At 44.9% G+C, this 72,089-nt stretch overlaps 1 protein-coding gene across 1 annotated transcript; it reads right to left on the bottom strand.

Moving 5' to 3' along the window:
- Nucleotides 1–33,676: 33,676 nt before the first annotated feature.
- LOC8039023 (perilipin-5) lies at nt 33,677–58,350 on the bottom strand. Its single transcript, XM_040216571.3, has 6 exons — nt 58,240–58,350; nt 45,680–45,932; nt 43,377–43,642; nt 40,695–41,006; nt 35,795–36,040; nt 33,677–34,105 (listed from the first exon to the last, which is right to left on the bottom strand). Exons 2-6 carry the CDS (start codon nt 45,927–45,929, stop codon nt 33,995–33,997), a joined length of 1,185 nt encoding a protein of 394 aa, XP_040072505.3. The 5' UTR covers nt 45,930–45,932; nt 58,240–58,350; the 3' UTR covers nt 33,677–33,994.
- Nucleotides 58,351–72,089: the final 13,739 nt, after the last annotated feature.

Here is a 72,089-nt window from a genome sequence, read left to right as displayed (position 1 = left end):
TGTGCCATATGCTGTGCCTTGCCAACCCCAGCGCGTGGCTATGATCAACATTGGCGGCATATAATCGGCTCCAGATCACGGGGCCGCTTGTTCTGGCTGCGAGTTGAGGGGGTGAACTCTGCTTGTTTTTCTTTATTTTTTTCTGCGAGTTCGATTGCGTGTGGCGAAAACGAACGGGTATTTTACAGATCATTAACGTCAGGGGTTCGTTCTAAGCGGTATTTGCGCAAAATGCAAATATCAGTGCATCGCCCCTTTAAGACTGTTGGCTTCATAGTAAAGGCTGTGGTCTGTGGTTAGGGGGCTTCAAGCGTAAGCTTGGTGCGTGTGGTGATAAGCCATTTTTTCAAGTTGACAACGAACACGTTTACTTTGTCTTTGATGTTCCGCACCTTCCCAAAACAACCAAGAGCAATCTCCAGGCCCACAAACTTTGCATTGGAAATGAGGTCATTGAGTGGTGTTCTATTGTTGAACTTTATTGTTCTATCCATGAGATGAGCTTGCAATTGGCTCCGAAAGTTACTGAGAAACACATTTTTTCAAGAACCTTTTTGTAACATGGAAGAAAATTGTGCCCCACAGGTACTGAGTGCCTCACTCTTTCTTGGCTGGCTGCTTGTCATTTCATTCAGCAACTAGAAAATCACTTTCTTCCCATAATAGGGATTGTGACACATGTTCGAGGAGTGTGTGCCGCCTTGTAGAGCACACTTTGAGGTCTGGATGGTTTTAGCCTTTCCCCAGAGGAGTACCACAAAAGGTTTTTAAAATTGTTTTGCAGAATACGCTTGTGTTGACATGTTTGATTTCATAACCGGAATTCGGACAACGTTCGGTTGCACTCTTCAATGGCTAGTAAGAACGAGACAGGTTTAACCGTTAATAGTGTATTAACAGAGCTGGTTGCCAAACCAAAAACAAAAAGTTTGCAGCTTGCTCTCCAAATATTTGTTTCCCCTTTTTTCCAGCGAATGTGTATCACGGCTCCCTAACAAAAATATCTGTCCACTTTCTACAAAATTTCGATAGAAAATAGTGTATAGAGGCTAAAAATATTTGAAAGAAAATGTATCCACTTTTGTATCTTAGCCGCTTTTTTTCTGAAGCCATATTTCTTTTCTGAACAATTTCGGGGGATGTTTAGGGACGTTGAATCTTGTCAGATTTCGAATAGAGTTCTCATTGTTTGGTAATGGCTCGCCCGCAGTGAGTTCGAGGCTATGCAAATTGGTGTTTTTTCCTATTTGCCGGAAATCGGGAATTTGTACTATCCGGCGTGTGCTTTGCACTGTTATTATACTATGCTGACTGGTAATTATAGCGATGACTTATTTGTTTTTGCACTTACTTCCCGTACCCGAGTCAGCGTCAAAGTGAATGTATCATACATCATGTTCTGCGTGGAAAGGTTTTGGTAACTTGGTTCCGCTAAGAAGCTATTACGAAGTGTACGATATGCCGAAGTCCTTCATACTCATTTATTTTTGTGAGTATCGGTCTCTTTCGTATAAAACATACAGAGCTTCTGAAGTAAATCATGTATACATGAATGTGGTCCAATAAAATGTGTTCGAACCACTTACTGTTGTTGACCCCAAAATGCTCCACCAGCCAGGAGTCAATGCGGCGATTGTGTAACTTCAAGCTTTACAATAGAAAAAGAACAAGAAATATATATACTTCTGCTTTGTGAAGTAAGTTGAAATATTGTTTGAACATTTTGCACGGACTCTATCGCAAAAAATAAAGCAAAAGTGCGTCAGTATTAAAAAAAGAACTAAAAGAAACAGCGGCTTCGGGAGTCAAGGAGCTTCCGAGAGCCGAGCGAGGCGGGCAGGAAAAAGAAAGAGAAGGGTGCCGGAGAACCGGAGCAGAAACGCCCAAACCAAAACCGAAACTAACTTGACCGGAAACGGAATCAGATTATACTTAATACCGCCCGCTAGGAGCGCTACTTGTCACTGGTCTATCTGGGCCGCTGGGGCCTATGGCAGTGTCCGCTCTTTACCTTGTGTATATTACTCTATGGTATATACGCCGTACCCACATAGATATCCGAGAATGCAATGGCGCAATCACGCTGCTTCGCTCGGCGCACGATTGTTTTTGGTACTGCCGAATTGTTTCTGCGCTTATTCAACACGTTTGCGTGCAGGATGCCGCGCTTTTGCGCAGCCGAGGGCTGCGCCAACAGCGTGCTCAACTGCGAGGAGCCGACCCCCGGGTTATCCGAACGACGAGCAATTCCGAGGCGTGTGAATCCGCCTCGTCCGTCCGTCCTCTCTCGGACGCCGGTGAAGAACCGATCGCCTGCATACGGTGACCATTTTCGCGATCAGGACTACGAAAGGCGACCCACTGTCCTCAGGAGTCTGGATCTTCCTACCAAGAATATTTGAATTTCCGTTGCTACCAGGGGTTGTGCCGACTATTTGTTGTTGTTTTCTTAAGAAAAGAAAAGCCGAAGTGCTCAGCGAACCGTACGGAAAGCGAAGTAAACTTGTGAGTTAGCACGTTGTTAATAAAACACCTAATAGCGCGTACCGCAAAGTTGGCCAATGAGTATTAAATGAGAAGCATTTCTCGGCGACATTGAACCCCTTCAGATTTTGTCGGGAGGACGGTCGGTTTGTCGGATGGTTCTTACGGTGATAGCCCGAATTGCCTATCCGTCACCATGTGCGAGAGTGGCTACTTGTACTCGCTGACATCTTCCGAGTTCCTTTGGTGGCCGAAATCCTCGTCAACTCGAGTTCATAGATTGTGGAAAAACGCACCACGTACTACACGGGCCGAAATGAATGAATCCCGGAGAAAAGCTCACCGAAAAAAAGAGCTCACCGGAGAAAAGCTCACCGCAAAACGTTGAGCTTTTCTCCGTGTTCGTTAAAACTGCGGTGAGCTTTTCTCCGCATCCGCCAGTTTGGCGGTGAGCTTTTATCCGGTGAGCTTTTCTCCGTTGAGCTTCTCTCCGCCGCCCAAAATTAATACTTCACGGCGGTCGTCGTACAGCTGTGCAGCCTTTCGCAGTGCTGGAGAGCCTGACGTCACGATTGTGACGGAGCTCCCATGACGCATCGCGCGCCTCGATGGCTGATCTCGAAGCGCTCGCAAGAATCGGACGCTTGAAATGAAAGATATAGCCATCCGCTTAAAATACGAACGTGCGATTGGCATTTGCAGATACAGTAGGTCATATTTCACTCATTTCGGAAACGCTTCCGTAAATGTTTGTTTTCTTATCTGTCCCCTTTTAATTCGACCATTCCTTAACACCGGCCATTAAGAAAGATTCCGTCAGGGTCAGCCAGAATCGCTGAACCGCTAAGAAACATTGCCTGGCTAAACTCAGGAGGCAAAGGGATTAACGTAAACGTACGCTGCAAATGATGTTAGCGTGAACACGACATCGGCGAACTTTCGCAGTTTACATTAAATTGAGCATTGGCAGACACCAAACGCTTCCCTTTTGGTTAGTGCCCCAAATAAGCACCTTGCATCACACCTGCAGTTTTGTCAACAACCCTCCGACTCTGTGGGGGGGGCGGGGGGGTGGAAACTGACAATTTCTTGTTCGTGTTAACAGTGTCCTGTAGTGTATAAAAAAATCGGATACCATAATAAAAAAACCAAATAGGCGTGGGCTAAAATGAAACCGACAACGACAGCGCCTCGAACTCGGCGGTCGTTACGTCCACACACCTTTTTTACAGTGATGTGGGCTCGGGAACGACCGTATAGGCCCATCGGAACGACAGACCTTACCCTCTACGTTGAATCATGTAACACCAGCTTCGATCCCTAGGGTACTCTGCCGCGCGCTTTCAACAAATCTAACGTTAGCGAACGGCGTCCTCTACGAACGTTACTTTGTTTGCTCGCTGGCGCTGTTCTCAAACGAGCCGCGTTGCCCCACGAAGCTATTCGATGTCTGGCTGCAGTGTATAGTTGTGCCCGGGGCTGTTTGTAAAGTGCGGTGTTTGGACGCGCGGCCCGCGCCAACATGCTGCGCGCAATGAGTGTCTGTTTGTGTTTGTGTGTGCGCGTTCGCTCGCTGCGAACGGCGAGTTGTCTATGCGCGCGCTTGTGTGTATACGAACGGAGGCCAGTGCTCGCTGAGCTACAAGAATATCCAGTGTTTAACAATAGCGATGGACCGCGATGGACGCTACGAGCCCCAAGAGCCAATCAAATGCCGTTTGAGTGTCACGTGACCTTTGGGAGGGGAGTAGGGACGTGCGAGATGAGCATAGTCCCGTGACATGCTCGCAGCGCTGGATTGGATTGGCTAGGATAGCTCGTGTCGCTTTGCCCGCTGCGGTGTATCGTTAGGTCAAACGGAGCAGAGTTGGAGTTTCGCACGAGTTGGCAAAGAATCTTCGAGAGTAATTTCAATGGCCGTGAGGTTGTAGCAAGACGTGCTTTTAGAGGACTGTAGTTCCATTCTATCGTAACACAAGCGGATATTTTGTTTAACTGAACGAAAGAAAATGAAGCAGTTTATATGTTCTGTGTATGCTATACGAAGAGCAAGTTCGTCTGCTTCTTTTGACGTCAAAACGCCTAGCTTTGATTAGCCCTAATTGAAACTTCCTGAAGGCACCTTGCATTGAGGTCTACCCACTATACTTCAATCAAACCCAATCAGAGCTCGGCCTTCTGACGTCACCACAACCCCCGCAACAGAAGCAGACGATCTTGCGCTCTACATTGTTGAATAACTTCGACTTCTTTTGTTATGCTGTGCGTTGTTGCTAAATCAATGGTTTGTACGTCGGAATAAAAGCAGCATTCTTTATCTGATAACTTTTACAGGTATTCTGAAGGTAGTCGTGGCGGCGTTATTTTGAATGGTTGTACTTTCGTCAAGCAGCTAAATACAGTACATTCCAGTGGTGCCAGTTCTTATCGAATAAAAGTATTCGGCTTTATAATAACTTCTGCCTATTAAATTCGGAGTGTTCTTATTGGGGAAGCGTTCTGAAGAACGCCACATTGCGTCGCAATTTTATTGTCAATCTCTGAGTATTGGTCATGCACATCTTATCGATTCCGGAAGTTAAGAAGTTATTTCAGCATAACTTTCTTCTTGAAGACTTGGACAACACCACCAACACGAGAAAAACAAAGTCCAACACCATTCTTCAAAAAACTATCTACGCGTGGGTATTTATTCTACAGGAATAGTAAATATGCTGTTAACAAGACCATATATCCAATTTACGTGCAATAAGAACATTATTTTTTTATAATAAGAAAGGGTTTTAAAAATTCAGAATTGTGCGTTAGTTTCGATTGTTATTGTTTTTTTTTTAACATAACGTTTCAGCCTTTATTCGGCGCAGGTTTTTTTAGCCCTCCCCAACAAAGAAAATACGTGTATCTCATCTCGTTCATTCAGAAACAATACCAACATCCATCGGAACTTTACTAAAGTGTTTTCGTATTGTTTCTGCCGTTTAATTGTGTTTTTGTGCGTAATTTTTTTTTGTATTTTCCTAGGATACCGTTAAGAAAGCACAAATAGCGCGCTCTGCCTGTGCTTTCAGATCCTGTCAGTGACGGAATATACGGGGCATACAATGGCCCCTGCCAACACGCAGCCAAAATCATCCCACTTTTCCCGTCTGCAGCTCTTCTGTATTTGCTTCCGAATCCTGGCATTTATCGAATACCGTGAGCGTTGAATAGGACCTCCTAGCGCCGCAAGGCCCCGTCATAATTGGGGCGTCTGAGGGTCTGAGGCTTTCTGCGACCACCTCCCCTGTTGGGCCCCATATATCTCCGAAAATCCTTCACTGAAGCATGGCGCGTTCCATGGGGTAGAGGGGGGGCCTCCCGTGTTCCCAAAGCGACGTGGCCAATCATCCATCACGAATGTGGTAGGTAGCCTGTAAAGGCAATCGTTTCCCGGGCTCTGGCATCCATCAAATGCACCGAGTCGTCGAACGCCGGTATTATCTTGTTCATTTATCACGCACTCTGCTCCAGCAGTTCCCCTGAGAAGCTGCGTTCAAGCGCGAAACGGCGGTACGTTAGGGTGCGCTAAGATGGCCAACGTGGAACATCGAGACAAGCTGTCCAGTGACTCTTATATAGTTTCTGCGAGCAAAGGGTTTGCATTTAACTGCCGGTAGGAGGGAGGTACTAATCTGAACAGACAGCTGTTGCTTGGAGTAGAATAAATTGATCAAAGACTTGGTGGGCAGGTTGGTTTGTGCACAAAGAAGGGGACGGATTACGTTGCTGTTTGCGATTTGACAGGCATCCAACATCGATTTAAAGTTGTGTGCGTGTAACAGACACTCGTGCAAAAGTAAGCATTAAGGATTTTTTTTTTTTATGTCGAACCTTGCAGAAGGCAATGCACTGAAATTATACTAATTGAGCACTTTCATAAAACAACAGGACCACTTGAAGTGTATTTCTAGTCGACTTAAATATAGTTTCAATAACTTAAGCATAATTTTATTATCATAATTTATTGTATTTTGAGCTTACCAGATTTACACCTTAAAGTCTTTCCATTCGTCTGTTTAAAAAAAAATTGTGCCTTGTTTAAATGCGTGGACCTTCAATTATTTTCTCTCGGGGCCCGAAGGCATTACAGAGAGGAGTGGAAAACGGTAAATTACGTATAAAATTAAAAACCATCAAAAAGGCGAAAACAATTACCACTATAAATATATCAGCTTGAACTTTAGAAGTAAAGAATTACAACGAACGCTCATATTAAAACAAAAATATTCATTTCAATTTTAACATCCGCATATTAAGCAAGCGCGACAAGGGCTGCGGAAAGGCAATTCCAACCAATGGGGGTTGGGGCAAATATTAGCGGTATGCAATGTAAATCTGCTGAACATGGGATCTAACTTTTAGTTGATGATAGGTATGCGATGATATGGAAGATGATTCTATAAATAGCTCTTGGCTGTCTGTTGGACTAGAAGAATAAATCTTATAGAACAAACTTAAACGAGATAGTTTTGGTTGTCGATTAAGCTCGCCTATCTGTTAAGGAGAACTTTGGTCCTCTGACTGCATGTGACCCACCAATTAAACTGAAGTCACTGACAAGTTAAAAGAGGGAAGGCGTGGCTGTGGGAATCTCAGTCATGGCGAATTCCGCTGGAATATTTGGAGCTGTCACGGAGCGCTTTTTCTTTTTCTTGGTTTCTTTATGAACGAGCTGGAATTCGCTGCTCTAAACGCGCGAGCATGGGAAGGTTTCGGATCGCTTCAATGCTACCAGCTGAATTTGCCATGAATTCCCACAACCTCATGTGGTCAGCATGTTAGCAATAGCAACAAAAAGAAAACACGGAAGTATGCTTCCCAGCTAACTGCGGACAGCATTTCTAATACGCACGTCTTTTCTGTAATAATTTTATAATTTCCCTTTAGAAAAAGCCAAGTTTTTAATACCAAACGCAAATGAATAATTCATTATGTCAAAAGACTGCACAAAATATTCCACTGTGTGTTTGGAGGGTGACTTTGACACCGCCTCTAAGAGCGCATGAATGTTTTCTTCCGTACTCAACGATGCCAGCGTCTTATCCTTCTTGTGTAAGCTTCAGTCTCAACAAGAGAGTTACGTAAAGTCAACTTTTTATTCCGAATTTATCAGTTAGTTCCGTCCCTGAGCTAGTGTTAGAGGAAAACGAAAAACGGGCTTTATCTGAAATGAAACAAAACACGCGTCCTCTATAACAAACGTCGTTTCAACAAACCGTTTATACTTCAGATCTTATAGAATATGCATTAACTTATACAACCACTCATACTCACGGTGTATAAAAGACACTTGCGAGAGTGGAGTTGTCAGATGTAAAGCTTTTAAATATACATACATAAAACCACCAATACAGAGGCGCGTTGAACAATTCGCAACTTCAACAACATGCATGTACATCTCTTTCCTCCGTTTCATGCATCGGCCGCCAGGCCGCACCAGCCCATTGTTGCGCGTATGGGAAGGATATAGCTCCCAGCTTTGCTCCTTCGCGTCTTTTGTTTTTGCAGGGTGTCATGGCCTCATCTGGAGTTTCGAACAACAGCGAGAAGAAAGGGGAAGCATCTCTACACTCTTAGAAATGCCTGCGCGTCTACTTACCTGCAAAACACTCGAAGGGCCAATCTCTGTGATCTACAAAATCAGCACAGCGAATCATATAGCGGAGCATCTGTTTAAACCTCAAAATCAAGTCTCCGCTGTGGCATTACGCAATGCAAAGCATGACGCTTTGCATTGTATGACGCTTTGCTCGGCGTTCTGACATCATAGCAACCCCTGTGCAAGGCGCAGACGAACTTGCACTGCGCATAGTCACTGATACGATAAGAAACGCAGGGCAAGGAGAGCCCCCAACATCTTCTCAATTGCTCCACAACCAATGAAATTTTGAGATTAGCCGATGGGAACATCGAAGAATCATTCACGACGCAAAAAGGGTCAGCGTATCAAGACGCGCCCTGCGTTTCTGAGGCTGTCGGCGACTGCATACACTCTAAGAAATCCGCAGCGTCTTCTCTCCCGCAAACCACACTCTTAGAAAGGCCTGCGCTATACTTCCCCGCCAAACATTCAATGAGCCAGTCTCTGCGGTCTACGAAATCAGCTCAGCGAATGATGAGGCGGAAGATGTTTTTATACCTAAAAATGAAGTTTGCGCTGTGGCATTACGCAATGCAAAGCGTCATGCTTGCATTGCGTAATGCCACAGGGCAGTCTTTATTTTGAGGTCTAAACAGATGTTCCGCCTCATCATTCGCTGAGCTGATTTCTCAGATCGCAGAGTTTGGCTCTTTAAATGTTTGGCGGGGAAGTAGACGCGCAGGCATTTATTAGAGCGCAGTCGCAGCTCGGTGAATGAGGGGCTGACCGTGTAACCGCGTGCATGATCGAGAATGAACGCTTCTCCGTACCTGTAGAAGATTCGAGTTAACTCTTACACGGAGTTCAAAAGATATGGAGGTCAAAATGACCTTGCCGAGTGAGTCTCGTCCTAACTCACTCTCGAACATTCTAGGCCGAATATTCGAGATGCCCAGTGTAGTAGATGAGGAGCCGAGCGTGGACTTGCCGACTCACTCTCGCAGTCTCACTCCGGCCAGCTGTCACGCCGACGCCGCGACGTTCACTGCTGCTGTTTTGACGCTCATTATTTCTTTTTTTTTCTGGCACAAGATTGCCGATTAAACCTTCATTTTGTATTTACGCTCATTGAGCTTTTTCTATCTGTGACAACATGTTTAAACCTGAAAAAAAAACAGTGCATATCTGTCATAAAATCGCGTGTCTATAAAAAAAAAAGAGCTTTATACGACCGCTACGCAGGTTCATCGTAAATGTCCTTTCGAGAATCACGATTCACGAAACTCCCTAAACGACGAAGTACGTAAAACAAACGCAATCGGGAGGCCTGGACAGCTTCGAGAAGCGCATCGCGAAATGGAACGGAGTCGGAACCGTCTTGAAGCGCGATGACATCTTGGGAGACCTGGGCGATTTCGGCCATCCATATCGGTTTCCCGCTTGACCGACTAGCCGCCTCTTGCCGATGGCGGGCGGCCATTAATCAAAGTGAGCCGGCAACACGCCCCTGATGAGAACCCCCTTTTCCGGCTCGCCGCACTTTCCTATCCCCGTCGTTTAACCAGAGTCCCCTTCGCTTAGAGTGGACAAGTCGGATACCGAGTGATGGGCGACGCTAAACAGCGTCTTTTGGCACACGTTCAGCAAACGGTCGAACTCCCGAGTTGTTGTGACCTAATGATCCCTTTATTCAGCTGTGAAAACTTGGGACACCCGCAACGCCATTAGAGAGTTTTAGGGAACCGTTGCACATCCGATACGGTGAGGTGGGCCTTCCGGTGCGCACTGAGCGTGTACCAGTCTTATGCTGTAGCGCATGCGCAGTTCGTATCGGACGACCCATCGTACCTCTATCGGATGTACAAAAACGGTTCCCTAAGTCTCTCTATTGACTTTGCCAAAACGCCAATATTTGGAGTTGCATTGAGGTGGTGTTGGAGACACCTCTCCGCGTTCAGTGTTCCATTCAGCTCATGCGTCGAAAGTGGTATCGAAGTGGCAGCCAATGACGTCACAAAAACCGGAGTGTTAGGCTGTCGGACGTCGCAATCCTGGCGGTTGGGAGTAGGAGTTCTGGCAAAAAGCTCGAGCAGACGCGCGTGTCGCTGTCGTCAAGGCGTGTCAGCTCCTGGCTGCGGAAACTTCCGTGGACTGTCAGGCTGGAGAGGGACCTGCAGCACAACAGGCGTCTGCCACATTCGTCATTGGTGCTGTGACATTACAAGGATCGCGACTGGTGACAGCGTCACTCTATTATGACGTCATTAAACGGAAATCGAGGGATCACTTTTTGGACACGGTAACGCATACCATTCGGAGACGAGTTTCAGCGACCATCGTTTCATTGAGGGAGTCACATAAGGAAGAGGGTTGTAAAACACCCAAGGAGGTTAAAATAACGACCGAAACAACATAGAGAAGGACGATGTTCCGAACAAATTGTTAGGTTAGAGGATTTAACCGGCGACAAAATTTAGGGCAAAATTTTAATTTGAGGGATGTAAATTCTTCTAGGCTATGTGGCGCAAGCTACCGCCCGATACAAAGGGCGTATAGTCAGTACCGTCCATCCATCCATTTGTCCGCCCACTCATTCATCTAACAAGTATCACCAAAACCAATACGTCTGATACTGTAACGTTTTTAGTTGCCACTGGTGTTCTGGACACAAATCGCAGCTCAAACTGCGTGCACCTAGTCACCCCATTCCTTTGGTTCATAGTTACGCCGCCAGGTCGCGCCAGGTTCTGCTGCATATTTCAATAGACGGTAACTTTCCGCTGCTCTCCTTCACGCCTCGCCCCCTGGGTGGCGTCGCGCCTGAAGTTGCGAGTAGTCTTATCATAGACTTTATTAGAGAAAATGCAATTTTATCCGCTCGTTTGCATAAGATAGGGCGCCTACAGCGCTGAATTGAAAGAGGAAATCCCCGAAGAACCGTCGCATCCAGCCGTTCGAACTACACAAAACCTGTCCACGTCAAGGTTGCTGTATTTTTGCGGAGTGACATGGGGTATTCCCAAAGTAATTAACATATTCGGTCTTACACGACAACCACCCTTTTCGCGCACATAATGGCGTGCTCACCCAGACGTTCATCCGAAGACGACAACACACGTATTAACACAAAGAACGTATCTACAGTCGCGGAAGATATGATAAGAGCCAGACGAGCGCGTTGCTTCGAAGGCCTCAAACGCTATCTAAAAGCAGAAAGCCGAGCTACCACAAGGCACTGGTGCCGACGAACGGCATTTCGGAGACTTTTTTTACTTTTCTCGCTACTCCCGCCTGGACCACCATCCTTTGGTCGTCGAGTTCGGCTTTCAGAGCCCGTTTTTGACCAAGCATGAGGAATTCTACTACAGAAAAAATAGCCTGGAACCAGGGACGGAGGCTTATTGCGGAGAAGGCGCCGTGTAACCGAGCTTTCGGTTGCACGTCAAAAGATCCCCAGGTGGTCGAAATTAATCCCCAGTCCTCCGGTGGGGCGTGCCAGATGCCCGTCGTAGGTTTGGCACGTAAAACCCCCAAATTTGACTTTTTTTTGCCTGGAACCAGGTTCAGACACCTTTCCAGTGCTTATCACTCAGCAAAAAATGACGACTCACTGGGTTGTAGACTGGAGCGCAGCGTTTGATATTCCGCTGCAGAGAGTTAGTGCGCCTACTCAGTAAGCGTTCCACAGCCCACCAGGCAAAGATGGCACCGCGGTAGAAGGCCAATTGGAACGATCGATGTTCGGGTCAATGTTTGAGCGTTTAGCGATAAACTGGCTGGAGTAACCGGCGAGAACGAAGTTTGTTTCTTTGTTGTTTTTTTTTGTTTTTCCTTAATCGAATACTTTTTCTTTCGTCTAATGAATACCTTAGTCATCCAAAACGTGCCATCGATTTCTGCTTCGTCGGAGATGACTACGCAGAGCGTTAGTTCGTCTGCTACTTCCGCAGGGGTTTTGGGGACGTCCAGACACCCAGCGCTGATTGGCTGGGACTGGAAGGATAGCGGGTAGAGCACAATGCTGTCTGTCTTCAGTTCTACCCACGATGCTTCCAAGCATAGACAATTACAGCTCGGCGTTTTTCGTCACCGCAACCCCTGCACATAAAGCAGACAGACTTGCGCTCCTCATAGTCACGGACAGCCTATTCGGAGCGTAATTCCGACTGTCTCGCACAAGGGTTGCGGTGATATCAGAACGCCGAACCTTTATTGGCTGATTGAAGAAAATAGTGGGTAGAGGTCAAGGCACCTAGCTCTGAGGTCTACCCACTATCCTTCCTATCAATGCCAATCAGACCTCGGCGTAGTTCTGACGTCACCCCGACCCCTGCGCAAGAATCAGACGACTTGCTCTCTGTATAAAACGCGGGCCGTGCCGAGCCCCCAGGATCTTATCATCGCTCAGCTGCTCTGCCACGAGGCTGCGGCATTAGCTGATCAAATCGCCGAAGACCGAATCAAGAAGTAACCGAAGCGCGAACATCATTTCTTAACCTGTCAGTGTTAGTGCCGAGATTAGCCTTGACTAGGCAAAGTTTGTCCTCCAGGCCACCGTACCTTTGAGGGACCAAACCCCGTGCGCTATAGCATATCGACTTCATCGCGGTGAGATCGTGCGCAGGCGCTGATTGGAGACGAATGCCGCGTCAGCGTTCGGCTGGACATCGTGTCCAATCAACGCGTCGAAGTACCCTCGGCGTCGAGTTCGGGTCCAATGGATTGATTCGGATCCATCTGAATATAATGACGTTGTGTTGAAGTGAGGGGAGGCTGTTCCTGGTCTTTGATTATTCCAGCACCTAGGCGATATTGAAAATGCAGGGAGTTGAGACGAATATCAAGGAGTAGCTGAAATGCCACCCGGTATACTGGTATTCACTTCAAGAACCATAGTAAAAAAAAAAAAAAGTCCGGCTCCTCGTGGAACGTTCATGGTGCATCTTAGATTGACTTTGGTATCTCATCAAGACGTGCATGTTTCAAGCGCCAACGCCATCGTTTTTTTTCTTCGACAACTAAATTTTGTAAGAACTACTTCCCGCAGCGAGTAAATAATGCGCGAAACGTCCTTTTTTTTTTATGTGTGACCATAGAGGTAATATAATGTACGCTAGAGGTTCAACAGGCGCTAGTGTCTATGCCACTTCCGGGAGGCAAACTGAAGCAGGCAACAACCAGTCTACTTTTGCGGTGCTCCTTTGCATTCATATAGGAAAACGCGCGTGCATTCTGTCTTCGCCGAAAAATAAGATGAAACACTTTTGTTATTTGAGCGTTACCGAATAGTATTGTAGCTAACCCACTGATGACGACGACGACGACGACGCGCGCAGACGGTACGGGGTCGACTCACATTTTCCAATCAGGGGCCCTATGTTGCACGTTTTGAACTCTGACGGCGACTAGGGAGAAGGAAGTGACGTCAACGACATAGCAAACGCAGATTGGATGTTGACAGAAGAATACAAAATCAACATCCAATCTGCGTTTTCTGCGTTGTTGACGTCACTTCCTTCTCCCTAGTCGCCGTCGGAGTCCAAAACGTGCAACATAGGGCCCTGGTCATGGACACCTAGTAAATTTATCTCGGTGCTGGAACTGGTATTTCTAGTATGGCACCTCAAGCTTCCCGGAAATCCTCCTGCAGGGAAGAATATCCTCTGCAACGTGGTCAACGCTGGCGTTTCGTGGAGCCATAGAATCGCGGCTGAATCGTCTGAAGCCTCCGATCATTATGCCTGAGCTCCGGAACAGACAAGTTGCATCTTCGCCACGTCCCTAACTGTTCTCTGAACCTGAAATCGGCTTCCTACGTTGACCGATGGCCTCATCGGCATCCCAGAGCTTCAAGCCATCAAGGCGCGTAAGTGTTCATTGGACCTGAATGCTTTTCTGACCGTCATTGTGGCTATTCAGCGGGTGACTTGATGAGCAGCAAATGTTTACAAAACCTCCCATCTTCTCCTGGGTTTTGGCTTTACCGGTGCATTTCAATTTCGGCGTTGATTATTAAAATGCTCAAATGTGCAGTGACGTTTTACATCGATATAATGTGTGCCGGCATCAGAGCTCCTATTAGACATGCCATCAGGGGTGAAGAAAACAGGATCCACATGTGGCCAGGGGACAAGACTCCTGGCATCAACTTCAAAAAGCGCCAATGTGCTGGATTTTGGTGCTGCGAATGAACTGTGAGGTTGGCGTGAAGTTTGTAAGCGTGCAGAAGACCATCGGCAACGACACATGTAAAAAGACCTGTCCATCTTTAATTAACGTGGCTATGTTGTTTAGCAGAATGAACCATCCTAGGAACAAACATCACTAAAAAAATACTCAGAAGGGAAATAGTGTAGCGGAGCTGCTTCGGCGCATGCCAGGGCCCACTGAGGGCGAAGACGACCGCCCGCAGATTGTACAGGGTCGACTCACGATCCGTTCTAATCTGGCCAAGGACAACACTTAGTAATTTAAACTCCGTAACAGTATGTACCTTTATTAACATTGTAAAAGTGCAATTGCTTTAGCTAGCGCTTTTTTTTTTTTTTTTCATCGGTTAACGATGGGTTACTTCGCTATATTTCAGGCCCAAACCTCTGTTCCACGGCAGGTGTGTAAAAACGAGCGACGACTCTAAGCGAAATAACAACCGAAAGGAATATAGAGTGTGTTCAAAGCTCGCCAGCATTCCGGTGACGCTTATACTATTGCTAATATGCCAGCCCGGTCACTATATGAAAATTACCCCGTCTTGCATCTTAACGAGGGGTTCAAAACATTCAAAACGTAAAGAATAAAGTACGTGGACTATGGAAGGTTGTCACGCCCGTCAGGGAAAGAGGAACACAGAGACCATGTGAATTGCGGGAATGACAAATGCGTTATAATATTTAAAGAAGCAGAGAAATTATTATGAGTTAAAAGTAAACCGTCAGAAAATAAATAGAGAATTAGCAGAAAAGAAAGTACAATAAAGAAATCTCTACACGAGTCTCAACACTGTTCAAAGTTCGGCCAAGTCATAGTCACATCGGGTAATACTCGCTCACGAGTCCTCCGTGGCGTGTCCTCGGGAAGACGGTTGCCTTCGCCTCGATGGTTAGAAGTCGTACCGCAGACTCGGCTAGGAGCCGTGCATGGCAGCTCCACGTGTCGGAGTCCGGCGAAGAATCCGTCGTCCAGACCGCTAGACTCAACGCTCCGCTGACCGTGGCAGCTGCTGAGCGATTTGCAGGCCGACCGTTGCCGGTCCGTGCTTAGCTTCCAACTCCCCGCTCGGTCGCACGCCCCCCACCTCGTCCTCTTCTTATTCTTCTTCGTCTTCGATCGCGGCCGCGGCGCAATCATTGTCATGAGGATCATGACAAAGTTGTATTTTTGTATTATTTCTATGCCGGGCAGCTTTTATTGGGCACTTGTTCTCAAAGGTTTCACGCGTGCAGGCGATGTTTTGAACTTAGAAAAAGCATCTTTGCACAAAGCGGAAAAAATAAGGAGTACTTACTTATTGAAAATAGGACTATATTGCGTGGCCTTCAATTTACTTTGATCGTACATGCTCAGGGAGTTAATGAACCAGTGCTATTGCGTAGTTCCTGCCGTCTTTCTTAGTTTTCCAAATGTCCTACTTTCGCTTGGTACGTATATCTCCCACGCTGAAAAGCGCCGACGTCATGTTCGCGCTAACAGTGTCTCACAGTGCACATACATACATGTACGAAGCCGTTTAGCACCATTTTAAAGCAATGAATTTAAATAAAAACGTTGTAACTAAACAAATATTTTGTCTGAATGACTAAAACCTGTTCCAGGCTATGTAGTACGTACGCATTATTAGGGATATTTTCTCTTATAATCAAGCACAGGAAGAAAATGCACGCACCATTTTTTATAGAAATGTATTCCCTGAAGTCAATTTTCGACTGGGTGCTGTCTGCACTCGAAGAAATGCTTGAGCATCTACTCACCTGAAAAAACACTCGGAGGGCCAATCTCTGCGATCTACGAAATCAGCTCAGCGAATGATGAGGCGGAACGTCCGTTTAGACCTAAAAATAAAGTCTGCACTGTGGCATTACGCAGTGCAAAGCGTCACACTTGCATCGCGTATAATGCCACGGTGCAGAATTAACCTTGGGGTCGAAACAGACGTTCCGCCTCATCATTCGCTCAGCTGATTTTGTAGATTACAGAGATTGGCACTTCGGGTGTTTTGCAGGTAAGTAGAGGCGAATGCATTTTGAGAGTGTGCTTCCATTTGCGACAGCACACTATGGCGCCAGCTGAACCTCTAGCAAACGTTATAGTAACTATTTGGGTGTTACAAGGTGTGTTGAATGATCAAAGCCTGTGAACTGCCTTCTGGACCTACACTCAAAGTCATCACACTTGGATTGCCCCAACTCAGCAATTGGACACAAACCTGACACCGAACGTCCTTCGAACCACTGATTGACCGCGCTCACGTCCATTCTCTGCCTGCACTCTATTTCACTGTGGTGACGTCGGAATATTAGTTAACGGGTTCTGATTATTTCATGTGATTATTTCCTGCTCGTTCACATCATGCTCTCATCCTAGCCCTGCGTTGTTTTCTTAGATCGCGCCTAACGTCTCCCATCATTCGAAGCCACGCGCTCAATTGGGCCTCAGATCACCCTAGACTATACACACTAACTATTTTGAATGCGTTTTGCTCTAGCTCATTAAATGACGGCCAATATTAACTTAAAGCACAGGGCGAGTCTCTCCGATACTCATTAATGATTAAATATTATATTAATGGGCATACCTTTGGCACTTTGAAAGCCTTTCTTTAACTAACGAAAATTCGGGTTTTTCGTCATTTTTTGTCGAAAACTTGTCCCCATATGACTCTTTATTCCTTAGTATAAAAAGATATAAAACACGAACCTCTGTCGAGCTTCTTTCGAGGTGCTTCTCAGTCAGCTCCCTGCACCAAGCTCGAATGACTCGGAAAGGCAGACGACTCGCCAATGTAAAGAGTTCGTAATATCTTTTTTTTTCGAGCCCTAAGGAACCGCGCTCGCGGTGTCAATATTTATATTATCCGCCATCAGATATGTTTCCGAAGCGTTTCAATGTACACTGAAAAATATATATGTATAACCGGGAGAATTCTATGAATGTTTAGCGATGACATGGATCGCCATCCAATCGCAGTTCTCTGTAGATTTTGTTTTTGTTTTTTTCGTGCCGGAAGTTTTTATTTCTTTATAGCCTTAGTAGAATCGATAAACACTGAAAGCTAACAAAAGACTGAGGTTTCCCGCTTTTAACGTATGTCCATAATGCCTGGAACGCGTCGTCTGCGACTGTTGTATGAATTACCGCGTCAAAAAAAAGTGTTCCCCCGATTTTTTGATTGATGACATCATAGACGTGTCAGGCTGTCGCCGGCCGCGATCCTGGCGGCGTCCCAACAGTGGTGGTGAAATTGGCAGACGCCTGTTCTGCTGCGGGTCGCTCTCCGGTGTGGCAGTTCACGGAAACTTCGGCACCCAGAAGTTGGGACGCTGCGACGACAGCGACACTCGCGTTTGCTCCCGCTTTTCGCCAGCATTTCTACGACCAACCGCCAGGATCGCGACGTCCGACAGCCTGACACTCCGGCTTCTCTGACGCCATTTGTCGCCACTTCGGAGACGCCTTTCCGGGCACCGTAATATTTCGGTCGAACGCGGAGATTGAAGGGGGAAAGAATTCCGGGTTCCTCGCAGCGTGTCCTGCGGATAAACTGCGCACGAAGGACGAGACGCAGCATATAGTTACACTTGTGTATTTTGAAGTGTAGCAGACTCGCCTACCGCTATAGTATTTGACGGACGGTGTTGATATGACACTGGCACGTCACGTGACGCCGTGACATCACGTGACACTGGCGCGTCACGGGTCGCCAGAACGCCACGTGGCACAATTTTTGCGCTAGATTTTACGGGAATATATATACTTTTTTTTTCCTGTGTTTTGCGGAACGTTTTACCTTCTATTTGAGCGTGAAAAAATTTAATTTGTCTAAGATTAGCGAGCTACTTTTTCGAAAAATACAGCGGGAAAATCGTGACGTCACGGAATTACCGGCCATCGGCGTAAAATGTATGAACGATAAAAACGTGGTACGTTCCTATTCTATACAGATTGAAGACTGTGTTTACAAGCAAGCCCGTGTTTTCCCACACCAGTTGTGGGACACAATACGCATGAGCAGAAACTAGGTGTGCACAAAGTGAAGCGTCTGATCATTCGCCATTTCGGTAGCTGCGCCACCGCATCAGTCTGACGTCAGCATCGTGCGTTGGTGTGTAACTATGCAGAAGCGTCTGACATGCAGGCCAGCGGGTACTTCAGGGCACTCAATGCTATCGCTTGTCACGCCAGATATCAGCCACTGTTCTCAATGGTTGCCTTCTCCTTATGTTCTGAACAACCTTCAAAAACAGACAAATAAAACTTGTTTAAAAAAAAAAAAAAAACTTTGCGTGTTAGTTTTAAAAGACGGCCTTTTGGAATTCGTTTTCCATAGCCAAATATCGAGGTTATTTCATTTTGTTTTAATGTGTTCTCGATATGCATAATTTGACATGCGTACTTGTGTAAGGATATTAGAGAGTGTGAAACAATCATATGTGTTTGTTTTTACTGAGAAGCTATCATGTGCTAGGATTTGGAAGAAAATGCGTCCATGGATGTTAACAAAAAAAAACCGTTGAAACGGCGGTCCTTCGTTTCGATTGGTCGTAATAATTTGAAATAAAAACAGGGGTGATCTCCCGTGAGAAAGCCTTTCTTGGCATTATTAGATAGTGACGTCCTGATCCCTAGTTATTAATCGACTGTCACCGACTTTTCTCAGAGTAAGAGTGCGCTATGACGAGGCTGACGTAAGAACCCGGCGATCTAAGCATCTTTTCTTCCACTTCCGCGATGTTGATAAAGAGACTTGGACTCAATCTAAAAAAAAACTGTCATGCCTCGAAAAATTGGTATATAACTCGCCCATGAGTGACCATGAGGCAATGATCACTTTAATCACTAAGAGTTAAATAAAGACAATTAAACAACGAAGTCGTGCACGCGTCTTCATTGTAATCACATGTAAATCGTATGGATGTCGTATAGTTGTAAAGATAACAGTTTCGCTGGTCCTTCATCTTCACGTGAACTGGATGGGCTCTACTTTTTTTTTTCCCCGAGACACGCGGAATTTCTGATAGTAGTGGGCATCTGTGCAGCGCGAATTCTTTTTGGGAGATAGCTCCCTTTACGCAGATGGCAACGCTGGCACAACCCGCAGGGTGATAATAAGGTGATAGGGAGCGTATTTGTCTAGCAGTTTTATTGCCGGATTTGCGTCTGACGGCTACAGATAGCGTTATGGAGAGTGATGGGCGTTCTTTCAACCAGTCATTCAACGTTGCTAGATAACCCGCGCAGCTTTCCTCCTAGAATTGACGCCATAGAGTCTTACGCTCGTGAACAATAGAAACATCTCGCATTCCCCTGAAGTGCTTTGAAAAACTTGGGAGATTGGTGAGCGAGTGTGTTAATGCATCTCAGCTCGGATCCCATTCCCCTGAACTTTTTTAAACATTTGGGAGATCGGTGAGCGAGTGTGTTAATGCATCTCAGCTCGGAGTACTCCGAGTTGAGATGCATTTACAGCGCGAGCTTTCGCTCCAGGTACGTACCTGGAGCGAAAGCTCGCGCTGTGAAGTCCAGGGATCTTGGGTCCCATTCCCGGTCTTGCTCTTTTTTTTTTTATTTGAATGACGTGTATTTTTATTGTGCGTGGTGTACGTTAAAGACCCCAGGGTTGCAGCGGTACCTCACTGGATAAATTTCGCGTCTAGAGAAGAGACAGCAGACGCCAGTTAGGGATGACTAACTTTTTGCTGTCTTAGCGTACACACAATGAAATTAGTTGTTGTTTATTTTTTTTTATATTGCCCTCCTACTATTTGCGTGTTCCGGTTGATGCGTTTGAAAAATAAATTAACGAACAGAACGCTACTGTTTGGCTGTAGTAAGTAATTAAAAAATACACGTTTTAGTCCTAAGTGGTTTTATGACCGCGGATGATCTATGAGTAGACTCCTGCATATCCACGGATTACCCGCGGATAAAACTGGCAGATGCGGATAATAATGAATCAGATTTGGTGGATTGCGGATCGGATATTAGGGTCTGCGGATGCGGATGCGGATCGGATATCCGCGGGTCGATCCGGATCTCCATGTTTTGCCACGGCGCCTCATAAACTTGCACAACCGTAGTTTGTAGAGTGAACTAGGGAGTTATACTATGAAGTGCATCATGGAATTTCTTTTCGCCTCTTAGTAAAAAGATACCTATCGGGGAGAAAATTGTTTTGTATGCCAAGACGAATTCGATTTTCACCAAAGATCGCTTTCGAGCGTTTTATGTCGCCAAAATTGCTGTCCCTAAAAAAAAGTAAAGAATGCAAGGGCGTCATGCGTCCCGGGAAATAGCATTCTTGTTTGGCATAGAAGGAGCGGAAAACATTCTTCCGGCGAGGAAAACTCGAAACGTGCAAATCAGAAGAAAGTAATAAAAAAAAAAAAAAAAAAACTTCCATTTTGATTTTTTTTTTTTTTTTTATCAGTTGGCAAGTTGTTGTGTTGGATTCAGAGCACCCAGTTCCGGGTTAAATCTGAAACCGATAGGAAGTGTCGCCATTCTTGAATATTGTCATATTTTCCCAGTGGTGTACTCGCGTACGCCTCACAACGTATAGGCGAGTACTTCCCTGCGTTGGTAAGTGAGTGCCTTTTTTCTCCCATCTTTTGCATTGTTTGACCAGAATAAAATGGCACAATGTTATGAGTGTCTCACACATCCAAGACGATTTCATAACTGCAATCCTCTTCAAAGCGCCGGGAAGGGCTTCCGGGAGGACGATTGCTCATCAATATATAATTCAAAATACTATAAAACAAAACACGATAAAGTGACTTTCATCGTAGTCTGGCTCGAAGAGTTCTTTGTATAAATATAAGCAAACAGCTTATAAACTACCATCCAAATGTTATTGTTTTTGTTGTTGTTTTTCACGTTTTATAGTTTGATGTAACATGAATGCGCGGATTGCGGGTCAGATACAGTTCCGAATCTTGCACGTGCGGTTCAGGTGCGGATACAAAGTATGCAGGTGCGGATCGGATACGGTTAATCAAGTTGTTATCCTGGTTAATTGAAGGGTTTGTTTGCACGTTTAGGGATCCTTTTTAGTGAACCTGACCCAGTAATGGAAGAACGCATTCATCGGGACACGTGAAATTAAGCTTATATCGCAATGAAAACCCCTGAGATACGGATAAATGAAGTAATGGACAAGAAGAGACGACATCTCAGACGCAGCTGGGCTTATTCGTTAGGGTACAGCAATATATAAACGTCCACAAGGACAGGAAAGGGGTAAGACAGAAGACATGCCTCCGCGAAGTTTCGACGAAACTCAACCGGACAGACTGACCTCCAACTTATACACCGCACAACCAGCAGACATCTGCCGTTTGTTGAGTTCCGTCGAAACTTTGAGACGTCATATGTCTTGTCTTACCCGTTACCTGTCCGTGTGGACGTCTAGAGAGTGTTGTTCCCATGCGAATGAAGCCCAGCACTGCGTTACAAATTGTGTGTCGGCTTGCTTGCTATTTTGATTTCCCCCTGTCTCCGGGTTTAGATTATGATGTTTTATGATCAACTCGCCTGCATACTTTCGGTTCTTGCGAAGCTTGTATGTCGGTTAAGTAACCGGAATTGCTCTGCAGCCAAGTCAAGTTCGTCGTAGTGTTTCAGAATATTATAGTTTTACGTAGAGACGTTCATTTTTAAAGTAGGCCAGAAATACTAGTACCCAATTAGAGATCAATACTGCTATCATATCAGAAACGTGTTGACATGCTATTTTAAAATAAAAATAATAAATAGGAATTTTGGGGGGGGGGGGGGGGGGTTACGAATTTGACATGGCAGATTAACCTGTCAAGTGTTTGCGTTCTTATGGGAAGGTACTTTAAAGCTGATATAAATATGTAGGTATACTTTTCATGTTAAGCCCCACAAACTGGCATTTAAGTAAGACCGACCGAGACAAGACCGGTTTTTAAGCCTCATGGTAAGGCTTAAGACCTGGTGCGCAGCAATGCAGACGGTTGTAGGCCGTTGCCAGAGGCCTAAACACCGATCTTGTCTCAGACACTCGTAGTCAAACGCAAGTGTGTGAATTGGGCCTTTATCGTTGATTCTTTCTTGGGACGTGCGACCAAAAACTCATGTTTTGTTTTTGGTCGGTTGTATTCAACAACGTTTGATTCTTCGCCATTCTGCATCTATATATATTTTTGCGTGATGATTTCTTTTTTTTTTTAAGTTATACGCAAAACTTTTTATTCCAGCCCAATAAAGACCAAGTTTCTAGCAGTCAATACTACTAAACGAATAGCAAAATACTAAACCCCGAGAAATATTCCTTTCAATTCAGTATTTGTAGATTCCTTAAAGCATAGCCGCGCTGCTTGCTATTCGATCTGACTTCAAATTGCGAACCAAGCATCGCGCCCCGAAAATAGCGACGTTGGATGCGCCGAGTTCTAACTTGGTTCAAGTGAACCGGATCTTTCAAAGGTGGACGTAACATTTGGAGTTCCCTTTGATCCTCCAAAGGTCGAAACACCAAAGCCTTGTTAGATTCAAGCTTCTGGGAACTTGATTGGCGGCGATCTTGATTATGTATCGTTTGACCCAAAATAAGGCACTCACTATAGCGTGGCCTGCTCCACGTTAACAAGAGGTTCCAGACATCGAATTTTAAATGTAGGAAAAAAAGACACACCAATTCCCAGTGTGAGCTAGAAACTCGGAACTAAAGGAAACTTACCAAAACCATCGGCTAATAAGCTCTAGTCATCGACAATTTAAGAAATGTAGCTCGTAGCGGATCCCGGACATACATTAGATTACGGCATTAGCTAAGAATGTGAAGGAAAAAATCACGAAGTCAAAATGCTTGAACATTATTAGCCACGTTCGGCGATTCTTAAGTTGTCATTACGCTTGGTTTGGTGTCTCCAGTGACGTCTACATAAACAAGTCTCGTCTTATGAATACGATGCTCGATATTCCCAGATTTCTCATTAATCAAACTGAACGAAAAAATTAATGAACCACGAACGGTATCACATTAAAAAGCTTCAGGTTGCATCGACTAATTGTTTTCGCTGCAGGTTTCAAATCGTTCATCTCTTCAAAAGCACCAAACACTTTTCTCGGGCATATCGCTCGTTTAATAGATTCCCTAAAAACATAGTATCCTTTAAGAGGTAAATTTGATTTATCGTCATTCAACGGTCTAGCCAGGATCATTTCCCCTTTTCTTGGAAAAGAAATTTCTAAAAACGGCTATGCAGCACCTTTTAATTAAGAAGAAAACAGCATGACAATCTCCCATTTTTCTGGAGGTAAAGCATTTGCGCAATGTGCTTTAACGAGCTCCACACAGATACATGGTTTTGGAAATTCCCCATGGGACATGCATTGCGGTTAGAGACCGAAGAAGCCCACTCAAAACCTTCTAAGGCAAACCTTCCAAATAGCATCTAAGCTGAAGGAAAAAGCTAGCGGAAGCACCTTTAACTTTTTTTATAAGACGTCAACCTTACTTTTATTGAAACAAAAATCGATAACATAACTGCAAAAGCCCAATTAAAAAAGTAATTCAACCGGACTTTCTCGCGAGTAGAAGTAAAACTAGGCATTTTGAGAGTCTACCCTCCACACATAGAGCGCGAAGTGTACTATCAGTACTAAAATAAAAACGCGTTTTGCGGCGAATTGCAGTCTGTCACTCACAGGAAGGCGATTCAACGCTACTTAGTTTCCAGCCTGACAGTTTTATATAGGCTCTCGAGTCAGACAGCATTGCCCAAAAAAGAAGAAAGGTACACTTCGTGCGGAAATATGGTATCTTTTCTTCCATATACTGTCACTGGTGTGACTGGCGGCTTTAAGTTTGTTTAATATAGTTGTTTATAGACACCATGGAAATTTAATTTCATTACGTTTCTTTCCTATTTACCAAAATAAAAAAGTAAACAAAGTTAAAGACTAGTTGGGTAAACCTAGTTAAACGGAATATCGCAACGAAATGAACACTATATGCGTAGTGCAAGTTCGTCCGCTTCTTGCACAGGGGTTGCGACGATGTCAGAACGCCGAGCTCTTATTGGCTGAAATAGTGGGTAGACCTCAAGGCACCTAGCATTGAGGCCTATCGGAACTCAGTGTCGTTCTGACGTCACCGAAACTTTTGCGCAATTAAGTAGCAGACGACTTGCTCTCCGCGCAGTCGCTGGCAGCTCGAGTTAAGAAACGCAGAGAGGGGCCAGTCCCAAGGATGTCATCATCGCCATACAGCCAATCAGGTCGCTGCATTCACCGATAACAGCACATCACGAAGTATGCAGCGTGAAAATCCTCGGTGAGTCTGGCAACACAAAGTCCTTGCCTGTGGCACTGTTTGCTGTCTTTTCTAGTCACTGACATCTTATGGAGAGTAGGGTTTAACTTACTGTATTCGTGCTTCTTTCTTCGTGATTGGTCCTGTCACCTGCTTATCGGCTAATGCCTCGGTCTCATTGGTTGGCGAGCGATAGTCAGATGCTCAGGACACAAAACGCCCTGCGTTTCTAGACCTGTCGGAGACTCTAGAACGCAGTGTGTTAAGTCTGCATTCTAAACTTCAGTTGTTTTTTATGCGTCAGTTTTTTGTACATTTAAATAGCCACGCGCGCCTGGTACTGCGGGATAGCTAAGACCTCTCACAATCTCATAGTTATAAAAGATAGTGGCTGGGTGTGCGCAACATTTCCACCAAATAAGGTATGGTTGCAAGATAAACGCGTTGCTGAACCACGAGCCGCGAAGCACTGAAACGCATCTATCGCACTCGCAGAAAGATGTCAACTTTATGAAATGATTGATTCACTTCTAAGATTTCACAAAATTTTCTACAATATACGGCACACGTCCCAACTGCGATTTATTTAAATGGCTCGAATATATAAAACAATATGTGTGGAGTAGTTATGTCAAAACTAGATCAGGATTACTTTTATTGTCTAAGCATCTACAGACCTGCAAACTACCCACAAAAGAACAGAACGGTCTGGTGCTTCCATCATATTAACTTTGAGACATATTCAAGAGTCAAGAAAGGACAACAAATTATTTTTTCAATTTCTTCGACACTGGGATAAAGAAATAGACACAAGCTTTGTCTCGCAGAAAGTCAGCAAGACAAAATAAAAAAATTCACCCCCGACAGAAGAAAGCCATCATAAAAAGGAAAACTTGCTAAACACCAAGGGTAGGACAAGCAGCACTGCCTCCGAACACGTAATCGACGGTGGCTGATTATGTGCAACCTGTTTTAGCAGGTCCACCTCAAGTTCGCGGGGCGGTACATCTGTTGCCTTCAAAGGCTCCAAAATGGCATAGCATTCTGCGTTTACTACGCGCTATTCCCAAAGTGTCTCCTTACTTTCAAGGGGTCCGTCGAAGGCATTCAAAGGTTTTTTTCACCAAATTAAAGCACAACAAGAGTTCGTTGAGAATAACAAGAACTGACAACGACGACGCTTTCATTCTGTTGATCCCACGTGAAAAAAAAAAGTTTTAAATAGTGCGTTTTGCGTTGATGTACCCGGATGCGCACAACATTTCCCATAACGTACACCCAACAAATACTACAGCTCAAAAGTTAAGCGAAGTAATAACCAGAAAAAACACGCGGGACATGTTACAACAAACTTTTTTTAACAGAACAGAAAGTGTTAAAAAAACCAAGGCCGTCTTACTAACCTTTCTGTCGGCTGCAAACGGAATCAGGCAGACGCTCTGTCTGCCGTCCCCTCCCATGGCACCTGCGATGCTGTACCTCACACTCCTCGTAACTCCTCCCACCTGGGGTACCTGAAGGTTCATCGCAACTTGGTCGCGCCGTCGACGCAAGAACCGCACGAAAGAGCACCACCGGCCACGGCTCCGAAAGTGACACCCGGTGCCAACACCCCGACGAGACACCCGGTGGTTGGGACAGGTCTTCCCGCGGACACGTCTGAAGTCTTGTAATCCATGCCGCCACCGATCTCCGTCCAAGAAAGTGATGACGATTCGGAGTTAACGACCAGGAGCACAGCGCATCCGCTTGGGGTTCGACTCTACTCTGGTCTGGGGCTCTCTGGAGCTCGAACCTCGGTTGGCGGGTCTAGGGAAAGAGGGAAAATGGGGAAAAGGGCAAAAGGAGGGAGAGGGGGATCGATAGGGAACTTGCGGAGTGGATATAAAGGTGTGTGCGTGCGGCGACGTCTGTGGCTCTTGAACGCTGTGGAGCGCGGCCTGACAGGTTGCCCGTCGGCTGCACCGATGGGACGTATCTCCAGATTGTGTAACACTTCGTTTATAATCACTTTTTTCTTATTATTGTCCGTTGCGCGCGCCCTCTCGTTTTGTTCATTTTGTTTTAGCTGTCTAACTGTGAAGCTTCGGAGTTTGGGGATTCAGGGATCAGTGCGGAGGTATCCTATGGGTTCTGACGGCGGCAGAAGGAACAAAAGGAAAAACGGTATCTTTGTAATCTTAGATGGTGTGCTGCGACCGGTAATGCTGCGTAATGAGCTGCTGTTTCTTTTTTTGTTTTTTGTGTCCGGATTTTTTGTAGTTCGCGTGGCTGCGGTGTAAACGTCTGCTTTTCTTTAAGGTTTTTTTGTTCTTCATTTGAGACGTATGTTTATGATGGAAAATTATTTCACTGAAAGCATGACTGCAGGGCCGTTTTACCCCCGGCACACTTCCGAAATAAGCCCACCAGGTTAACGAAATAAATAAATAAACGTGTACGATCATGCTTCAATGAAGCCATATGGCATTAAGACCTTGTTAACTTCACTTTCGTTTTTCTCATATATTCATTTTCCATGTCTTGGAACAGGAAAAATTAGCGAGATAAACAAACTCAAAACAAATTGGGTACATAGTTTCAGCTTATCAGCAACTTTCTGAACTGCCCAGTCTTTGTCGAAACATAGCTCTGCAGTTTGATGGATCTTTCTGTTTCTGTTGGATGATTTTGTCAATTATTATTTATTAGCTACATGAATAGAACGACACAGCTTATAACTCGCTTATATCGGCGATATTGGATATTTAGGATTTGCGATGTCGAAAGCAGGCACTGTCTAGCTCTGAGCCTCCCAGATAATAAGGATTCGACGCGCCAGCTTGAAACAGTGATAACTTACAAGAATGACTTTATAATAATGAGAATGCAGTAGAGTCAATGCAGTGAATGATAAGCGCCTCTGAAGGGCGTGTCACTCACATTACTTCACAGGGCATGTAAACATTGCCGAAAAACATATCGTGTATCCCAAACGCTATGTGAAAAATTAAACGTTTCTTCCCGGTTGAAAAACTTGTGTTATCTATAGGATATTGTGTGTTTCGTAAAACTTTAAATGTGTGTTTGTGGCTGTTTTTTTTAAAGCCTGTTTATTTATTTTTTTATTTATTTATTACTGTCAGCCATTGACTGGCCAAGGCAGGAGTGGGTACATATTGGAAGAATGCGCATAATTAAAATATGCGGTACGACATTACATCAGAAAATACGAGGCAATGCTTCTTTCAAACAAAGATGCGCTTGAACGATTTACAATAGTTTCAGGCAAGCTATTCCAGTCATCTATAGATCGCACAAAGAACGAAAATTTAAATACATCAGAAAAGTATGGATAGGGATCAATATGCCTGTTATGCTTATGTCTAACAAATCTCGGACTCGAAAACTGTATATATTTTTGTTTGTCTAACTTCTGGGAATCGCTAATAATTGAGAAGAACGTTTTAAGGCCATTTATTTTCATATGCGCTTCAATCGTGTGAAACCCAGCTCTATTTCGTAATTCTGTAACTAATGTCGTTGATCTGTAATCATTAAAAATAAAACGAAGTGCTTTATTTTGTACACTTCGCAGTTTTTCTATGTTTTGACGCATGAAGAATTCCCAAACTGGGCTGGCATAATCCATGACTGTTGAGACCAGTCTTTTGAAGGCAGTTATTTTAACTTGGTGAGAAGCGTCTTGTGGAGTTCTGCGTGAAGTCCAGAGCCGTTGCATGGTCTTTCTTGCATATTTGATCAACATGAAGACTCCATGAGAGATTCGGACAGAATAATACGCCTAGATACTTATACTCTATCACTTTTGTGAGCGATTTCTCCCCAATACGGTAATCGAAAACTAGAGGGGTTAGTTGTTTAGTCACTGTCATAAAAACGGTTTTATTGATGTTCAGTGACATCTGCCATTAGTCACACCACTTTTAATTTTTTGCAAATGCAGATTTAATTTTAGCTGGTCGGATCTACTTGAAATTTAGTTTAGAATGCTTAATGATCACGGGTGAAAGAAACTTTATATAAAGCTCTCTGCAACTAATAAATACCTTGCCATTAATTTATGCCATTAATCACGGTGTTAGAGGAGAATCACATAAATGACGAGAAAAGGACGACACATCCCGTCATTTATGTAACTCTTCTTTAAGGCCGTAACTTTCCCAGCACGCTCATTTTCCAAGGGTCATTAATCACTATACTACATTAGAAAACATCGGAAACACCTTAAAAAGCAAAGTGCTTGTGAATCTCGAATATCGCTGAACGACTGTTGAATGAATCTGACTGCAGGGTATTCATTACAATCTGATTTATATATTTTTGTAAGCCGTCATATAAAGAAACCAAATTTTATTTTTTTACGTATTCATACCTTTGCTCACTATCGTAAGGTGCGTATAGCCAATAGTTACTTATTGTTACGAATAACAGAGTTGAATAGCGACGTTCACACGAAATACTAAAATTGTCAAATTCCTTAAATAAAAAAGAAAATAACATCGATAGTTCAGCAGCGACAAAAACGGCATGGGCCATTTCTCTATCACCCCTGGTAAGTAACATTAGAGAATGTTATTTCCTAGAAACGTTTAAGTATCCCATCTGGACAGCCACGTGTCAAAATCATTCTTACTCACTTTTAGGACAAAACGTATCATTCGCGCAATTTCTGCCAAAATATTAAGGCTCTGTACAAGCAACAACTGTATAATGTCATCATGGGCATATACAGTTATAAAAACTGTGAATTTCAGGTGGCATACACATGTTGCTTGACTGCTGCAATTCAGACGAAAGGAACATATGGGGTCACATACAAATGTCGCTATAAAAACAGAAAGGGTGTTCCAAACAAACCAACTCGTTTCTCACCTGTCACTTATGATTTGAGTCAGAAACAGTCGCAAAATAAAATTACTAAACATACTTATGTCGGGAACGACAGCCGAGCCTTCCCAAAGTGCAGTCTAACATCCCAAATCAACGTAAGAATTCGAAACTAAACGCTAAGTTTGCATTTCTCCTCTCTGACAAGTCTGACCTTTGAAAGAACTGCAGTATTTTAGACAAGTAAATTACAGGGGTAAGTCTTTATTTTATGCTCCTGTGCGTATTGCTGCCGAATGCGCCTTTACCTATTACCGTATTTTCCTGACTATAGTCTGCACCATGTGTATAGTCCGTTGAATTGAAGTTTTGGGGTGTATTATATGGGACAAAGGGTGTAAAAATACGCCCTTTTTTTTAGAGTGAAAGAGCAATCACACCGTCATTCCCGTTGCTCGATTTACTCGGAAATTAATAGAACTTAGCGTGTCTCGAAAAAAAGAAATATGTTCCTTATGTGACACTGAAGTTTTGGTGAGTGCGTTGGTGATGTTTAAATTATCAGAAATAATAAACAAAAAGACGCACAAGACGCACAAGCATCTTTCGAAAGGAATAGCTTGGACATGAACATCGAAGCTTAAAGTAGATGGGTCAAGCTCTGGGGAACCAGTGCCTTTCATTTGTGTCGTCTTGTCCGTCTTTTTGTAGACTCTTTCTGATAATTTAACTTATATCGAAATTTCTGCTTTCCTCATAATCGTTTTTAATTGCAGCAATCTCAGAAAATACTCGTATTTTAATGGTGATAATTTCTGAAGGCAAGAAATTTAGGGAGATTGCCGTATACGTAGATAAGATGGCAAAAAGCTGGGAAGCAAAAGTGAAACCAAACTCGAGGCAAATAAAAACTATAAGAGCAGAGCTATGTTTCGAGCAGAAATGAATGTACGACACCAGATGATTATGGCGTGCATTTCTAGCTCTTGAGACATGGGAACGGGCGCTCGCCGCCGGCTGCCTCCGGACCGTGTCCCAGCGAGAGTGCCTGGTCGAATGTTTGGTAACCCTGAACTAGGCCATCAACTTATAGTGCTTCAGTCAATGTTTATTTTACTCCTACTTTTTTGTTCGAATTCATTATATCACTGTATATCACTTACGGTACATGCGATGCTATACTATATGCATAATTGTCGACACCCAGCTAATACATTTCGTTCATGAGCTTCAAAGTAACTTTAACAAGAGATAAGAGACCGATGCGATTTTCATAGACTTTTCAAAGGTACTCGATAAAGTGCCCCACCAACGTCTGCTACAAAAACTTACCCAACTGCGTATTCATAATTCAATATTCACTTGGATAAAAAAATTTCTATCTGATCGTACACAATATACTGTTGTAAACGAGTCCCATTCACCTCTTTCTCAAGTAACGTCCGGTGTACCCCAAGGTAGTGTTCTGGGCCTCTTGCTGTTTTTAATATATGTTAACGACCTTCTTGCTAACCTAACATCTGAAATTCGCCTCTTTGCTGATGATTGTGCTCTATACAGACCAATAAGTAATAATAATGATCACCTACTCTTACAAGCTGACTTACTAATAATAGAATTTTGTCAAAATGGCAAATGACAGTTCATGTATATAAAACAAAACGTGTCTTTCACCAAACCACAATCCCCATCATTCTTTTCATATCAACTCAACGACACAATAATTGAACCGTGTACATCTATAAATACCTCGGCGTTCATTTAGCCTGTGATCTATCTTGGGCAACTCACATTAATTTTATTTTATCTAAGGCTAATTCATCATTGGGGTATCTTCGGCGCAACCTCAAACTGGCCTCACCTGAAATTAAATAATTATCATACATAACATTTGTTAGATCTCGTCTAGAGTATGCGTCTTCTGTATGATCCCCATGGCAGCATTACCTCATTATGAAATTAGAGGCAATTCAAAACCGAGCTTTAAGGTTCATTTTCACAGACTACTTTCGTTTCACTAGCGTAACAGGCCCAAGGAGCAAAGCTAACCTTCACTCACTCTCATTAGGCACATTCTTTCAAGACTTACCCTGTTTAATAAATTATACTATATAACAATGCCTCTACTAGAGCATCCCTCTTCCTTCCACCACACAGCATATCTCTCCGCCATAATAACTCCCGCAAAGTTCGCTCAATTTTTAGTTCAGCTGTAGCATTTTATAATTCCTATCTGCCCATGACAATCAAGGACTGGAATAAATTACCCGATAGCGTTGTAACCGAGACTAACTCTGATAGAATTGCCGAAGAACTGATCAATTACCTCTAACTTACAAACATCTATATCTGCTAATTTATTTTCTCTCCCTTTTTACTGTTCACAGTGCATACCGTTAACAATATTAATAATATTGTATAATGTTTATAACTACTTGTATTTTGTTGTTCTTTGATTCAACTGTATTGCTGACTTCCTCTCCGTGAGTGTTAATTTATTTTAAACGATGATTATTAGTGTGTTATTGACCCCCCTTTTATAATGCCTTAGCGGGCCCTCAAAGAATAATCAATGATTGAATGAATTATTACGCAAGCAAAGGAAGCAGATGTGTTAAGTAAAAACTTACATCAGGTCTCAACAGTCTGGAGAACAGTTCAACCTTAAATTTCTGGTAATACTCGGGGTCTTTGATACCTGTCACACGCGAACTGTGGCAGGTATCACCCAATAAGTGAACTCCACCCGTCTGGTGTGGCAGGAGACCCTTGTACACGTTGAAATCACACAGTCACTCCTCGCGTGGCGTTCTTGTGAGCACTTGCCATTCGCCCTTGCGAACAAAAGAGAAGCTCTCCGTATGTTAGAGCTTGGCCTCCTCTATACTCACAAAGCCTGGCAGTTGGACGACGAACCCATAAAGTGCCTAGTCGCAGATTTGGAGCGCGAGAATCTGGTAGCACAGAGGATCAAAGAGCCATGTGTCGGGGAACCTGGACGTCAGCGCATAGCTTTTGCAGCGGCGAGGACCCGAAACATACTTGTTCGCTCGGGAAAAGTGTGTTTCGGCGTCTCGCCGCAGCGGGGCGCCAGTAACGTGGTTCTCCTCTCATCCGTTGTCTGCCGCTTCACTTTTCCTATTTCGGCTGCCGCTTTTCATGGCGAACTGCCAGGCATTGTCAGTACATAAAAGGCTGTGGTTAGAGGCTTACAGCTAATGAAGTTCGGCGCTTGAACAATTCTGTAGACTGCTTCACACATTTGGCGCTGAGCGAGTTCGAGCACATTGCTTTTACTTGTGAGCGCTTACGACAACAAAACGCCGGAGAGCTTATATTTGAGAGGGAGGGTACATCTCAGACCATGGTGAGCGTTTGCAATTTAATGGCGGACGCCCTCCTGCTGAGATAGGTGGCAATGGTGCATGCGCTGCGTTCTCGCATGGCGATGAGGAAAGCAGGCAGAAAGGCGCGTCGCTTGCAGACGACGTTTTCGGCACCTCCTCGCAGTTCGCATTGCAAACGCTGCCCATAAACCACGTGACCCCCATTCAGCAACTCTCTGTATAACGGGCTCTCTCTAGAAAACACGCTATACCACCCTGGCGCCATCAATCGGGCTGCCCTGGAACTCTTACCCGTCTGCGCATGTATTTGTACAGCTTTTCCACGCATACTTCTTTATCGTGGCTTGAAATAATTTGTGAGGGTGTTACAAGCGACTATTCCTCGTAGATAGTGCGTACAATTGATCTCGCAACTACTGCGAAGCATTCATACTAGATCCACTCAGATGGGGGAAAAGTTCCAGGGGCACCTGATAGATGGCGCTGGCATGCCAGTGTGTGCTCTCGTAAGCGGTTGCGAGGAAGCTCAATACACTTGAGCACACTTAAAAACAGATGTGTGAACCAGCCTTGTGGCAATTTTATACTGGATCGAGGTATAAAATTTCCACTTGTTTAGCAGATGCTTTTTTCTTTTTGCCAAGGACAGGCAACCTTGACGAAGCAACCAAGGACAGGGAACCTTGACAACATTCCGCTTTTTACACCCTTAGAGAGAGAAACAAGGGTTTCATAAACATTACGGGGCATGGCAACTACAAATATATGGCAGTTTTATTTGAGAAACTCAAGCAACAAAGAGTCACAGGGGGTACATGTGTCAACGTGTATCTTGTCCACACAAAACGATGCCTCGTAGAAGAATAACAACATTTCCTTCTTTTTTTTTTCTTTTTCTTTTTTTTACAAACGAGTTTTTACTCCGTTCTACGTAACTGTTAACCACAAGTTACGCCACAACTCAGTGGAGCAAATTTTGTTTTCACCATGTCTCAAGTTTTGTTTCAACCCTTATTCGTCATGTCAAAAATCGAATCGGGTACCGATCTTTGTGCCCCATCTGAGCTACCCTGAGATGGCTTGAAACAATCAGATGCTTGAAAGAACCTGTACCTTTCGTCGCTAAAGTACGCGTACGTCGTAAATACTTCAGTTTAGTGTGTGTTTTTTCTTTATGCAAAAATAGGGCGTAGCGATGACATCAACGCAGTTTTATCAGTCGCTTTCGGAGCAGCTTGAAGAGGAGCACTCGCCATCCGTCTTCTTCTGGTCCTGAACATTGTTAGAGTCGTTTTCCCTGCGAGGCTGGTTCCTGGTGGCGGTTGGCTGTAGCAAAACAAAAAACGAATTAGGAAGGCGCCACTGACAGATTTGCATCGTAATCAGACGGCAGAATCGTGAGTTTCGTTAAAAGGTTTATTAACGTCTACGGGAACGTTACTAGTGGTTGGGTAAATTGGGTCCCACGCAAAGGCCTACATGACAAAAAAGTAAATAAGTTACGAATTTTACCAACTTCTATTACGACAAAACTTTCCGGTTTAGATAGCATAGAAATTTGTTTTTTTTTTCTTGTGAATTCTACCAGCGTCTGAAAGAGCAGAACCTGCGCTACTGATGATGTGGCTTGCACTTAAAAGAGCAGAAAACTATAATACTTTTTCTTGGAAGTTCTACCAATGTCTGCTCAGACACAACTGGTGCTACTGATTGTGCCGAGCTGAACTTAAACAGACAGGCCATACTGATGAATTTTGTGACGTCATATGGTCGGTACATATATTTGGGAAGCACAAAATCTAGAACTCGGCCAAAAGTTAATTTATTATCGGTCTTTAGTAAATTCTCATTAGCACTTTAACTATACTATGGCACACTCGCATTCCGCAGTATATCCCGGAAAAAGGTTTTGCTTGATCAGTTAACTAGGGGCTACGTTAGTTTTGACGCCCTCTGAACAATCGCCACTTATAGTAGAAAATTATCTGCGATAAAAATATATATATACACACATCATCTATTGAAAATGTTCCAACTAGGCGTATAATTCCTTATTATTTTCAATTTTTATAAAAAGTTTTTTTTAGAAATAATTTACCAAGATTTATTAAAAAGTGAGCTTCTCGTTTTGTTCATAGTATCCAGGCATAAATCGGTCGATAGTCGGGCGCAGGAGTTGTTTCAAGCGAATTCCAGCTTAAGTATAATTATTTTCTTCGAAGGCAATAAATCATAAATTGCAAATACGTTAACACAATTTGTATTACAATGTAGTTCTTACATCAACTTACAAACATGTTGTGATACCTTTTAAAGGTGTTAATTTTTTTTTATCGCGCATAGTGTCAAGATGTATCATGCCCGTGGCCTTTGCTTCGCCTTCAAAAATCGCTCTGGGGCATAGCGTACGCTGGACAGATTATGGGAATACAAAAGCGCTAAATAATCACTAATATTTTGCGTTATAAGCAAATCCAACTAATTGCCTGCTTTCGTCCGCACATGTATCAATCGTCCAAATTGCTTTTGGGAGAAAGGTCACGTAACGGTACGCCGCACCCTAATAAAAAAAGGGTGTCACGTTACACCCTTTTGTCCCATATAATGCACCCCAAAACTTCAGTTCCACGTACAGCGCACTAGAGCCCAACAGATGGCCCCAAATTTTACGAGGGGCTTGATAACGGCGCGATATAACTTTTTAAATAGCTAAAGTACGTATCAAAGACCACATAAAGAAAACACGGAGTTTTCACAGTAGGGCCATGAAAACCCCGATTTTTGTTTTTGTAGTCAGTAACACGTATATTGGCTATTTAATTAAGTTGTACCACAAGACTATCAAGCGCCTCGTAAAATTTGGGGCCGTGTGTTCGACTGTTGGGCGCTGTACATCGAATTGAAGTTTCGGGGTGCATTATATGGGACAAAGGGTGCAAGAATACACTGTTTTTTTTTCTTTTTTTGTTAGAGTGCGTATCTAATAGAATGAATCGGCAACGACACAAGACTCACCAGGTATCCGAGTGCGGCAAGGACGGCCCGTTTGCAGCCGTCGGTCACATACTTGACTTTGGCGTACACTTCGAGGAGAGCGTCGGTGGCCAGGCGTCTGATGGGGGCGAGTCGCTTGTTGAGTTCGGGCGAGATCTTGGCGTAGGTTTCCTGCAGACTGCGGGCCAACTTGGAACGCTCCGTCACCAGCGCCACGATTTGGTTGGTTGCGTTGTTGCTCACGACCAAGACTTTGGACGGCAAGGTCTGCAAATTGGGGGGGTTACAACGGAGCTGTTAAGGGCTAGTTTCCCCAGGATCGTGTCTCCCGCTAAAAAGTGAAGACACCGAATTCCGGACACTCACCGCCATCTATGAGCGACGGCGGCAAGCCACGTATCTGGTTGCCGCCGTCGCTCATAGATGGCGGCAGCCTTTCCACTCTGACTTGCCGACTTGCGGCCGGGCATTACTTTCCATTGTACAGCTTCGTTGGTCTTCCTTCTTTACCAGAGTGGAAAGGCTGAAAGCTTTTGGTATCACGCGGAGGACCACACTTTTTTTGTTATCTTTTATACGGCACAAACTATATACTCCACTTGACTTTAAGTCCGACTACAGCCCACGCTACGACCCGGAGTCAATTAACCAGCTTCAGTAGAACATCGCCGCGTCCCTGATGTTTTTGTGGGTGACATATGCTTGAAGTTATAGAAGATCGTTTGTTGACAAGACAATGATGAAGAGGCGTTTCGCCTAACCATCCCTATGCAGGCGGCCTCATGACCTGTGGGCATAACTGGTCTGGAAACTGCTTCAGCTTGATCACGGAGCGAAGAGGCCAACTTGGAAAGGTTTGAGGTGCCTTGTCAGAAGGAGTTAGAGCACTGGAGGAAATTTTGGGTCACAGCGACACCGTTGAGCTGCGGCGGCTGGGAGAAACTACCTCCCCATGCGAAGGCCGCAAGAAAGCGCGCTTCTTCAATGCAGCCCGGCCATGGTATTACGATGGTCAAGCACCTAGCTTAATGCCACGTGCAATGCAAAGGGGAAGGAACAAAAGCTTATTTACCGTGCACCTCATCGCGTTGTTGTTAATGACGTTAAACATTTTTTTTCTTGTAGAGATTCATTATTTCGGGTGCTGGAGGGAACTGTTAAAACAAAATACGCAAACAAAACAAAACAAAAACTATGCTAACTGTATAGGCCGTTTACACTCCAGTGGATTAACAGAAATCGTCCGTGCGCTCTCCTTCACTTGTGTTTTGATATTCGTATTTGTATCTGTATTCTTTATTTGAATCTGTAGAGATATTGCACCCCAGAGGTTCGCAGGCTCATACTCGAAGGTTTTTGATGCCTTGCAAATTACAGCTAGGTACATATAAGTGCGTCATAAGTACCCACATAGAGGGAGGTGACGAACACGCAGCGCTCTCGACACTAGTGTCCTGAGCGGTCGACCTCATTTGGCGTCTCGTTTGCACGCGCCATCAAACAAGTGACTCGTTAGACATGGCCACGGGGTCAGGCTAGTAACTCTGTTAACATCGCACGCTATGTACCAAACGAAGTAGACTGCAGCACAAGCATTTCAACAGCAAAGGCGAGTTCGAACTCAATGCACTGGGGCAACCTGCCAATAAGCCCAGAGCAATGCAATTATTAGGGCGCTTTACTGTTTTAGTATAAGGGACCCCAACGCATTGGGGTTCCTCGAGCATATTGGGGCGTCGAACTGCGCACGCGCACAACTTCCGCGCATGTGCAGTGCGGCGCCCCAAGCTGCTTGGGAGAGCCAACGTGTTGAAACCCCCACTTCTAGAGCTCCCTATGTCTCAAAGCGAGCTCAATGCCGCTAACCAACCTTAACCTCACTCTGTAAGTTAGCATCGAGGCATCAAAGTTAAAAAGCGCGCCCGGATGCACTCTGATGTGACGCTAGCAAAACCATCTAATAAGTTAGGATCCATGCACGTTACCGAGTCGGTCGTAAAAGTATTTTTACTGGAACGCTTGTCTAACGACTAGGCTAGACAACATATCGAGGACATTCCGAAAGGCAAGTGGAAACAAAAGTCCCATACGTTCGCAATCATCCTAGCTAACAAGTGTTGAAAATCGAGTAGGTTTTCTCTGATAAAGAGCGCACTGTTCTCCGGCAACAGTCACTTCAGCGCCCAACAAACATGGGAAAGGTATACTTGGTGTTTTTAACTACGAGACCTGAGGCGCGAGTGTTCAAAGTTCGAGGAGAAAGCCGTAGGCCGGCTCGATAAGGACGCCGGAAGTCTCAGCTCGTCTTCATTTATCAAGTTCAACGTCCGACACCCAAGGAGAAGGAGCAAGTGGCGGGATAAACACCTCAAGAACACCCACGCGGGTGAAACGGTGGTCAAGTAGTGCCTACAATAGGCCACTCGTCATGATTCACGTCAGCCTGAGAACAACCACTTCAAAAACCAAGAGTCATCGTTAGGGGCAGCACAAAACACAACTTTACAGATATACCGACGGTTTGACCTTTATTTAAACAGATACGTTAAAAAAAAGCTTCCATGAAAGATGCACTAATGCGGTCTTTGCAGGTGAGTTATACGGCCAGGGGGTCGATTTTTGAAAGACTTCAAGCAGGGATGGGCAAAATACATGCAAATATATATCGAAATACAAATGCAATACTTCGCCAAAAACGTATTTAATTACAAATCTAATTACATTTCCAAAAAAGCATTTAAGTACAAAATACAAATACAACCAAATGTATTTGGTCTCCTCCAAATACTTTTCCAAATACATTCCTCAAAATTTGCGTCAGCGACTTTAGGGCACCTGCAACGGATTTCTGGGTATCTCATTTTAATTTTGCATCGCACACTCGGGAGTTAATGTGCGAGGCTCTAGTAACGTAATAGGAATATAATCACGAAAAGATGTAATCAGCTTAGACGTAATTGGTGAAAAAAGTACAGAGCTTCAAGCAGCTTTTTTTGTCGATTACATTTTGGTATAGATCAACAAAGAACCGAAACGACCAAGACGCGCAGCACTAGCTAGAGATTTTTTTATTGTTGCAACTCGCACCAGTTACGAAAATCTGGACGACCCGCGCATTTAGAATGTTCCAGGCAAATATATTGATGGAAATCAGGCTGGAAAGCATCACAAGTTGTCACAGGCCCTTATTTAGCCAGTCTGCCTGTAAACGTCGGTTTCGTCACTCTGCTCGCCCTGGACTAACTCCGTAATCACAAAGTCACTAAATCGCTTGTGCTTGATTGGGCGACACCGCATTCGGTGCAGAACGTAGTTTTTTTTCCTTCTCTGGACACGTCTTAGGGTGAGCAAAATGAGTCGTGACAATAACTTTGAGGGATGCATTTCCGCCCAGAAAATTGGATTTCATTACAATTGTATTTGAAATATCCACGTTTTAGTATTTAAATGCACACATCAAATACATTACCCAATTTGTAATTAAATACAAATGCAAAATACATAAAGTATTTGAAATACGTATTTCAAATACATGTATTTGAAATACTGCCCATCCCTGACTTCAAGCATGTGGTAAGCGGGAAAGCCGGCTAAAGTTGCCACCAGTGCAACAGGCGCAACGTTGGTGTAGCAACAAAAAAGGAAAAAAAATATTATTATCCCTGTTTTCAAACCGCCAGCGTTATGTCTATCCCAAGAGTGGAAATCTTTTAGCTCACCACCGCGCTGAGCATGTGCCTCAAATTTGACTGAAATTGACGGATTTAGTGGTTCTCAGCAAGCTCCTAATTATAATTATGTTTGTTTTTCATTTATTAAAAGGTTAATAACCATATATTAGCTTTCTATTTAACTTATCACGAGGATTAGCTCCCTATACTATTTCCCCTTTACCATATGATACAACTCACGTGCACAGAACCAATTGGTGTAGATGACACTTTTTTTTTTAACTTTTGGAATAATAATTGAATACCCTGTATGATGTGAACAAGTCTTTCATAAATATTCGTTTCTGGTGGAGGTCAGCAGTCAGTTTGGGGTTTTCTCCGATTCCTCCAACTATTTTCTGCTGCCATTGAGGTATTTTTTTTAATAAGCTTACCTGAATAAAACACAAGCATTCCAACCGTTTTGCTTTGATTAAACCTTTAAAGCTGAGGACAGCAATGCCAATCGCAAATATCAAAGCCAGCTCGCTAAAAAGAAACCACACCCTCGTTGAAGATGTGTCACTAAAGAGTATGCGGGATTGCCGCATAAATAAGTAGCAACTGTATCCTCCACGGGCTGCGAATTGTTCACTAGCTGACTTCGCCAATCCTTTCAGTAGACTCTAAATGCACTTTTACAAATCGACGTTAAGCTCAGCGAACGCCTCCCATCGCAACACGGGATGCTTTCGTTCGTCGACGAGCTCGAGGTTGTGATTCACGCAACGTTTAATAAATGGCGAGCAAGAGATCGCGCTTTGACGTCATTAAAAACGTTCCCCACGTTGAGCAGCGGTTCCTTCTACTCAGCACTGAAATGTAACGTCGACTACCCTTCAATATAACAGGGAAATAACCAATCACTGCAATGATCGTACTCGGAGATTAGAGCGGCGAATTCTCAGGCCTTGTCATTCGCAGTTTTATTCGAGCAAGATCTGGCCTTTGAGCGCGACAGCCTGGGCAGAGCAGACGACGCTCTTGCTTGCCTGACTGGAGGGAGGCAGGAGGGAGACCGGAGTATGATACAACGACAAAAGTCTTTCCGTCTACCCACTAAATCTTCCAATCAGAGCTCGCCGCTCTGACCTCACCACACGCTTTCCTCTTCTCTCCCTCCCTCTCAGTTTCTCCTAGTGTAAGCTTTGGAAAAGCATTTGCGATTGCTGACAGGAAAAACAGTAACAACGCTATCAAGGGTATCCAACCTTGTGTGTACTAGGATCGGGGTCGTTGAGCAAAGCTTTGATCCAGTTGGCCTCCGGATGCAGTTCGTTGAGGATGTCCTTGAGGCTCTTGCTGTTGTCCAGGAGGCCGTTCTTTATTTTCTGGAGGGCACCCAGTGCCACCTGTGCCTGCGCGGACAGCTTAGAGGAAGCGTCCTGGAACGCCTTGTACTGCTTCTGGGCCACCTTTACGGCAAACGTTCCGCTCTTGCTGGTGATGGAGTTCAGGCGGTTCGCCAGCTCAAGGCCTTCGTACTTTGTGGCTTGCACCTCGACACCCATCGAAGACAGTTCCTGGAAGGATGACGAGCAAGCATAAAAATTATACAAGGTCCATCATGCTGACGAACATCGGGGAGCGGGTAATTTGTTCAGCGCGAGCTACCACCTCCCTGAGCAGCCGAGCCGAGGCAAGTAGAAATGACCATTAGCAGGATGCAATTACGTTGAGTGAAAGCTATGTAAAAAAAATAATAGGGTCCCCTGTGATTGAGCTCACCGACCGATTAAAAACAATCTGAGGTTACGGGCTGGCAGCCAATGAGAGTCTAAGAGTCAAGAGGTGCGACCTTATTTTAATTTGGTTGCGGCATCGTCGCCAGATAACAGGGCTTCTCTTCTATTTTTCTTGGTATTCCTCATCAGCCGACCGAAATGATAGCCCAGCTGTCACGTAGACAGCTGTTATCAAACCTCGACGGCGATCATTGTCCGTCCGAGTTTTTCTCAGCGAAAGCCGTGGCGACGCCAGCAATAGCTCAAGGGTGTTGAACACAGATATGATCGATTTGGCACGGACACTTGTCACTTATTTTTGCTCCGGTAGATACGTCTAAAAGCCCGCGGAATACCAGCAAACTGCCTGGCGCTCTTTGCCTGCACATCCCCGCTGAGAAACACTAACTGCCACTACGCAACATTTGCGATGCCTCCAAGATCTCAAAGCACAATAATATCGAGATGATTGTAGAGACTGTAAAATAAGTTTGCAGCCAAAAGAAAAGGGCAGGCGTACTACAGATATTCATCGCTTTCTAAGTGTAAAATTTAAAAGAAAAAAGTTGTGAACGCAGTGCTGAGTTAAAAAAGGGAATCTCGAAAGTTAGAATCGTTGAAAATGTCTGATTGTGGAAGGTACGAGTAGTAGCAGTCTAGCTGTGCAATGGAATTTCTCGCGCCAAGTTCGGACCTCTTTTAGAACAGGTATTACGCGAGAGTTTTATAACGACGATTTACATGAGAAGCCCCACTGATGAGAAGACACAGACGAAACTAGACCCAAACCACTGAGTTGAGCTGGGCTTCTGATACTACATACGCCACTCTCAGTACCCCTAGACACCTTGATCCTAAAGCTGTTCGGGCCTTATTGGGTGTGTGGAAGTAATATATCTAAGCATGCTTTTGTTTTCACTTTAATACTAGAGTTTTACGAGCCGTTTTGTAACATACATAAAATTGGTCTTCAAAGACGTGCCTCCCGATCACGCGTGTCTTAATGCGGCGTGCGCGAATACGTAGTTTTTAATGGATGTTCGTAACCTGCAAAAGCGCACACATTATGGAACATGTCGTCTCGCACGCACGGTTTTCTAATATTACAGAAACAAATGATGGAAGCATAGAGATAAGTTGTATAAAATAATAATGTCGTCCTCCAAATGAAATCAGGATAGCCGTGTTTCAGTACGAGCTAAGTAAGTGTTATTTTTATTTGTGTACCTGTCAACATCACAAACGAGGAAATCTCAGGTAATCTAATATTCGCAGGGAAGTGAATAGCGTGCAGGCAAGCCTACAGAAAACAAACAAAACAACGGAAGGTAAAAAAAAACTGAGGACATTTAAGCACTTCTTATGAGTTGTGAATGCGAAAGCATTCACAACAAAGCGCCGCCTCGCGTCGTCGAACGACCTCGTCCTCTTGCCGCCTGAGACGCTTTGAATCGCGATCCGCTTGCGCCTCACACTTTCGAAAGGCTTTGTTCTGTCTCTTAGCGCGTTGCGCCGCTACTCGTCCTGCCCCCCGCGTATTCGGAGGCTTGACAACGATGGTAGATTTCGCTGTCTGCCTCCTCGCTCGTTGTGCTGCGTTAGTTCTTTAGTTCCCTTAGTTCGTCTGATGTGCACTTGCGTGGACGGGCAGAGGTTTCGCTACAGCCGAGGTTGCGGCCGCCAATGATGTAGATGCTCGAACCGCTGCCATGTTCGTCGGCGTCGAGGAGAGCAGAACAGAAGCGGCCGAGCGCGCGCACCGCGTTCTTTCTACGGGCGCAGGGCCCGCAGCGCCATGGGGTGGCGTTCCTTGAAACTATGACTCGCGCCAGCCAATGGGAGCCTCTTGCTTGAAACTATTACGCGCGCCAGCCAATGGGAGCCTATCCATCAAATCGCTGCAACAGACTACACGCTTCGCTCTACTGGGACAGGGGAGGTTAGGTGCCGTTTCGTGCGTGGCGTTTAAAGCTGACAACGCCGGTTCGCTCCATGGGACCAGTTAATGCTTTCGGATTAAAAACCACTACGAATACTAGTGTGCGTACAAGAAAACATACGGAAGTAGAACAAGCCGATGAAAGCAAACAAACTCTGAAACCTAACCATACAAATATAAATCATGACCAAAAGAAACGATTCATAATCAAACCTTAAAGAATCACGCACTTTGTTCAACCTGTCTTCTGTGACGGTGAGGGCAGTCTGCATGTACTCCTGCGTCCGCTTGTGGCACGCCTGGTACGCCGTCGTGACCACCTCCCGGGGATGAGCAAGGGCGTGCATAGCCTGCGACGTGCTGTTGCGTACCAGGGACACCGCGTACTGCCGAGCTTCCTCGTACTTCTTGAGGCCGTACGTGGTCGCGTCCTGGAAGATCTTCTCGGGTTGGTTCTTTTTTACCTCCGGATAGGTTTTCTCGATCTTGTCCAGTCCTTTTCACGCCACAGAGGAAACATGCAATGAAACGCGTTAGTTGTTACTTTCTCCAGTGGAATGACGTAGTGTGCGCATGAAATTTTCGAGTATGCACGTTTGCATGTATGACCACAGGGCGCCGCCATCTTGCCCAAGTTGGGGTGCGCTTGGGTGCGTCATTGTCCTATTACGCCGCCTTGCTAAGGCGTCGTAATTGGATTAGGGCCGCGCTCAAGCGCACCCCAAGTAAGCAAGATGGCGGCGAAGTTCTTGCCCAGTTTGGGTGCGCTTGGGCGCGTCATTATCCGATTACGCTGTCTTGCTAAGGCGTCGTAATCGGATTAGGGCCGCGCTCAAGCGCACCCCAAGTGAGCAAGATGGCGGCGAAGTTCTTGCCCTGTTTGGGTGCGCTTGGGCGCGTCATTATCCGATTACGCCGTCTTGCTAAGGCGTCGTAATTGGATTAGGGCCGCGCTCAAGCGCACCCCAAGTGAGCAAGATGGCGGCGAAGTTCTTGCCCAGTTTGGGTGCGCTTGGGCGCGTCATTATCCGATGTCGCCGTCTTGCTAAGGCGTTGTAATCGGATTAGGGCCGCGCTCAAGCGCACCCCAGCTGAGCAAGATGGCGGCGAACTGAGGCCGTGCTTGCAAACGTGTATATCACTCTAAGAAATCTGTAGTGTCTACTTTTCCGCAAAGTACCGGGCGTTCCTGACAAAACAAAAAAAGAGTTTTTAGGCGGGCGTAAATAAACTATGCACCGCAGAAAGCTTAAACTCCGTGACAAATACGACACTAATGGGACTGCGAAAGTTTGAAAACATGGCGTTTAAAATATAATTGAGAAAGACGAAATTTCTTTACGAGCCGACATCCACCTAAGCCTAATATTGTTAAAACGAGAACTCACATTGTGGACGCTAATTGTCGGGTTTATATAATTGAAAAACATTTGTCAGAAAGAAAGCGAATGTTGTTCTATTTCTCGCTGACAAGATTTTAGTACTTTGTTTATCGAACTAAGTGCTACAGGCTCCCACAATACAATTTCTTGTTTTGAAGATATTAGGCTTAGGTGACGTCGGCTCATAGAGAGATTTCGTATCATCGGCTACGAAGCTACAAAGCGATGATGTAGCAACCTCATTCAGTTTGCAGCATTAGACGATAAGAAGACCGAAGAAGTAATCACGAAGAAAGAGAAAAAAATAAAACATTAAACTATTTAGCCTTTGCTACCCGTAGTTCTTAAGCTCTCCGTGGTTATATATATCCCTCAGGAAGCTGGGCTTCACTGCCTGATGTGTCTTGAGAATGATGTTCACTTTCAGACGCCCCTACGTGCACTCTGCACCGCGGTGCAAGCACAAAACCAGTTATCTGTCTACCTCTATGCCGTTCAACCAATGAAATAAAATATCGGTACCATGCAAGCTTAGATGATATAGTTCAGTATCAGTAACAAAAGAAATAACCAGCTTCTTTTTTTTTCCTTTTTTTAACTGAGACCGCATGCGTACTGTGACACCGATCACCCTTCTTATTGCTTCAAGCAAATGAGAAACTAACTGACTGGTGTACAGGGTGAACCTCAGGGCAGTATACATGTCTCTAGAAATGCGCCGCTTCCTGTCAGAACTTGTCGGAATATTTTTTTAATAGAAAATACCATTGTATTTCACTGTACGCTTCTGCGTTTCGGTTGATACGTGCACGAGACCCACCACGATCGGCCTTTCTTTATCGCTCAGTTACTTTGTGGAGCGCGAGTTCGTCTGTTTCTTCCTGAAGGGTTGCTGTGACGTCAGAATGCCGATCTGCGATTGGTTCTGATCGACAGAACAGTGGCTAGACCTCAAAACAGCCAGTAGTGAGGTCTACCGCTATCCTTCCAATCAGAGCCAATCAAAGCTCGGCTTTCTGACATCACTGCAACCGCCTCGCAAGAACCAGACGAACTTGCCCTCCACACGGGTTCCCTTTGTCTGCGAATAAACGCGATGAAACGCGCACTACGAGACGGTACACTCTGGTATACCACGCAGCGGATCTAACCTTTGCACGCCAAGCTGTCCACATACTGTCCTGGGCCGGAGAGCAAGCCGAGTAGGGGCAGGGAATGCTCCACGGCGTAGGCGGCCGACCGCTCGGCCGTTGAGAGCGTGTAGCTGAGCAGCCCATTGCGGTCCTTGACTTGGTTGTACGACTGTTTGGCGGTGTCCAGAGCAGTCACGACGGCTGGAAAGTTCGAGATCCTGTTCAGGAAGTGACTCTGGGTGGTCGGTTGGCTGGTCGCCTCCGGCATCGCCTGGTGAGCGTAAAGCAGAAAAGCGTGAGAGTAGGGACAACCTCGCGCAAAACAAAGCACGAGAGACGACCTACCCGAGCATCTTACGCTCCCTTCGAACCTAAGCAGACAGTGTGTGTGTGTGTGGGGGGGGGGGGGGGGGGGGGGGGCAACGCGCTGTCTGGTCTAACAAGCCCGTAGCTTCCACTGCACAGCCAGCTTGAGGGTGATGGGATATGGGAGTGTATTTCTGGTAGGATGCCTTCCTCAACGAACATTTAAGTACGCTTGCCGCAATAACGAACATACCTTGAAGTACATTGCCCGAAGAAGCAAGTATCTAACCTGCCATTAAAATATATTTAAAAGCTATTATCTGAGCGCGACTTTTATGGCAGTTAGTCCGGAGTATACTTATGTGCAGGTTACTCACTATTTTGGAGTATTTTCTTTTATGAGACTGCATGAAACTTAGTTTCTAAGTATGGCGAAAAACCAGAACACTTGAACATCCTTAATGTGTTCCCTTTTTCCTATGCATGAGATCAGCACCGGAAGGACTCGTAATCAAATAATATAAAACAACCGGAATCACATCTTATCCTAATTACAGGCGGAGGATTTAGTCTATACGTTGTCTTGTACCAGCCTTGCCTGTGGTTTTAGTAAGACTTTTAAAAAATAGGCTTTGGGGGTTTGGCACATCTACCTTACAAAATTGTTGCCCCAAGTGAAGTTTCCTTCCTTCGAAACTTAACTACGTACGAAAGAACACGAAATACAGGGTATTGAATGCACGCATTTTGGCACGCGTTCAAATACTCCCACAGAGGGTGATAGTCCTGCCAAGACTGGTGCTTGGCAGATGTTCTTATCAAAATGGCCTTCTAGGGCCGCTTCATAAGATTATATTTAGCCCCATAAAAGCGCAGTCCCGGGCAGATAATGCCTTGCTTCCTTATCTGCCTGATCGGTGTCCTAAATTGGGGTCCACGCGCTTATCGACTATTTGTGTGGTACAACAAGCCACACTGATACCAACGCCACACTCAGGATAGCAAGACGATCGGGGCAATTTCATCGATTTAAGCTATTAAACGGAACGGAAGCGAAGCAATTAAAACTAATTATAAGTTCTTCACGCAATCGTAATACCTTCAGAGATGATGATCTAGTTGACCTAACACTGGAAACCGACGAATCGCCAACTATACGAAGGGGCGAATGGCTGCATAGCATGGCGTAACGTTTGGCTATTACTCAAGTCTATCAGCCATCCTATATCTGAAATTCTGCGGAAACCTAACCCCCCACTTTTGCTATACTTCGTTTCAGCTTCGGTCCGAGCGCGGCCGATGTTATGAGCCGAAGGGCCAATCAAACAGCGTAAGGTCACGGCGTGCTCTCTGTGCTTGATGAGACTAGCCGGCGGAGGAGCACGCACTGAGAGACGGCGAATCCAGGCTGGTCCTATCAACTGCAGAGAGCACGCCATGACGTTGTGCCTCTTTCGCTGTTTGATTGGCCCTTCGGCTCATAACATCGGCCGCGCTCGGACCGAAGCTGAAACGAAGTATAGTACAGGCAAAAATATCGCCCAGAAGAATCAAAAGCCCGTGTACTATAGAATTTTTACGTCATCACAGTGAAATCCCGCGAATACACAAATTGGACGCGAGCGCTTTCCCAAGGTTCGGCCGGGCCTATTGTTTAATCAATGCGTCGAAAGGCGCTCGGTAGGTATCAAGGCGGGCCTAATTTGTTGAATTAGCGTCATCCTACTTTAATGACGCTACGCGGAGTTAGTGGAGACTGTTCAAAGGTTTCTATTATTCAAAGTGGCGTTGGTATACAGGCCGACGGCATTACCAAGGGAGTGCACTTTTCTTTCTTTTTTTGTAATGGTTTTTCCGCATATTGTTTCAAACCTTTACTTTTTACTGAAAGTCCACTAAGTTGTTATAACCGAAATTTATTTTAAGAATTAAAACGGCGCAGCCAGAACGGCTTTTGACCGACATTACCAAATCGCTTGGATTATATTGCAGAGCAAGTTCATTGGATTTTGCGCAGATGTTTCGCGTACGCCTCCCATCGCCATCTAGAAAATCACTTTTAACAAAAACAAAAAGCTGCTAATTTTTTGGTTGCCAGTTAAAAGGTAATTTATGAGAGGACCACTTGTGAGACCCGTGGAGAGGGTTCATGAATGCAAACACGGCTACAAGAACTGAATAATACAGCTAATATCACTTTTGGTATACAGAGTAATTATGTAGTAAAGAGGTCTTCCGCTATCAAATCAGTATGGCGTTGAGAAACTTTACATATTGTTTCTGCAGTATTTATTAAACCAATTGGTCTGACCGGCGTTCAGGAACTTCATTTGTGAAGATAACTTTTGAACATTCGAATATCTTTAATAGCCGCCATCATTCCATCTTCTAAAAGAAGCCAGTTGAACATTTGAAGACACACCAAGAGAGAAGGTGAGAAAAAAACGACAAACACACTGCGGGACTACCAATCGTCAACTGAACATAAACCTCTTCTTCCACTCCCATCATTTTGGAGATTTCAGAATCATCAACTAGCTCAGCTACAAGCAGTCACATATCATTCCATCAATGAAGAATTCAAAAACGTTTGAAATTTGAAAGGCCGTTTCGAGCACTTTTATTAGATTGGATAGGAAACTGGGATTCATTTTTGGGCTGTTACTTTTTTTTTTTCTCTCGAATATAACTTTTTTACTTATCACAGATAATTTCAGTCTTCCCAAGAATGATCTCTACATCTTGAAGAGTCTGGCGACTTTGCCACTCGTCTGAAGTTGTGGCGAATTCTAAGAAAACCTTTCAAGAAAAGTCGACCAGTGATAAAGGAGGTATCCATTCGGGGCTCATTTTCTATTGACGTTCGTGTGGATATACAAAACTACCGAGCCGTAAAAGATATGGAAATGTCTAGGCGAGATAATATATTGCCGTGCGGAGCGATTTTTGCTTTCGTGATAAACTAGACGACGCCCATCACTCATTCCCTCGCACGATATGTATGAGGGTTAACGTCATTTTGAAGCAGCAAGATATGCTGTTTAAAACTACGTTTTGTATTTTTCACGCCAATTGAAGCGTCTAAATTTAAAACCGCCTGTAGACTTTTACCGATACTATGTGGATGATCATCTTTACATCACAACCATTATGACCACTTCAAAACATATACCGGAACAAGTGAAATTAAGTTTCTTAAAAATATATTCAACAGATTACTTTTTCTTTATCTTCAGGCAGACATAAGCATGAAGACAGATTATGATCTGACACGTTATGAGTTTTGGGTTGAGACAACGAAAATTAATTTGGTAATCGTTTTCTGTATTTGCTTATTCGTCTCCTGTGGAGCTTTGTCTGGCGATTTCGGGTTTTCGAAAGCCCACAAAAGTTCAGGGGTAACCGAATTTGGCATTCTTTTACCAGAGTCTGGAGATTTCGGCTCTAAATTGCCGGACAAGTGCCATAGTCATGCCTCACTGCCCGATTGTTTCCTTTTAACCTAGCGAACTTGCGTATAAATTACCAAACAAGTGCCAGAATTTGCCTTCACTGTTGGTGATTCGGTAGACGCGTGCAATCTATGGCTCTTATACGTCTGACGCGTTGGTCATTATTTGGAAAACCAAAGGAAGGTCATTGAGGAGTCAAAGGAAATTGCTTCGGCACTAATTAACGCCTTGGAGAAAACCCTTATTAGGCCCCAAAGATTCCTCAACTTCGGCCAAGTTAGGCGTTGCTTTGGCGTGCTGCCTGAGTTCGTTCTGCTCTGTTTTCTTCACACCTGCGCATGGCGAGCTACCACGAAGCGGCCGTAACCAGGATTCCATATCCTAGTGATCCTTTACCCAGGGGTCTCCCCAGGAGTTGAAATTAGGGGGTGTCTAAATTGTTAGGGGGGGGGGGGGAGGGGGGGGCTTGAGAACAGAGGCGTCGTTGCGAATTAAGAGGGTGCCTTCAGAAAAAACAAGGGGTTATACACCCACAATTTTAAACTTGCCGTATGAATACGAACGACTCAACGACGGGAAGGAAATGAGAGATCCTAAGGAAAAACAAGATAGCGATGCAAATAGAAACCTCGTGTTCCAAGAAAGGCGGTTTCACATTTCGAGCTACAATCTCGGGCCGCTTTAATAAGCCGTGAAGAGATCGCGCGGTATATTGGAGCTGAGATAAGTATTGAATAATCTCATCATATAGTTAGTCAGTCACCGCTCTTGTCCAGAGCGAAATGCGATTCCAAGAGGAGAGCGACCACATACACTCTAAAAGACCTGGAGCACCTACTTTTCCGCGATGCACTTAAGAAAGCAAATTGTTTCAATGTACAGAAGAAAAAGTTCAGCGAATGACGAGTCTGAAACCAGGGTTACACCTAAAATAACCGTCTGAGCTGTGGCACTTAGCATGAGGTATGCACCTGAAATATGCTCTAGTTCACAACAGAGACCGTTTTTCTGTTTGGGCCTGGACACACGTTCAATTTAGTCGCATCAATTCAAACTACACCTATGATATGTTTAATGGCGGGCGACGTATCTGTAATTGAAATCTGCCAGCTCAGGCGATTTTAATCGTTAATTAGTGAATTTTAGGTCATTGTTCTTTTTATTTCTACTTTTACGCTCGTAGTCTAACGTCCGGCGCTAAAAAAAACATAATTTATTTTAACTGCCCTTTTTATTATTCTCAGGCGCAGTTCAAACACCCTGTATATGACAAAGATCGTGATATATATTTGGATCTTTCTACAAAGGCATGGCAAGGGGAAGCAGCAAAATGCATTGTCTTGGTGATAATCATAGTGCATGTCGGGCTGTGGAATGCCTAGAGACAATGTTATCTGTTCAATTGTTCTTCAGTAACGCCCCAGTTGTTCAGGTGCTAGTGATAGTCGCACAAACTACTAAATTGTACTAGAGCGAGAAACCTTTCCTTGGGGTTGGAAAGATTGTGTGCACTTGAGCCTGTAACCTTTGTACCCAACGTAACTCGAAAAAAATATATGTGTAAAAATATATTTAACTAATATTGGATTGCGTAAAGAGCAATTATTCTAAGATTAATTTTAGTACAAATGCGGACATCATTTCAAGTGTCTTTCTTTTTTACAGCAGCGGGAAGTCTACATAAAATGCAGTGGTAAATCAAACCTAAAAACAGATTGTTACAAAATCGAATGTTTAAATGAGATCTTTTTACAAAACCTTAAGAACGATAAATTGTAAAAAGTGATGGTACCATTGTTAGTTATCGCACTCCTCGAGTGCATACAGCTACCTTTCCTATAGACAGGAATCTGACTTCCTATACAGGGTGGTGTCAATCCCGAGGCTGGTTGCAAAATTAAGTTAAAAAATCAGCCCCTTCGTGTAGAGAGCTTAATTTCTTGTGAAAGGTGTATTTTACCGAAGACTCCTATCCGGTTAAATGAAATATTAAAATTAAAAGGAATGAGTCGGGTTCGGTGCTACGATTAAGGAATGACCCCACATGTCATTGAAAGCGTGGATGAGTGACTATCGCGTCGGCTGCAGACTTGCACAATAGCGCTTGCCTTTATTTGTCTTAGTTTTCGAGTTAATTTTACCGTGCATGCTTACTTTTAGGAAGATATCACATTGCACGAATATCATCTTCAACCTAATCAACCACCGCCTTAATCAACTGCGATATTTTGGCGTCACCTTTCCAACAGGAGAACCAAACCTGACTTTCGGCCCGATTTGGTCGTTTAACGTAACGTTATGTTAATAATATAAAATCTCGAAATAGATCTTCGCGTCTTTAAAAGGTAAACAAATAAAGCGATAAAACCTACAAGATAGAGCTTTCCTCTATCTAAATGGATGGCAGTCAGTCTTTTATAACCGGCACACAAACACCAACATAACGTACGGGGGGCTTCTGGGATTTCTTATATATTATTAAAACGCATCGTCCGGCGTGCACCATAAGTCTTGCTCGTGCTTTCTCGGCGAAGTGACGAGAGCCTCTTCCGAAAGCGTGGTTGTTTACGCGAACTACTTTTTGATTAAGGGAGACATTAACCTAAATTTCAATTTTTTCAAAAAATTCTTTTTTTTTTTTATTTGAGGTTTTCAGTTTTAGAAGCTAATTATACACCTTTAAACTAAGTTTGGTAACAATACGCCAAATAGTCAAGTTGATATAAAATATTTTAATATATTGTGAGGCAGTGGCAAAGTAGATGAGTTCAACGTTTGAACGAATATTTCTCAGTTCCACTTTTTGCTGCAAATTTCCTACGAAGGAATATTTTGTTCGAAGATAAAAGTATTCTGATACCACAATCAAGATGTTTCTGAATTTAAATTTACTGGGGAGTTTGGCTATCTACTTTATTTTGTTTTAAGTTGAAGTCCTCATTGAGAAAAAGCTATATTTTCAAAAATTGACATAGGACAGATATGCATCTCATATTTTGAGGCAATAACTCCTCCTGAAATATTTGCATTTCAGTTATAAAACCTGGATAGCCCGAAGTCCCATATCCCCCACTTTATATTCCAACAGTCAAAATGGCGCTTAATAGCTTCATTTGCATATCATAGATTTCTTAACGAAGAGTGGCAAATCTTCTTCTGCAGGTATGTTAAATAGTCCTAGAAAGCTCAAAGTTTGCACAATACACATACATCTGATGTTAAATCTCCCCTGCACATTTCATTCCGATTACTTGAGTAGTACAGAAGTTATATGTCTAGCCGGTGTCCCCCCTTAAGACATGAATCGGGGATGGCGAATATTCGATACAAGCGACTACACTGCGCCGGGGTTGAGTGAACTGGATGTGTCTCCTATGAGGAGAGCAAGTCGTCTGCTTCTTGCAGAGGAGTTGCAGAGGCTTTAGAACGACGCTGAGCTCTCGCTGACCGACTGAACCTTAATGCTGGAGGCTTTGAGAACTTAGTACTAGATGCTTTGAGGTCAATTTCCTATTTTTTTCAATCAGCCAATAAGAGTTCGGCGTCGTTATGACGTGACTGCAACTCCTGCTCAAGAAGCCCTCCCACCCCAGACGAGTTTCTCTCCCCATATCCAGCACCACGATAGGCGTTTTAAAAAATTTCCATGCGTCTGCAACAGTCACTTGACAGCTCGAGAAGAGCAGGGTCTGGCACACTATGTTCACACTCCTCGCCTTGTGATTGGTTCTTCGGCGTTCTTGTCGGAAAATGTCGCGGTCTCATTGGACGCGGGAGCGATAATGAGATGCGAACGGGACTCACCATACTCCGCGTTTCTTAGGTTGTCAGCGACAGCACTCTCAGAAATAGGGGAGTGTATTGCTTACACCCTTGTCCTAAATCAAATTTATTATTTTAGATTGTTACAGCTAATGCACAAAAAAAAATCTTTTTCGAGATTCTGCCAGAAAACACAACCAATCACACACTTAGATATAGAATCCCGACGAACTCCAGAAATAGGTACCAATTATGGAAGACAAACGGCAAGCTTCCAAGTAGCCAAAATTCTGAACAATACACAAGGTCTAATAGATTTTAATTGCGATATATTCCAAATCAAACAAAGACATTGTGTTAAAAAAATACGTTGTGTTCTGATATGTGTGTATATAAGATATAGTAAATCATGTCCGTATTTATTGTTTCTCTTTTGATGTGTTATAGAAAGTTTCTGACTAATTTGATTCCATCATTCTATGTTAAAAACCAGCGTGTAATAATTTATTAATCCTGTTTTTTTTGTTGTATTTTTGTTTTGTTTTTTATTTCTGAGTTGCATATAACTTCATAGTATATTTTCTTTTTATTTTCGTGTGTAAAAATGTATATACCCTACGCTGCTTTGTTAGAACTGTAATGGCGGCAGAGACTTCGTCAGGCATCACGCCTTTAGTCTCGGCCCGCCTCCCGGTCAATAGGGAAAAGAAAGAATAAAGAAAGAAAGATATATAAAACCCCAAAACGAAATTATAACGTTCAGTTTACTGACGTAAATCTGACGATAGCAACTTTTTACGAGCGGCTTGATAGCACTGTGATACAACTTACTACATACTGGGTAATGTACGTATTAAAAAATAAATTTAAAAAAAAATATACACTATGGTTTCGCCGCAGAGCCAACAAAACCTCGAGTGCTTTCCTCTAGTCTTTAATGCGCACGTGAGTTATTTTGATAAGTTGTATCACTCGACTGTCAAACTGCTCGTGAAAGTCGGTAACGTCGGTTCGACGTCAATGCACTCAACGTCGAATTGTAGTTTTGCGGGTGTTATTTATGGGACGAAGGGGCGTAAATGCTGCACTCCCTATTTCTGAGAGTGACCTCCCAAAAACTGACGAAGAAACAATCCATGTGATCTACCAACAGAGCTCGCTAGATAAAAATCCGAAAAAAAAAAAGAAAAACGAAAGACTATCTTAAAAACAAATGTTGGGATGTGAAACTGAGCACAGCGGAAGCGTGTGCGAAACGTTACGCCCGGTGTCCTTTGCAAACTTTATCTTTTAGGATGAAAACTTCCTTTTTTTTTTTACTTTTTCGGTCATTTCGGTTGCCGAATTTCCTCCAAAGATTGTAGGGGTGAGCGAATGATGCTTCAAAACAAAGAGTGCGGTGTCCTTCCTGGCTTCAACACTGCAACGAGAGCTGGCATATGCGGAGATCCTGTTTCTTACGCAGGAGTTTCGGGGACGTCAATAAAGACGCTGAGCTCCGATTCTACCCACTATTCTTCATTCAGAACCAATCAGAGCTCAGAGCTCTGACGTCACCACAACTGCAGAAGAAGCAGACGAACTTGCGCTCCAATTAAGATAGAGATACGTGTGAAGGCTACGAATGACGCAGCGTTCTTTGATAAGAACCACTGTTGTGGGCACACCCGCATAGACACCGACAACTTTAGGAAATCTAGGCGTGGCTAGACCCTTTTATCTCATTACCGCTCCTCAGCCAATGAGGTTGCAGCATTGGCAAATAAGAACGTCCAACGACCAATCACGTAGCGTGATTTTGAGCCGCCGGCGCCTATAGCAGATTGTAAGAGACTCTTTTCAAATGTCCATCGAGCAATCTTAACGGTCGCCATTTCTCGGACAGAGAGTTTGAGGGAAGGAAATTGGGTATTTAAGTGGGGAGGAAAGCATTTTCTCGAGCTAGGTGGCGCAAGTTACCGCCCGTTACAAAGGGCATAGCCAATATCGTCCATCCATCCATCCATCCATGGGCACAAAACGTGTGTTGGATCCGAGTCCTCGCTGAGCGCTGAACGCAGCACTCGTGTTTAATTCATACACGGTCAGAGTGCGTGCCCGAGCGATGGCGGACTCGGTTAATTGGTCCAGCGGCTTTCAGGCGGCGCACACTTTGGAAAAAGCATCTCTTCGGAGAGCAAGTCGTCTGCTCCTTGCACAAGGGTTGCGATGACGTCAGAACGACGCTGACTTCTGATTGGCTTTGATTGGAAGGATCGTGGGTAGACCTCGATGCTAGATGCCTTGAGGTCTACCGACTCTTTTTGTTTTCCATCCGCCAATGAAAGCTCGGCGTTGTGTCGTCATGGCAACCCCTATGCAAGAAGCAGACGAACTTCCGCTCGGCATTATTTGCTCTCCTGGCATTGTTGCGGTGTAAAACATAAACAATATCTGGAACGAATTAGCGTATGAACACTTGATCGATTAACCTACCGGTTTAATCAATTATTGCTTAATCGCGATATATTATTTAAACCGGTTAATCCGTTAAATGTTCTCAAACAAACAAAAAGTAAAATATTCAACGCTTTCATTACGCAGGCGTGAACGAGTACACTCGTATGACTATGAAGGCAAACTTTAAGTAAAAGTTGGACCTAAAGTAAACTGTAGGGGGGTGGGGGGGGGGGGGGGGAGGTTTGTAATTCCAAACAAGTGGAGAGGATTATACGTGCCCCAGCCACTTGGACTCAGTGGGGGTTGTCCGTTTAGCTCAATACAGACTATAGAAGTATTCACTGGCGGCCATAGCTGTGTGCGCGACTGCTGAGCGCGTGCTGATGGCTAACTTCTTAGGTTCTTTTGCAACGTGCATTCCGCACCATCAAGATTGCCGGTCTTCGCAGCCTATTAATGGCGGCTCGATCTGAGCATGCGCTCTAGACAGCGCCCACAAATATGGCGCCCAGTGAATACTCTTTATTGTGGACGATCAAAGGAGTTCGCCCTTGCTGGAAAATATCAACAAACGTCTCTGACTCTGCGGCTAAAGTAATACTTTGTTTTTTTTTGTTTTTTTTTGTGTGTGTGTGTGTGTTCTCTCAACTACAGATAAAGCTTGATTTAAAATCCCATTTTCAGCAAAGGCATATTCAGCGAAGGCCAAGAAATATTCATTAATTTTGACTTTTTTCGTCAACATTATGCATGGAGATGAACTGATACAATTAATCGAATAATTAATCGATTAGAAGGTGGCGATTATTCGGGTTAAAATTTTTAATCGACGCCCAGCCCTAAAGTAAGCACAGCAGTCGTAAGCACTCTAGGAAAAAAGATCTGCTAGAGTTCACTTTCCCGCGGAACAATGAAACCCAGGCAGTCACGGCAAGCCACAGAAAAATCCCGGCAAATGTCAAAGCTCAGAAAGATTATATCTGAAAGATGTGATGTGCTAATGAACATTGAGCAAGTGAAACGTTTCACTCGCTTAATGTACCTGTGCACATGGCATTTTACATTCCTTATCGTATTCTGAGCTCCGTCATTTGTTGGGATCCTTTTATCGTTCGTCATGATTGGATGTACCCGTCTACTGCGAGAATGTAAACTTACGAACCTTTTTCTTCTTTTTTTTGTGTGTGTGTGAACGACATTTGAGTATTCTACTTTCTGAATCCGTGTTTTAGGCATGTTTCGAAGTTTAAAATTTACTTGTTTTGGGCTATCTGCGGAAGCCCAAAACACAAGGATTTTTTTTTTTTTTTTTTTTTTGTCACGGTCGATTAGTCAGGGTTGATTTTGTGAATGACAGACTACGTTAGCGTTTATTTCGGTCCGATACAATCTTTGAGCGCTAATAAATCGTGGATTTTTCAGGGTATGCTGAGTAGAACGTCTTTAAATACAGAATATGCACCAGATATGAAGACTAAGATTTTTTTTTTCAGCCCAAAATAAAACATTTGTTAAACAAAGCTTGCCTGAGTAAGACTGCACTCTAAAAAAAAGCCGGTGCGTCTACTTACTTGCACAACACTCGGAGAGCCAATCACCGCAACTTATAAAGACAGCTCAACAAATGACGATGCCGAAACATATGTTTAGACCGAAAAACGCAGTCTGAGTTGTGACATTAAGCAATACAAGTGTGACGTTCTACATTGCTTAATGTCACAACTCAGACTGCGTTTTTTGGTCTAAACATATGTTTCGGCATCGTCATTCGCTGAGCTGCCTCCGTAAGTTGCAATGATTGGCTCTCCGAGTGTTGTGCGGGAAGTAGATGCACGGTTTGTTTGTTTGTTTTTGTTTTTTTAGACACTTTAAGAAATGCTTACGCGCCTACTTACCCCCAAAACACTCAAAGAGCCAATCTCTGCGATCTACGACATCAGCTCAGCGAATGATGAGGCGGAACATCCGTTTCGACCTAAAAATGAAGTCTGCGCTGTGACATTACGCAACAAGCGTCATGCTTGAATTGCGTAATGCTACAGAGCAGACTTAATTTTGAGGCCTAAACAGATGTTCCGCCTCATCATTCGCTAACTGATTTCATAGATGGCAATGATTGGCTCTTTGAGTGTTTCTGTAGGTAAGTAGACGCGCAGGCATTTGTAAGAGTGAAGTGTGTAGTCAGGAAAGTACGGTAAACAAAATCTCGCAGATGTGGACTAGTAGTCGGGAAAATAATGTAAAGAAAATCTCGCTAATATGTACTGTGGTCAGGAAAATAGGGTGAACAAAATCTCACTGATGCGGACTGTAGTCAGGAAAATACGGTAAACACAATAGAGTTTTAGGGAACCGCCTTTGCACATCCGATACGGAACGATAGGCCCTATAGGGTACAAACTGCGCATGCGCTAACAGAGAAGACTCGAAAATGCCGCGCAGCTCATATTGGAGCTAGGGCTTACCGTACCTTATCGGATGCGCAAAAACAGTTCCCTAAAGCTCTCTTTTCTCCCTGATATGGAACGTAGTCATCAAATATACGGTAAACAAAATCTCGCGGAACCGCTAACCAAATTTGCCTGATGAACAAAATGAAACAAAAGCTCGCAGACTTACGGCTGTTGCGCCAGGTAATCCACAGGAACAGCGAGAAGTGCCGTCGATGTCCGGCGAACGCAAGTCTAAACTTTGAGCCCCTCAAACGAACCTTCCGCCTTATAGCACAGTCCCGAGCAGGGGGACTCAAATGCCAAGCTCCGCCCACGGAAGCGCATGGACCAATCAGCGAAGTGTCCCGACTAAGATGGCGGGTGGCCCGTATCGAAGAAGCGGTGGAGGGGGCCGCCGATATTGGGTTCTTTCTGGCAACTCCATTTGGACGCTTTTGTTTCAATCTAGTTTTTTTTGTGTGTCTCCGGCGTGCAGCTCTCGTGGGTCGAGAGGCTTTGATAAGTGGAAGGAGACTCCACGTTTTGAGGCGAGATAAGACAGCTCGTTATCGGGTCGTGTCCAGGAATAGTCTTTATTTCGACGAGTGTTTTCGGACTTCAGACGTCTGTCGCGCGGGGTTTCCTGTTCACGTTTTCACGTTGCTCTCTATTTCCAGAGTCTTTTGGCGCTTGTGTTGACCTCGGTGATACTGCCTAAAAGGCAGAATGGGAGCATTGGCAACACGTGCCAAACATTGAATCATACGGCACATTTGCATAACAGCGGCAAACAATGAAGGACGTTGGCTTTCTTCGCGACATAGTGGAGACATCTTTATTTACTTTGTCTACATGTGTGTGTAGGGCACAGCGATCGCGTGAGGGAAGCAAGATCCCTAGAATATTAAAACTCTGACACGTTGGCTAAACTCAATACTGAATTCGCTTGACTGTGCGCCTCCTTCGCTGAAGCTTTGGACAGACAGTGGCGCCCTCATTTTGGGTAGTGCAAGCTCACGTGATTGAGCTTCGCAATACTTATGGCGCCTTCTCTGAGCTTTTTTTCTTTCTGTGTGGTGCTCATAAACGAGAAAGCACCTTTCGACATCATAGATCGGCTGGATTCAACGCCGCAAGCCAACCGAAAGTTTCACATTCATGCCACCACCGCTACACTCTAAGAAATGCCTGCGCGTCTACTTACCCGTAAAACACTCAAACAGCCAATCTCTGCAATTTAGGAAATCAGCTGAGCGAATGATGAGGCGGAACATCCGTTTAGACCTAAAAATTATGTCTGCACTGTTGCACTGCGCAATGCAAAGCGTCGTGCTCGCATTGTGTAACGCCACAGCGCAGACTTCGTTTTTAGGTCTAAACGGATGTTCCGCCTCATCGTTCGCTGAGCTGATTTCCTAAATCGCAGAGATTGGCTCTTTGAGTGTTTTGCGGGTAAGTAGACACACAGGAATTTCTTAGAGTGTATAGGGTACGTGTGAATATGGCACTTTCTGGGTGACGACATCAAACTATCTAACATTCCAACGTGTTTTGGTTGTTTGTTTTATAGAAGACGTGAAACGGCGTTTCTCGGCTTACGCTCTTAGGTTTGCAGGGTGCTTGCACGGCGTTCGAATTTTTTGTTGTTTCTTTCTACTTTCCTCGTTATCTCGCGTTCCGCACCCGAGCAGGCATGCTTCTACTTGTGACGCTCTAAACTGTCAAGTTTGTTGTACCATAGCCTCCTATATACTCACAAAGCTTGGAGCGCGTGGATTTGGTAGTGCACAGCATCAAAGAGCCATTTCTCGACGAACCTGGACATCAGCGCACAGCTTTTGCAGCTGCGAGGACCCGAAACACACTTGTTCGCTCGGGGAATTGTGTTTCGGTGTCTCGCCGCAACGGGGCGCCAGTCACGTGGCTCTCCTCTCATCCGTTGGCGCCGCTCCACCTTTTTCCTTTCGGCGGCCGCTTTTCGTGGCGATCTGCCAGGCTTTGTCAGTGTAAAGGAGGCCATGGTAGTACCAAAAAGCAAATTCTAACCAGTCCCTTTTCGCAGCGCCCCTGGGCGACGCAGGAGGCTTATATGCCGTTTTAGCTATCGCCTTTGGCAGGCTGCCGTCTCTGCCCAGCGTCTACAGGGCTGCGGAACTCGTTGGAGTATGGGCAATAGTGACTGCTTGTAGCTGAGCTAGTTGGTGATACATGCTTCTGGAAGATGCCAGCTGAACGCAGGAGGATACATGAAGGGAGAAAGAGAGAGAGAGAGATAAGAGAAAAAAAGGACGCTCACCTGGACCAGCAACCATGTACTGAAGATGTCTTTTTCCACACCGACAAGTTCCAAAATATGAAAGTTCCTCTCATTGGTTTTCTTATCCTTATTTTTGTACTGAAGAAATACCTAATTGCTTGGTGCGACGTATTTTTTTTTTTTTTAGGAAGAGTTACATTTTCAAATAACAGCGAGTGTATAGGGAGTATTCACTGGCGGCCATAGCTGTGTGCGCGAATGCTGAGCGCGTGCTGATGGCGAGCTTCCACAGTTCTTTTGCCACGTGCATTCCGCACCATCAAGAGTGCCGGTCTTAGCAGCCTATTGATGTGAGCTCGTTCTGAGCATGCGCTCTAAACAGCACCCACAAATATGGCGTCCAATGAATACTCCCTATACAGGCAAGCTGGTAATAACAACGTATCACCACCTACTGTGGCGCGGAAAGTTAAGAAACGCTTAAGTCGAAGAAGACAACGCTAGGATCGTATTTTTCTTAGACTTTAAAGTTTTTTTTTTTTTTTCACATCACAGTTTTGGTGCTCCGTTTTGTTTTGTTTTGTTTTTCTCTTCGTTTCAAACACTAATTGGTATTTTTTGACACTAATATAATAAACATTTACGTATGTTTCACTTTGTATGGTGTCCCTGAAGAACGACGTCTCATTTATCAGCCTGCGTCGCCTCATTATCCTTGCACACTCTACGGGCCATTTATATAATATCTCTATAAACTGCTAGACAATAACAGTACAAAATCAATCACAAATGGATTATCACAGTTCTAACTAGCAACACCTAGATGTCCTTGAGCAGCCAATGTCTATGAACTGAGAAAGAAGTTCCCTCCTTTGCTCTCTCCTTCCACAATGTTATCTATGACCTTGAGGTAGGCAGCGATAACACCGTGGAAAGCTTTACGGGTAAAAATGGCATTAAACTCGTATACGTTTTCTGCGTTCGTAGCGTCGAAAGTGCTTAATACACGCAGTGTTCGTTCCTGCTTGCAGAATCTGAAAAAATATGGCTTCCAATAAATTTCAGCGTTCTTCTAAGAGCCAACCCACATTCGTACTAACAGCGTTTAAAGTTTTTAGCGTGGATGCGTCTGGATTGAAACACAGTCCACTCACGCCCACCGGAATCCCTCTTTGAGGAGTTCCCACCGATAGCGTCTCTCTGCTCTCGTTAACACACGCAGTTGAGTTCATTCCTGCTCAAAGAATCTTTAAAAAAAAACGAGACTTCTTTTCTTAATTTGTGTTATCGAAATAAACCATTTAGTTGAAAGTTACACCGTGTCCTGTCCAGTTCTCCTTCGCTTTCGTCCATGTTGTTTTGGAGTATTACACCATGAGTCGTTTACAAATCTCTAATGCGAAACTAGAGCGCAGCTCTTGAGGAGGAGGGGGGGGGGGTTACGGAAGGGAGGACATGTCCCTCCTTAATCTTACCCTCCCCCTCTCCTCCTCATCCTCTTCCCCCCTCTCCTCCTCCTCTACCCTCCTCATTCTCTCCTCCTTGTCTTCCCTCCTCCTCCCCTCCACCTTCTTCTCTCCTCCTTCTGCTAAATTTAGCGGGGAAATTTTCCTTCTAAATTTAGCGGCAAAATTTCCCCGCTAATTTTAGCGGATTAAGTTCTTTCCCGCTAAATATAGCGGGGAAATTGACGTCACGTGACCTCAACGCAAATATAGTTTCCCCGGTAAATTTAGCGGGGAAAATGACGTCACATGGCTTCGCGTCACGTCATCCATAAAGGAATTCAGTTTCTCCGCTAGATTCAGCGGGACAATTGCACCGGACCTCAACACTACTTCAATATGAACACTTCACAACAACACTTCAGTATGAATAAATAAATAAATTTCCCGCTAAATTTAGCGGGGTGGTTACGCCGACGTTGATGGTGACGCCGCGAAATGCGGAAGCGGGCACCTAAGAGCTGCGCTCTAAAACGGCTTTTAATATATTTCGGCGTTGTTCTAAGGGCAAACCCATGTTCCTACTAACACCGTTTGAAGTTTCTAGCGTGGATGCGTCTGGATTAAAACAACGTCCACTCACGCTCACCAAAAGGGCCCTTTGAGGAGTCCCCACCAATACCGCCTCTCTTTTCTCGTTAAAGGGATACAAAAATGTTGAGCTCATAAAACAGGACTGGAGCGATAGGCGGGACGCTGCAGAACCCAAAAACACCACTCATACAGCGATATCTCCAACAGATGGCCGTATTTCTTGAAAAAAATATGTGGGACTGAACACGGCCGACACGGCCGAGAAGACATGTGACGTCACGATTCTCATTCCCTCTCCTCCTCGCTTCGTCCCGTCGAGCTGATGAACCGAAGGGAGGAAAAGGGAAGCAATGGCCGATTTCCCTCATTCTCAACTTTTCCAGGAGGATCGTGACGTCAGAGTCCTTGCTTGATCGCGGCATTCTTTTCTAAAAATACGGCCATCCGTTCGACATATCGATATATGAGTGATGTTTTGGAGTTCTCAGCGTCCCATTCAACGCTTCTGTGGCCTCATTTTGCGAAATCCAAATTTAAGTTCAGTATCCCTTTAACACACTCAACTGCGTTCATTCCTGCTTAGAGAATCTTAAAAATACGCCTTCCAACAGATTTCAGAATTGTTTAAGGAATAAGCCCATATTCCCACTAACAGCGTTTGAAGTTTCCAGCGTGAATGCACCTGGATCACGGTGGAAGAAATACATTTAGGTGATGGCTCTGGCCGCTCTTCCCGCAGGGAGAGAGCGACCAGATCGTGTTCGGAGCTAGCCTCGGACAAGGAGCCCTCCGCGCCGCCGCGGAGGGAGCTGGTGCATGAGCATCGTGGGTATGGGGTCCCTCTTCGGCAGCCACGGTGTCGGCGGCGTAGCGTGCTCGCCTGTTTCGGAGTGTGGTGGTGGTGTGCGGCCAGTGGCTGGCTTCGTGTTTTGCTTTGGTGCTGTGCCGATCATAGGTGCCACCATCGTGCACGAAGGTGAGCCTTAACCTGAAGAAGAAGGAAGAGAACACAGATTTACAGACTCTGGCGACGTGGTGGCAGCGCGGAGGTGGTGAGGGACAACAAGGAGCTGTGAGCGAGGGAATGCGGGACTACCGCTGAGGAGAAACAACCGGAGCGGTCGGTTTGGGAGGAATCCCATACTTGGACGCCATCTATCCCCGAGCGGGTGAAGCGCGCTCGGTGCGCCGATCATAATGTGGCCGCCGTGTCGAACAGATTATCATCTAAATGTGTTTCTTCCACCGTGGGAACAACAAGAAGCGGTGAGCGAGGGAATGCGTGACCACCGCTGGGAGAAACAACCCGAGCGGTCGGTTTGGGAGGGACCCGATACTAGGGCGCCATCTATCCCCGTGCGAGTGAAGCGCCCGGTGCACCGAACATAATGTGGTCGCCGCGTCAGATAGAGAGTCATCACCTAAATGTTTCTTCCACCGTGACCTGGATTGAAGACCGTCCACTCACATCCATCGGAAGCCATCTCTGTGGAGTTCCCACCAATAGCGCCTCTCTGCTTTCGTTAACGTACGCAACTATACGTTTATTCCTGCCTTGGAGAATCTTAAAAATACGGATTTCAATAGATTCCAGCCTTGTTGTAAGAGCAACCCCGTATTCGTACTAACAGCTTTTGAAGTTGCTAACGCGGATGCGTCTGGATTAAATCACCGTCCACTCACGCCCACCGGAAGCCCTCTCTGAGGAGTTCCCACCAGTAGCGCCACTCTGCTCACGGTAACAGACGCGAATGTGTTCATTCCTGCTTGGAAACTTGAAAGATAGAACTACCGAGAGATTTCTGCGTTTTCAGAGCAAAACCACATGCCTACGTGCAGTGTTTGAAGTGTCTAGCGTGACTGCATCTGTGTTGAAACACCGCCATCGTGCGCCCACGGTAAACAATCCCTGAGGAGTATTCACTAGTAGAGCCCCTCTGCTGATTCGAAACACACGTCAGAACTGCGTTCTGAATTCCCTTCAGTAAAATTAAATGTTTTATTTATGCTCAACATACGGCCAGCCGTGAGTTGAAAACAAATGGATAGGCATACTACAAGCAAAAGCACCTTCAAAATAATGTTATTGAGAAAAGCAGATATGTTTGCACTATTTATAGCAGTCATCGGTACAGACAGCTTCGTTCGCCGATAGATTTCATGAAGAATTACGCGTTCCGTAGAAACACTTCCTTTCGAAAATAAGTAATTCTTCCTTTCGAAGTTCGAAATTAATCTAAAATCACTAACAAGCTGAGAGCGGCTGGGAAGAACTTTGGTTGCCCCGCCTCCAACCATAGCCTCCTCTATACACGTTTGCAAGTCCGGTCTCAGGGCGCCGCCATCTTCCTCAGTGGGGTGCGCTCTCGGGAGCGGCCATAATCCGATTACGACGCCTTAGCAAGGCTTCGTAATCGGATTATGACTGGTCCAAGCGCACCCCAGACAGGCAAGATGGCAGCGCCCTGAAGCCGGACTTGCAAACGTGTATACTCACAAAGCCTGGCAGTTCGACGACGGAGCCATGCAGTGCCTGGTCGCAGATTAGGAGTGCGAGGATCAGGTAGCACAGAGAATTTCTCGGGGAACCTGGACGTCAGCGCACACCTTTTGCAGCGGCGAGGATCCGAAACAGACTTGTTCGCTCGGGAGAAGTGTGTTTCGGCGTCTCGCCGTAGCGGGGCGCCAGTCACGTGGCTCTCCTATCATCCGTTGTCTGTCGCTCCACCGTTTTCACAAATTTTTGGTTTTCATTTCGGCGGCCGCTTTTCGTGGCCATCTGCCAGGCTTTGTCAGTGTATTGGAGGCTATGCTCCAACGCGAGCTGTCCACCTTCGACAAGGCGTATCTCATGAAGCTCGATCGCGCGCGCGCTCAGCAGAAGCACGGCAGAAGGCACGGAGCCGGTGGTCACCGATACGCGCCCTGTCGTTTTTATTCCCTCGGTAGCTATCGGTGACGTGGGCGATGGAATGCGTCGCCGTGATCGCCCTTCCACGATTGGCCGAATACTAACTATGACGTCAGCAAAAGATTTCTTATCGACAGAAATAATAGTAACGGAAGAACTTCAGTTTTGACGGTGTTAGCAGTGTTGGTTTCCGAGCGCAATGATTTCGAGCTTCGACCCTGCTAATTACAAACACCATCGTACTTGTTGTTCGCAATGTAATGACGTCACGAGAGGGAACTGTGGGAGGGCGCCACCAAAACATCTCGCCGCTAATACAAAGCAACCAGGGGTGCTATGTTGCGCTTTTTGGACTCCCAGGAGACTAGGGAGAGGGAAGTGACGTCAACGACACAGCAAGCGCAGATGGGGTGTTGGTTTCGTTTTCTTCTGTCAACATCCAATATGCGTTTGCTGTAGTCGTTGTCGTCACTTCCCTCTTCCAAGTCTCCTGGGAGTCCAAAAAGCGCAACATGGCACCCTAGGTAACCCCGCTTGTTTCCTGGAATTCTTGTCAACGTATTTTCAGCCCGTATTTACCAATCAGACGCCCCGCAGAGTCCCTGTGACACCAATCACCTACCGTCCTCAAGTTAAAGGGACTGTCCGGTGAAAGCCAGAAGTTTTAAAGAGATTGTGATGGTTACCTAATGATGAACAAAGGCCATTTTATTCTATTAAACGACACCCCAATTTAATGCAATCAATGACGGATAATTATACGAAACTCCGTGCCGAATTTCGCAAGTATCAATGGCTGTGCTCCCAAACCTGATGTGACGTCACACCAGGTTTCCCATTGTCAGATCGTATGCCTGATTTCTCCGTGGGAACACAGTGTTCCCGACGCCCACCGCAGCGTTCCATTTTACCCGCCACTGTAAAGGGCTGTTTATACTCCGACGTTGAGCGCAGTGAACGCAGCGTAGCGCAGAACGCGCGCCCTCCATTGACCGGTGACCAGGAACTCGATATCTGCAACCAATCAGTACCAGTGTGCGCTACGCTACGCCGCGCTTGTCGACATTACGTTGAAGTATAAACATACCTTAAGTCTCGCGGAGAAGTGTGGAGGGTGACAACGCCATACAGAGTCCCCCTTTCATTCACAAGAACATTTCTAGCACAGTAACGAGGGTGAACCACGTCGTAGCGCTCACAAGGCGGACAAAATTCGAAAGGCGCTTTAGTGCAGAGCACTGATCTCTATTATAGGAGGCTGGATGGTGCATTCAGCAAACATGTAAGCCACCGGAAGTAAGCGGCTGGTCCGGGAAGTGAGCGCTTTAAAGGCCTTGCAACCCTTCCGAGTGCTGGTTCGAAGAGCGTTGAGTGCGCTGGATTTTCGCTTGTCACCTCAAGAGAGCCTGCTTGTTGCGCAGTAAGAACGCATGCAGACCCGAGGAGTATCATGGGAAGCCATTCAATCTAAACATTTTGAAATTCTAGTTGATCACGTGTGGATGTGCCCCAAGTTCACATACCTCATTTTCTGGATTTAATTCGGAGCATGGTTATTAAAACCCGCTCAAAGAAACCGGAAAGTACAGACCAAAACATCGACTGAATGCCCTAAGAAGACCAGCAGACGCCCGACTTCCGGGACAAGGATCAAACTTCCGGTGGCTTCACTTGCGCCCTGCTCGGAGAGTGGCTATGCGCCATCCAGCCCTTAGAATAGAAATCAGGGGTTCGGCGCGATCTTTGCGTCATGTTACGTCAGGGCCTCCGCTGATTTGAAGGTGCAAGAGGAAAACGCCGTTTAAGCACGCTTGGTTTGAAATACAATTACTCGTCAACAGGGTTGTAAAAGTTACCTCAAAAGTGTACCTAAGATATAGTTAGTTACTCGTACGAAAACGTACCTAGGTCCGCACCTAGGTACCCTCTGAAAAAAGTACCTGGGTACAGGCACAGTTACTTCAAAGCTACTTTACTTATTTTCCCCAAATTTGTCAGAATATATTGGAAGTAAAGCTTTTTATACTAAGGATGCACACAAGCACGGGTTCGATAAATGTGCTTTATTGGTGCCAATGCGATGTCCACATCGGAGTTGAATCCTCACATCTCTTATCTCCGCGCTGCAACTAGTTCACCGAGGCCATAGCTTCCACTTTTAACCATGTCATGCCGAAACCGCCGAAACTCGCTGGTTGACGTTCTTGCCCTCCGAGCCGGTGCTGACGTCGACTGACCCAGAAGATGCCGGCCGCGTGAAGGAACGCATGAGTCGAGTGCATATGCACCTAACCTTCGCGACGATGAGCAAAAGGCTTCAAACTTCCTCGTTTTGTGTGTGTCTGTGTGTTTTCTTTTTCGCTAGTCGGAAGTGGAAACCGTACTATATATGGGCGATGTTATATTGCTTTACGGTTGTAATTATAAATAATTTTCAATTATATTTTATACTGTTTTTATGGCAGAAGAGAGCCACCATCATTACAAGGTACAGGCAACAGAAACTGCGCACATCTTTCAAGTTATCTTCTCCCTTGTATAGCTGTCAGAAGAGCTTCCAACACGCAATGAAGTCGATTTCGGTTGGAGATGAAGGAAGCAGGTCGCTATTTTCCCTAAGCGGCGTTCCAAAGCGATTCGATAAATCGGTGCCGCTAAAACGACATCGTTAATCCACCGTTCGCTCGAATGAGCACCGCCATTCGCTGAAGAGTCGTTCGATGAAACATCATAGGCGGGACTTCGTTCGCTAAAACGTCGTTCGATCAAGTCAGTGCCTTCCAGGTCGTACCGAACTCAACGTTAATCACGGCACATGGTAGTGTGCTAACACTTCAAAATTTAGAATTTCAAGGATTTTGACCAAGTGATTAGAAAACTACCTGTAAAAAGTAACTTGGCTTATTTAGGCCCGCTTCAGACGGGGCAACTTTCTCAGCAATTTCGGGGTTGCTGGCGGGTTATTTTCTAGCTCTCCTATAGATCGACACGAATTCCTGAGATCGGGTCCGGCTCGAAACAAGCGAGCAGTTCAAAGACGTTTGAAGCGGCAGCAGCCAATCAGGGGCGCGATATTCTGACGTGATACCCCATGTCGGTGATGACAACTAAAGAGATAGTTCTGGTTTGAAATTGATCGTTTTTGGAAATAAACTGGTTCTGAAAGATGCATTGGTATCCTCAACGATATCTAAAGCGCATAACTATGTGCCTAAGTAGTGCAAGAAAAATGAATGTTTTTGATGATGATGGCAAATTGCAGTATTTGTTTGCTCCGTGTGAACGCGGGCTTGCAAGTTAGTGGAAAATGTACCTAAGATACAGATAGAGATACCGAGGAATTAAAGTACCTAGGTCTGTACCTCAGGTACAACAAAAGTACCTAGCTGCCGATTTCGTGTTACTTGTACCTAGGCACTTTACAACCCTGCTGCTCAAGGGAAGCATACAAAATTCAGATTTATTGTGGAAGATGCTCCTACAGGAATTGACAATGAGGTCTAAATCTTTTCTCGAATACTAAATTTGACCGGGCAATTCCTTTAAGCACGGGGAAGGAGTCGTAAATTATTTTTATAGTGTAAGAATTTTCTCCTCTGTTTTATTGTTAGACGGATAATATCCCTAAACAGTTAAACACAAATCATTTCGGCATTTACGCGTAATTCTACTATGCTAAGAAAATATGGCTGGGAAATGGATTTATTAACCTACCAATTAATCGATGAATGCTTTAATCGAGGTTAATTTTAGAGCGCAGCCCTTAGTCGCCCCTTTTCCATGTTTGGCGTCGGCGTCGGCGTCGGCGTGACCGCGCTAAATCTAGTGGAAAAATTGACGCCACGTGTCCTCAACACGAATTCAATTCCCCGCTAAATTTAGCAAGGAAATCCAGTTTTTTCCGCTAGATTTAGCGAACAAATTCAGTTTCTCCGCTTGATTCAGAGGGAAAGTTCCCCCCTAAATTCGGGGAATTGAATTGGTGTTGAGGTCACTTGACGTAAATTTTCCCGCTAAATCCAGCGGAGAAACTCAATTCGTTTATAGGTGACATGACACCCCGTCATGTGGCGTCATTTTCCCCACAAAATTTAGCGGAGAAACTGAATTGATGTGAGGTCACGTGGCGAGAATTTTTTAGCTAAATTTAGGGGGGAAACTGTGGGAGGAAGGGAGGGTATGGGGGAGGATGAGGGGAGGGTACGGAGGAGGAGGACGGGAGGGTACGCAGGAGGAGGAGGGGAGGGTACGCAGGAGGAGGAAATTAGGAGTAGGAGGAAGAGAATACGATGAGGATGAGTAGGAGAGGAGGAGAGGGTACTGAGGAGAAGGAGGGGCCATACCCTGCCCTTAGTATTCTCCCCCCCCCCCCTCCTCCTCAAGAGTTGCGCTCTAATTCGGCGTTACAGGGAGTTGTAAACGGCTTTCATTTTTTTTTTTTTTTTTGGGGGGGGGGGGGGGCGGAAGGTAGTGTGGCGTCTTGTTGAAAGCCAGCTCAATTTTATCGCACAGAAATCCCAGCTTCAGAGAGTCAGCTCTGCCGATAAAAGCAACACTGCTTGCTGACATGTCCACATTCCACCTCCATAGATGGAAAATAAGCGGCGGGTTTCCGGTAGGACATACGCAGTGTGCAATGATAACTGCGCACGGAGCGTCTACGTTTCGCTTTACACTATAGTCCCCTGACAAAATAAGAAACGCAAGGTATAGATTGTTATTTTTAAGTTTTGTTTTTTCTTCATGATTACTCTTTCGGCGTTCTTTTCAGCTAATGCCGCAACGCGATTCGCTGCGGAGTGGTAATAGGATGCACAAGACTCGCCTCGCTCTACGTTTCTTATGCAGTGAATGCCTATGTGGAGCGCAAGTTCGTCTGCTTCTTTTGCGCGTCTTCTGTTGACGTCAGGACGCCGAGCTTTGATTGGTTCTGCTTGAAGGATAGTGGGTAGACCTCAAGGCAGCTTGCTTTGAGTTCTACCCACTATCCTATAATCAGAGCCAATCAGAGGTCGGTTTCTTTCTGACGTCACCTCAACCCCTGCAAAGAAGCAGACGAATTGTGCTCCGCATAGCTCCCAGGAACTCCCGCCTGTAAGCTAAGCACCGATGCATTTGGAACACCAATCGCATGCCTTCTTTGAATCTGCGTCGAACAACGAGAAGAGCGATCAGCATATGGCGTTCCAATTGACGCTTTGCACACACGACAGATTACAGCCGCCATTGTTGCTGACAGCCTCTTGTCTCGAGATACCGAGATACCAAACCACCGAGACGAGCGTTGACGAGCTTGCACAAAGGCCAAATTCCTAAAGAGAAGGACGCGATAGAATCTAAAGTGGCAATGACTCCGGCCTGCTGTGGTAATGATGAAGTGAACGGAATGAGGCGAAACAAAATCTGAAGGTCTGTTATGTCGGAGCCCGTGCACTGCTGCTGCAGAGCGTCTTTAATCGTGAAGTAGCGGTGGTTTAAAAAAAACTATCAAATTTTTTGCTACCGCGATTACGTTCCACTGTGTCGTAACAATCGCCATTCCGTCGTCATTTCTGCAGCGAGAACCGTGTTGCCTGCTCAATCTAGGACCACTGTGACTATACCGTTTTAAAACGAGCAGCATGAACTGAAACGTCGAGGAGTCTGGTGATACCATCAATAACAAAAGTAAACATCATATCGTACCGTATACCGCTCCTTACACATAGAATGGACAAAAGCAGTCGGAAGTCTGAGGTTATTTGATGCATGGGAGCGCCAAGCAAAGTAAGGACGCTGCTGTCCAATCAATAACGTGCTTGCTTGCTGCGTGCACATCGTGTGAGTGGGAGGGGAAAAGGGGCGGACTGCAATAACAGTCCCGGCGAGATCGAAGAGCCGCGTGTGTTTTGCGCGAAGCGTGAGGCAGACCTCGATCATCCCGAGACGGGAAGGAGACGGCGCTATAGCAGCTTGCGACGAAGTTGAGGGACGTGCTCCTTCAGCACTTCTTGTGCTGTGGATGTGTGTTTGTTATCCCTGTCGCCGTCTTCCCCCTTCAATATAGCTTTTTCTCTCTTCCGTTTTCTTTTTAATCTTTTTATTTGTTCCGGCTGCTGGAAAGGCAATAACAAAAAAAAAAGTTAACTAAGAAATCTTTATGCGCTTTCGATTTCGTTTGTTTGCTTGTTTGTTTGTTTCAAACGTTTAGTTGGGAGGAACGCTGTCGTACGCAGACTGCACTGTTACATGAATTGTGACAACAATTAACGTAGATAACGAGCCTCTGTCTTCACGCCTCTAGGTTTTCAGTCAATCACTAAGTAGCTCATTACACGGACTTCGACGAAGTGGAGATGTAGAAGAACGGATAGTGCGTTAATGAAACGTTTTAACGCGGTGTGTTGATGAACTGATGTAGGTAAGTTGGTGTTTCAAACTAAAAAATGTCTGCGAACGCTCTTATGGCTGGGTCTTCTTGGATGAACAGCAACAAACATCGCTTGCCGAATAACACAAAGACCACCTCGTGACAAACCCCAGAAATTTCCACGAGTACCGCTTGTTTTTTAAACATCTCTTCTTAACGCTGGTCGCAGACCAATCGAAAAAAAGAGTCGCTATACCAAACTTATTTGCCATATCTTTTTGGCGCGGCTTCTTGTTTGTTTGGCTTCTTCAATAAACCAGTCCGTTGGGTAAACGAAAAGGTTATGGAAAAGTATAGAGCGCTGGCATGGTGGCGTCATCGCGTCTTGGTGGTGATCATTCTCACTTGTTCTTGCGGGGAAAAGGCATATTCGCTGATGCAAGATGTATGCTGCAAGACGCACCACCAAGACTACCACAGT

The sequence above is a fragment of the Ixodes scapularis genome, unplaced genomic scaffold, assembly GCF_016920785.2.
Source record: "Ixodes scapularis isolate PalLabHiFi unplaced genomic scaffold, ASM1692078v2 PGA_scaffold11__112_contigs__length_91849675, whole genome shotgun sequence".
Lineage (NCBI taxonomy): Eukaryota > Metazoa > Arthropoda > Arachnida > Ixodida > Ixodidae > Ixodes > Ixodes scapularis.
This window is presented reverse-complemented; position numbering and strand designations above follow the sequence as displayed.

Excerpts from the sequence above, each read along its gene's own strand:
- LOC8039023 (XM_040216571.3), bottom strand. The coding sequence starts at position 45,929 with ATGCCGGAGGCGACCAGCCAACCGACCACCCAGAGTCACTTCCTGAAC. Across the intron at positions 41,007-43,376 it reads CAGAAGACAGGTTGAACAAA|GAACTGTCTTCGATGGGTGT; the intron begins GTGCGTGATTCT and ends TCATCCTTCCAG. Across the intron at positions 36,041-40,694 it reads CCGATCCTAGTACACACAAG|ACCTTGCCGTCCAAAGTCTT; the intron begins GTTGGATACCCT and ends CCCAATTTGCAG.